Raw genomic sequence first — 60,948 nt, 5'->3', positions numbered from 1 at the left:
ATATAATTTTTTTCCCAAAAGCGTCAAATGTCATTTTATAGGATATAGTAGATTATAAAAATATTATCATTGCAGTAAAAAAAAAGCACTAATGACGTCACGTCATCTTATTACTTCTATTTTTTTTCCTTCTTTCTTTCTTTCCTTTTTTTTTTTCTTGGTTTGGTTTTTGGTGCAATCTTTTCTTTAAGCGCTGCAATTTTGAAAATGGAATTAGAAAAGCATAGATGAGATGTCAATACTCAAAAAATGAAAAGAGTCTTTATGTCATTAAATATAAAATACGGATAAATCATTTAGCAGATCGGAGATATTTACCATAGCATATCACATTTATCAAGTGACTAAAAATTTTTAATGACAAGTAAATTAATGTTTTGTGATGTGATAAACTTCAAATTTTATTTCACATCACATATAATCTAACGATATTGTACTGTGAAATCTTTATTTGTCCAATTGATTGCATTAGATTAATCAAAACTAGCTATTGAATTTGCCACATACTTAGGGTCTGTTTGGTTGGAAGTAAAATGTTTTCCTTGGGAAAATATTTTCCGTAGAAGTAATTTTCCATGAAAATCATTTCCCTTTCATCATTTTCAGGTATTTGGTTAGCTTATTGAAAATATTTTCTTACTTCATTTTTCTGGTGTTTATTTAACTTTTGAAATATTTTCACTTTTATCTCTATCTTTACTTTCTACACATTATAACTACATACTTCTTCCCATGTAAAATAAGAAAATTTATCTCATTGTTTAACTTTAAAAAATCTTGGAGAAATGTATATATGAATAAAAAATATCTCCTTAAGCAATAAACAAATTGCTGGCCATTTAGTGTCAAATATCAATCACATGCAATGCTTATTGTGACATATATCTTGCACTCTCACTGCTGAAAGTTTCTCTAGAAAAGAATGTCCCTATTATACATAATTAATTACTAGCATAGGATGAGCAGGATGAAGTTTTTTTTTTTTTTTTTTTTGAATATACTAGGGGGAGGGTTGGGTTGGGTGGTACGGGGGAGGGAGTGTAAGGAAGAGGTCTTGGGTCCGAATCCTCCTGTTTACACTAAAAAAAAAAAAAAGAACATACTACAAGATGTTTTCAATAAGTTTGGAACATACTACAGGCGAGATGCATGTATTTCGGAAAACAACTTCAGTAAGTTTGGAAGGGAAGTTGTTTTCCATAAGATGAGTGAAAATATTTTACATAGGAAAATGTTTTCAGTAACTTTTGTGCAACCAAACACGGGAAATTAAAAAAATATTTTCCTGAAAAACATTTTCACCCGAAGCAAACGGATCCTTAGTCTAAATCGAAACATTTCTCAGATATACATATACCTTGTGTTGTAATTTTTGTAATTTTTCATAAGATGTGACTGGGTCAAGCTACTGTATGAAAAAATAGATCATGTCAAATATCACCATGTGAGAACCAAACCGGCCTAAAAGTTAAACCAAAAGATTTTGGGACAAATATGGTTCAAGCATTAAACCCAAAAACAAAAAATGATCTTTGGACCCTACCCAGGTTGGTAGTTTCTACTTGCTAGTTTGCTTAGTCTATGTGAATGGGATATTCATGAGACATTTCATTCTCTCATCTCTGTAACTTTAAGCTCCTCAAGACATCAGAAAGAAGAAACCTTTTTGCATCATCAATTAAATTTTTGTTCAGTAACAACTAGAAATGGCAAATAAGGCTGAGAATGGTGAACAGGAGCAACAGCAGCCACAGGCTATCATCCCTTTACTCACCCCATACAAAATGGGCAACTTCCAGCTTTCTCATAGGTACTCTTCCTTTATTTAATTATTATTTTCCTGCTAGAAATTTTCAGTTCTTTTTTGTTATTTTATATTTTTGGGCCTTGTCTTTCTGTAAAGAATTGCATTCTGTAATGGAGAATAGAAATGTTCTTGTATTTCCTTTTTTTTTGGATTTTTTCTCTTTTTTGTTTTGGGGAAATTCCAGATGGGATTCTGGTTGATGCATCATTGAACTAGTTACAACTATGTCTATTATTTTTTGTAAGTATAACTATAACCAATTCAAGACCCAAAAAAAAAAATGGAGGAAGAACTAAAGAAGATGGATAGTTGCATTTTATTTGTTCTTTCCATTATGTGGTCAATATGTGCTGATTTTAGATGCCAATTAGACTTCAGATGGTCAATTAGCTTTGATTTGTTGAAACATTTATGTGATTCATGTAAAATGTTTTGCCAGAGCATCTCAAGCGGAGAATATGGTTCCCCTTTAATTCCTTGAAACAGGGTTCAAAGATTAGGATTCTGTTTCTGGGTGTCCCCTAAGTTGAGGCTTGAAGTTCATAAAAATGATCTTTCTTGCCCGTTGATAGTGTAGAGATGCAAATTCGGATCTATACTATATTTGCTCAATGGACCAAGAGCAACATTTTTATCAGTTGCCAAGCCGATTTTCATGAGATTGTGAACATTGTATATCTATCTCCTTTAAAACAATTTTCTCCATTTTTTCTTTTTCTTTTTTTTTTGGTTGCAAAAGAATCTAGTATTGCAACGAATTAGACTAATATCACGAAGCATTTCAAGTTTTTAATTAGCTAAATGAATGTCATAATCACATCTATCTTTGTCTTGTTGCTGGGATTGGATTATTTAGAATCCGGTGCTCCTGATACTTCAATTCAACTGAAAGAAAGAAATTGGAAACTAATTTGTTCACCATTTCTTTTTCTGATTTCCTGCAGAATTGTTTTGGCACCTCTGACAAGGCAAAGATCCTATGGAAATGTACCACAGCCAGATGCTATATTGTATTACTCTCAGAGAACCACCAAAGGTGGTCTTCTCATAGCAGAAGCTACAGGAGTTTCTGACACAGCTCAAGGGTAATTGATTTTAGTATTTCTTTCTATCTTACTGATTCACAGATTCCACAAATGCCTACACATTTGGCAGTACGTGTGTTGTTTTGCCTCACTATGCAAGATTTATGTTTCTTCCAATTGTAGGTATCCAGATACACCTGGTATATGGACAAAGGAACAAGTTGAGGCCTGGAAACCCATTGTAGATGCTGTTCACGCCAAAGGTGGTGTCTTCTTTTGCCAAATTTGGCATGTTGGAAGGGTTTCAAATTACAGTAAGTCCTTCTGTCATTACCTTTCCTTAATTTTCTACCTTGTTGGATGTCAAATGTATAGTGGAATTCATACAAAGATCAGAAATGAATTGTTATCTAATATTCACTTGACAAGACCAGATCACTGCACATGATGTATCACAGTTTCGAATTTCAGTTGGGACTAAGCTTTCATGAAATAATGATTGGACTCGTAGGCAATCCAGAATATATAATTTCTTGTTATGCTGTGTCTCGACCTATTAATGATCCATATTATTGGTTATGGAGTCATAAAAGCTCTTATTTCCTCTAAGATCTGCTTTATCTGACTGTCATTCACAGGTTATCAGCCCAATGGACAGGCTCCAATCTCATCTACTGACAAGCCATTAACTCCTCAACTTCGAGCAAATGGTGTTGATGTTGCAGAATTTGCACCACCACGCCGGTTGAGGACTGAAGAAATTCCTCAGATTGCTAATGACTTTAAGCTTGCTGCAATAAATGCTATTGAAGCTGGTAAGGATTTTTGTTATGATTAATATATATTTAAATCTGTAATGTTCGGAAGTAGCTTTTTGAAGGGGATGGTAAATCTGGTAACAGAGTTGTGTACTTCGTTTTGTGTGCATAATTAATAGAGTTAAAAAAGAAGGAATTGCCTAATGAAGCAACATAACTATTCCACTAAAAGATCAAAATATCTACAAACCTTGTGATGCTGCAACTTATGTAAAAAATTTGCCTTCTAGCTTAGAGCACAATGATCAAGTAAGCTTGCGTGAATTGCTTGCCCTGGAGGCTCAGGTTCTAAATCAGTTACCTATAAAACTGTGCTGCCTTGTTACTTTATGAATAAAAAGTAGACTTTTTTAAAATAGTAGAAATATAATGTTTATTCTGACGTTACTTTTACAACGGAGAATATGAGAACTATATCCTGAAAAGGATGCTCAATCATATCTCTCTAACTTTATGTATTCCACGAATTATGAAGCAAAGAAAATTTGGGGGAAAGCAGGCTATGGTTCATTGGCTAATATGGTCTGTTAAATTTTGCAGGATTTGATGGTGTTGAGATCCATGGAGCTAATGGCTATTTAATAGAACAGTTTTTGAAAGACCAAGTCAATGACCGAACAGATGAATATGGAGGCTCTCTGGAGAATCGTTGCAGATTTGCTCTGGAAATTGTTGAAGCTGTTTCAAATGCAATAGGAGCTGACAGAGTTGGCATCAAGCTCTCCCCATTTGCAAGCTACTCCCAACCAGAAGATTCAAATCCAAATGCTCTTGGTCTTTACATGGCTGAAGCTTTGAATAAATATGGACTTGCATACTGTCACATGGTCGAGCCAAGGATGAAAACTGTTGGGGAAAAATCTGAAACTCCCGATAGTCTTTCGCCCATGAGAAAGGCATTCAAAGGTACTTTCATGGTTGTTGGTGGTTATGATAGGGAAGATGGCATTAAAGTAATTGCTGAAAATCATGCTGATCTTGTTGCTTATGGACGACTGTTCTTGGCCAATCCAGATTTGCCAAAACGATTCGAGTTAAATGCTCCTCTGATACAGAGCCACTTTCTACATACCTGATCCTGTTGTTGGCTACACTGACTATCCATTTCTTGAAACCACATATTTATAGATTGTATTGCTGGGTCAGAATTGTAAAGCATACGGCTTTTTCGTTACAGATTCTACTGCAGATATACAACTGAAAAACATATACAGAATTTCTTCAAGAAAAGCTTGGGTGATGATTGTTTCCCGTGATTGGGGTCTGTTTGGTTTTTTATTTTCAACTCAAAATATACACACGGCTTCCAAATATTACACAAATCGGAAGTTCATGTTGCATCCTGAAAGGTAACTTCTGAGTTTGCAAATTGAGACATTGTGATAGTTAACGTTGCCTTCTGCCACTACCTAAACGTATGGTAACTAGTTTCAATAAAGTGATTTATTAGACTTGAGTTTTCCAATTTTCAGTGCCTTGGGTACATATGTGTAAATTACTTAGTACTACAATAAAACTTCGATCACGAGAATTGTGTAATGCATGGTCCGCCTGCAGCTATGCATAGAGCAGCCATGCATGTAGGCCATTTTCCAGCCTCCTCCGTCCCCCTTATGCTCTGCGCCTCTGCCCTTGCTATACAAAGTGTTCTCGGAGCTACAGATGCCATCTTTACAGCCGTTGCACAAACTACTGAAGACAATAGTATAAGAACAAGTTGTTCATGTCTATTAAATGAAAATACAACTAATCATCACATCAGGAACTTGGTCAATAGAAATGCTTAAAATATGACCAATACACATTATTTAAGGTAGAAAATGTTTGAAGGATAATGTTTTCACCAATTTTGGTTATGTAAATCCATTCAGAATTGTTTTGGCACCTCTGACAAGGATGAGATCTTACGACAATATTCCGCAGCCACACGCTATTTTATACTACTCTCAGAGAGCTACTAAAGGAGGTCTGCTCATAGCAGAAGCCAGCGTAGTTTCTAAAACAGGCCGTGGGTAATTACAGTAGCATTCTTATTTGAACTCTTAATCGCTCAATGATATTCTTCTTTTGGTTATTGCGCAATTTCTGAACTCAGTGTTCCCTTATAACCAAAAAGATATCCAGCTGCACCAGGCATTTGGACAAAGGAGCAAGTTAAGGCCTGGAAACCCATTGTAGATGCGGTACATGCCAAAGGTGGTGTCTTCTTTTGCCAGATTTGGCATGCAGGACGGATTTCAAATGACAGTGAGTTCTTATCTTGTTACAATTTTCATAACCTTTTTTCCTCTATATGCCTTGTTCTTCTTGGACCAATGCCCAACACATAAATGGACTACAAATCTTAAAGAAGACTCACATGACAAGACCTCTCTGGATGGTGCATTGCACCTTCAAATATTGATTGGAATCAAGCATGTATCGAACTCTGAGGTGTCTTGGAGGCAATTCATAATTCTTTTTCCACTATTGTGCAGTGTTGTATAAAATTGAGATTTTTCAGTTCTTTCTTGTGCAGCTTGGGAGGCGAAGATTGGTTTTTCTGTTTCATGCTTTTTTTTTTCTATTCCAGGTTATCAGCCCAATGGACAATCTCCAATCTCATCAACAGACAAGCAATTAACTTTCAAAGTTCAAAAGAACGGTGTAGATGATTATAAGTATCCACCTCCACGACGCCTAAGAACAGAAGAAATTCCTGAGATTGTCAATGAATTCAGGTTATCCAATGCTATTGAAGCTGGTATTGCTATACAAAAAGCGAACTGAACTGAGAACCTTTTCATTTATCCTTTTTGCAGAGAAAGACTGAGCTCAGGTTAAAGAACTTTGGTCTCCTTATCGTTTGTTTACTATGAATAGCAATATTATTGAAGGGGAGCTAGAAGAGTCAAATAAAAAGAAAATGACAAAATTGTAAATTGAACAATCATTAAATCTTCAGCATATTACATAAGCAATGCATTTGAAATAGTACTTATTTGAAACTTCCATCTCAAACTGCTGATTTGTTATAAAATATTTTTCATTTCCAAGATCATTGACTAGTAGTCTATGTTGAAGTTGTGCCAAGGAAATTTTGAAGTCAACTTCTCGGCCAAGGAAATTCGGGTCATATCTTAATAGATCGACTACAGTTAAACATGGGAGAGACGCGATGTAGGAGGGAGAACGAGCAGAACGTAAGTGAATGCTGATGCAATCCGTTCATATTTGCAGATTTTGATGGGGTAGAGATCCATGGAGCTCATGGTTATATTATATAGTAGAACAGTTTCTGAAAGACCAAATCAATGACAGAACAGATGAATACGGAAGCTCATTGGAGGACCGTTGCAGATTTGCTCTGGAAATCGTTGAAGCTGTCTCCAATGCGATAGGAGTTGATAGAGTTGGCATTACGCTCTCCCCGTTTGCAGATTACATGGAATCAGGAGACTCAAATTCGGCAGCACTAGGTCTCTACATGGCTAAAGCCCTGAATAAATATGGAATTCTGTACTGTCACATGGTGGAGCCAACATGAAAACTCTGGCGGAAAAATTTGAATGTGCAGATACTCTTCTGCCAATGAGGAAGGCATTCAAAGGTAATTTCATTGTCGCAGGTGGCTATGGTAGGGAAGATGGCAGCGAAGCAGTGGCCACAGGTGTTAGGGTCATCAGGAAAAATTGTGACCCACATTGGTTCAAGAGATGGAGAAAGAATCGTTAATATGTAAATAAAGACCCAAAACCTAACAACTTAGACTTTTGGATCAAAGTTGAGTTTCTGACTAACATATTGGGTTCTTTAATGGGCTATTTTGAGGTTTTTCTCCCTAACAAGTGATATTCGAATTTGGAAGTTGGGCTAGTGAAAATTCTCTTCTTGGTGATGGATTGAAGTGTCAAAGAATTTAGTTGGTATTAGACTAGATGGGCTATAGGTTTGGCAGGGGTCAGGTGGGTATTAGACCAAAGAGTCAAAGGTTGGCAGGGGTTCGGAATCGATGCCATTGGTGTTAGACCAAAGAGTGATGATGGACTGAAGTATCAAGGAGTTTGGATAGTGTTAGACTAGATACGCCATAGGTTTAGTAAGGGGTACGGTTGGTATTAGACTAAGAAATCAAAGGTTGGTAGGAGTCTGGAATCTAATTTGTATATTGAAAAAGAGTGGGTCAATGATTGGGAGAAAAAATGATTTTTTTCACTAAAAAATAGTGACCCATATTGGTTCGAAAGATGGAAAAAAAGTAGTTAATATATAAATAAATATCCAAAACCTAACAACTTAAACTTTTGGATAAGAGTAAAGTTCTTAATTTACATATTGGATTTTTTGGTGGGCTTTCTCGAGGATTTTCTCCCTAACAAAAGGTAATGCTGATCTTGTTGCTCATGGATATTTGTTCCTGGCCAATCCAGATTTACCTAAAAGATTCTAGTTAAATGCTTCCCTCAACAAGCATGACAGAGATACTTTTTATTCATGCGATCCTGTTATTGGCTACACTAACTATTCATTTTTTGAAACCATTGCATGAATCTGCAAAAGTATGAAAAGACAACAACATTGCATTGCAGGATCACTAAAACCATATTAAGGTCTTTTTAGGTAAAATTTGTATTGTAGGACTGCTAATTTAAGCATTTGATACAATTGTAACTTGATACTACTATTTGTCAATCATATTATGAATTTCTATGTCTCTCTTTCTCTGTTTATATGTGTTGGTTCTGGACCAAAATAATCATATAAATAACAATAATTTTCTTAATAAAATTTAACAAAGAAATTAACAAAAATCTCATATCTCAATATTGCATTAAAAAGGGAAAAAATGCACGTTTCATCCTCAAAGTTTGGGTGGTTGACTAATTTCATCCTCAAAATTTCACCCCAAACACATTTCATCCTCAAAGTTCCGTAATTTTGGCCAATTAAGGACAATTGACGGGAAATGGCAAATTGATCGTTAGAACCAATGGTTTTATCCAACAAAAAATGGGTAAAATCGAATGGAGCCATTTTTAACGGAACAATTGCAACGGACGAAATCTCCACTCTTCTCCTTCTTCCCTCTGTCTTTCTGCAACCCCAAAATTTTTTTGCCAATCTCTGGAGCTTTAAACATTTCATCCTCAGAGCATCTAGCAGTGGTTCTGAAGTCTCATTTTTCCCTAATGAGGAGCAGAAGTTCTGAAGTCTCCAGTGGTTCATCAACTCCATTCTGCAACTGTGGGTTGAGAACAAAAATGAGCACCTATTGGCGCGGCGAGAATCTGGGAAGAAGATTCCTTGGTTGCTCTCTGTGGCCGGTAAGAAATATTTGTCTAAAAATATTGGTCATTCAATGTGTTAATTTAGCTAACTAATTTCTGAAAAATGTCATTATTGTTATGATAGAGACCTGAGAAATGCAGGTACTTTGAATGGGTTGATGAGCTAATTTGTCTAAGAGGGAGAGTTCTCATTCCTGGTTTGCTGAAAAAGATTAACAAAATGGAAGAACAAGTTGAAAGAATGCGTAAGAGAGAGAAATTTTTTATTACGATAATTGTGCTTTTGGTGATTTTGGTAGTACTAAGTTGGAGCAGTAAAGACGAGGGAAAAGTAAAGGGAGGCAAGTTGCTGCTAACACTGGAGTGATTTTGCTAAAATTGCAGGAGAACATTTTGAAACTAGCATTGTTTGTTGTTGGAATGAGAGTTGCATTTTTCCCTATGAAGTAATATCCAATTGCAGGGAATAGAAAGGGACTTATTTTGTTTGTACAAAGGTTCCAAATGAACTCTACAATTTATGTAAAAGGTGGGATTTAGGAAGGGAAATGTATTTGGCAATAATGCAATTTATGAACTCTGCAATTTATTTTGTTTGTAAAACTATGCATTGAGTATAAGAAAATGGTCCTTGTCAAAGTGTTATTCCTATCATATATATAAAATGGCCATGAACTAATAAATCACATGTACTGATAATACAAACAGATGCAAATAAACCAAACTAGAAAACAAATGCAATTAAACCAAGCCGATAAACCCAAGATTGTCCCACATGTACTGATAAACCAAACTGGAAAACAAATGCAAATAATACAAACAGATGAACATGAAAACAGCTGCCATATATATATATCATAACTTCAATACAATTAAAGTGCATTCCAAATGAAATAAAGCAAACTACATGACTATTATTGAACACGGGTCTATAAACGAAATAAAGCAAGCTATCACATTACAGCCTGCACTTCCATAATTACTAGGCAAGGCAAAAGTTGAAACAGCAAAAGTCCTGTTAATTACAAAATCAGCAACTTGGCTTGAATAAAAGCAGCAACTATTCAGCATGTTGTTTCTCCTATCATAATAGTTTCTCCTTTCCCTTCGATTTAGATGAACTAGGAACACTTAAATCTGTCTTGGCAGCAGCAGCAACATGCATATGAACATCTCTAATCCTGAAGGGCATCTCTACTTGTTCTTTAGTTTGTATTCTGGCTTGTTTGGTGCTATATTTGACTTAAGACCTTGACAGTCCAAACACTTCGTACATATCTTGGTCCACTTGATTTGGGACAGAGGATGTTATGTTAATCTCAACCAGTGGCTCAGCATCCTGTTGATGTTTAGTGTTTGAATTATCATTACAAACTGCAGCTGCAACTCTTCTTGTACATTGCTGTCTCTTCTGCACAAAACAATGAGGTAGCAAAAGTCAAATTGCATAAAGACAAAAATCAAAAGATGTAGCAGGTTTTTTTACCCTTTTATTTGAAGTCTCAGCAGCAGGCTTCTTGATTTTTCTTGTTCCCTACAGTTTAAAAGGAAAACATGTCATTTATATACCAAATAACAAAGATAGATGTAACAAGTCATCAAGACAACTTATAGCTTTTTTTCTATCTTGGCTTGCTGGATTGTTGGTAGAAGCAGCAACTTGGCTTGAACTAATATCAGTTTCTACAACTGCAGGATCTTGAGCATCTTTGAGAAGCTTGCAGGACCTCATATTATGTCCCCTTTGATAACAGTATCTACACTTGTTAATCTGTCCCACTCTTATCACCTTCTTTTTAGTTTTTTCCTTGACTTGTTGAACCTCCTCTGCACTTCTCCTTCTCAGCTTCTTAGGCCTTTCAGGTGCTCTCCCATATAAGGGTGGCAAAGGACCTTCACCAACATCAGTAAGCCCCCATTCACTTTCTCCATTCATGGGAGACACTGATCCTTCATAGCACTTCATATATGTCTCCACTGTATACACTTTTAAAACATATAGTAGAGGATCCTTTTTAGCTATCCACAATGCAGCAATGGCATGGGGACAGGGAATACCTGTTAGTTCTCATTTTCTGCAAGAGCATGTTTGCTCCTTGATGTTCACTGCATATTGGTCACCATATGGGCAGTTGACTTCATAAAGATCATCATTTGACTTGAATGGAAAACAGTCAGGTGTTCTATCTATATTTTTTTGCATAATGTGAAGAATTCAGGGGCAATAAAAATAAGTCTGCCACTTCTCTTTGGCCAGATCCCTATTTTTTTGCATTCTTTGCATCATGTACAGCCATATTGTTTCAAACATTTCAATTATTGGCTTCTCTAGTATCAAGAATTTTGCTGTTGAAGCACTCACAGATATTATTCAATAACATAGCATATTTAGGATGAGTGCTAAAGTAAGCTCTGCTCCATTGACTTGGTGGTTTGTCATCAAACCACTTGGCTGCCTCTATATCAATTTCAGTCATTTCTTTCATTCTGCTAATGAATTGGGCTGGTGTTGTTGCTTTGGTAACAGTCCATAATGCTCCCCTCAAACCTTCTCCTTTGAAACCAGCAGATGAAAAATTATTATGCAAGTGTTTCACACAAAATCTGTGGGCTGCATTTGAAAAAATCATATCACATGCTTTAATTAGACATTTTTGTTTGTCACTCATTATTGTCCACTCATAATTCTTTTTAATAGTTTGAAGAACCAGCACCATGAGTCCTTAGTTTCACCCTCTACTGCAGCATATGCAATTGAAAAAATGCCATTATTGGCATCAACTCCAACAGCTGCTAGCAAAACTCCTCCTACTGATCCTTTCAAAAAAGTGCCATCTATTCCAATAAATTGCCTACATCCAGTTAGGAAACCATGCTTCACTCTTGCAAAATAGATGTACAGCCTCTCAAATCTGCCTTTCCCTGTTTTTGAGTCTGTTTTCATTCTAACAGTGCTACCAAGGTTAGATCTTAGAATTTCATGTATATAAATAAACTTCTAATTTGCTGTACTGGTCTTTTTCACTGCCCTGAACAATTTTCATTGCTTTTCTCCTGGTCTTATATGTTTGATTTTTTGTGAAGGAGCACCTATTTTCTTTCACTACTGTCTCCCTAAAATGCTCCAAATCTAATTTAGAATTACACCTAAATTCTTCATAGTATTTTCTAGCTATCCATCTAGAATGCACAAGAGGGTTATCATATGTAAAATCACATGTGTGATTATCTTCAAATGTTCTTATTTGAATAGTTCCATCCCCACTTAACTTTCTGGCATATATAACCCAATTATATTCACTATTTCTGCATCTAACCCTTACCCTCATTGTATCTTGTTTCACAAACTTATAAGGCCTGCTTTGTTTCACACTATAATTATGTACAACAGTCTTGAAAAGTTTCAGACTTGTAAAGGACATGTACAGCTCTAATTTTGGATTGTCAATATGTTTAGGATCAAAAGTACGAGACCACAATTTAGACTCTTCATCATCAGACTCATGGATGCTTTCAAAATCAGATTCAGAATCAGGAACCTGCTCTGTTTCATCAGAATCAGGAACCTGCTCTGTTTCATTCAAAGGATCAGGAACCACATTTTCTTTCCTGTGATTGTTTACCCCCAACCATTCAGCATTTTTGTCAACATTATCATGAAATATACCATCATCAGCATCATCACCTATTTCATATTTTGAATCAACAGCTGAAAAATAAGTCTCATCACTTGCATTGGAATCATTATCACAATTATTAGCAGCACACCTTCCTTGACCTTCATCTCTAATATTATTGTTACCATCACCATTTTGGGATTTATTTTCTGTCTTATCTACCTCATACGGAACATAACCAAGTTGTTGCACTAGAATTTCATGAAAGGATACTTCAAAGTATAAGTTAACTTCCTTAATTGGTCCAACCTCCCCCTTAATATAACCATTCAACTCCCTACTGCTGTCTATCCGCCTAAACGTGTTATTTTTCCAACCATAGTACACCTTATGACCATATACACCAGCATTTTCAGTTAATTTATCCATTTCGAAAACACTTAGATCTATACTCTCAACATAGTAAAAAACACACAAATCTCCACCTTCGTAATAGGGATCAGGAGTATATGAAATGAGTCCTCCATGGTGACATCTTAATGTAATAACTATGCTACCCGTTTCTGGCTAAAGAAAACAAGACTCTTCAGGGAAAAAAAAGCTTCATCATTTCAGCACAACAAACTGTTAACCCACACAAAAACTATCTAACAAGGACCACTTTAACACTTTTTCCATACACATGGCCGGCAAAATAAATCAAGCATTATTGTTTATTAATCACTCTCACCACAAAATTATAGTCAAGCAGCAACTATCATCAGACATAAATGACCACATTCACACTATAATAATCAGACCAAGACAAATTTTTTAATTTATTTATACCTCATGCAAATGGCCAGATCTGAAAAAAAAAATAGCCATAAATTATAGTGATGAAAAAGTACAAACACAAGGGACCACATATCAGGTTTCTTTCTCCAAAAAAACACATATCTTTATGCAATGTAGTTGTTGATTTTGGGTATAAATACCGTAATTTGGGGGTGGACAAATGTGGAGCTCTTTTTTCCGCAATGCCATTTTTTTCTTCACCTAAAATGCTCCACGAATGCCGTCTATGCCCTCCTTCTTGCCAGCAGATGCTCGAAAAGTGGATGAAACGATTGGCCAAAAAAACTTTTAGGTCTGAAGAATGGAGAAGAAAGAAGGAGAAGACTGGAGTTTTTTTCCTTTTACTATTTTTCAAATTTTCGTCCGTTAGAAAAAGTAGCTCCATTCGGTTTGACCTAGTTATGTTGGGTATTAAGTTGGATCTGACGGATCGTGCTTCGCACTTGCAAAGTTCGGTCCCAATATTTAATTTGTCCTCCATTTCCCGTCAATTGTCCTTAATTGGCCAAAATTACGAAACTTTGAGGATGAAATGTGTTTAGGGTGAAACTTTGAGGATGAAATTGGTCAACCATCCAAACTTTGAGGATGAAAAGTGCATTCTTTCCCATTAAAAAATGCAAATAATTTGTACCATAAAGTTAGTTTGGCGTAGGTTAAGGCGCGGATTAGGTCATTCTCTTTAAAATGATTCGTGCCCCTACGGAGTATTTTCCGGTATAGTAGGTCTCAGAACGTTGTCTCCAGGATAACAGTCCAACCTTTTTCTCACTGTAATCTACTCCAATCTATACTATTGAAATAAGACAGAAATCTCACAAAACACCGTTCTTTTCCCTATAAGCTTCAATAGCAGTGAAAGAAAGAAAAATAAAAGATAGCCGAGAGATAGCAAAGTATATGCAAGAGTTGGTTGATAGAAACTTCTATTTATAGGTTGAGAAATTATGAGTATTAAAATGCTAACATTAAGAGGAATTAGCACGTTATAGTTCAGCTACAAATTGAAAAGGTCTAAATTTATTGTATAATGGTAAAAATTCACTAAATGAATTCATAAATCTAATCATTATATAGGTTACACAATTCAAACTGTCGTGCCCCATTTTTTGAAAAATAAATAAATATAAAAGAGAAATGGCGTTAGAAAATGGTGTTTTAAAAAAATGAGTTTTTGATTTTTAGAAAATAAAGAAAGAAAAAAAAGGCCTAAAATGGGACATAGAAAATGCAACGGTTTGGGCCCAAAATTTAATCTAAAAAGGGGTTTTTAAGAAAAATAGGAGTCGTCATTTGGTATTGAATTTAGATGTACCAAATCACCCAAAAAATATATTTTTTTAAATAAAAAATAAATAAAACCCCTTTTAGACGACTCCAGATCTTTGAACATAAGAGAAAAGAGTTCGGGAGTCACGGTTGAAAAAAGGGAAGACAAAGATTTAATAGACTCAAATCTAAGGCACACTTTCAACCTAACCAAAGTTAGTTGTAAGATTTAGTCAAAAAATTTCTAATCTAACCTATAAAATTTATCACATTTGGATGTTTCTATATGAATGTAAATCTAGACTTAAAGGATATCAGGAGTGCTGAAATGTCTCTTCAAAATTTAATTGATGTAAATCATATTAATTGTGATACCCAAAAATGATTCTTAAAAGAGATCACAAAAAATGTAAAAGATGAGACTCAAAAAGGTGATCATAAGTAAATATACGTGACCTAGAAGAGGGGAATGTAACATGACGGGTATGAGAAACTAAAATTCGTGACTCAATTTTTTTTCTTATAGAGGTGATGAAGCGTGTTAAGGTTATGAAGTCATACTCATTCATTTCCCATATTTGGAGGGCAACTCTTGTAATCTGGTCAAGCAAATGAATTAGTTTATTTCTAATTTCCTAAGATGAGATGTAATTCTAAATGATATGATTCAAATATATAGAGGGTAAGGGAATAATAGTAGGGAAAATATCATGCGAATGAAAATAACCTAAAAGTAGAAAAAAATGCATGAGATATAATAAATGTCACACAATAGATGAATCTAGAGCGAAAACGATCTAAAGGGTCTATCATTAGACTAACTCATTTCTACAAGTTCTCACTAGCGTTAGACTAGTAAGAAATCGGGCAGAAATGCCGCAACTAACATGGACTAGTGTGATGACGTCATGCATTTATTATAAATAAATAAATCATATAAAGCATAATTAAAGTAAATAAACACATAAATCACATAGAGTACATAACACATAGACATAATATCTAGATGTAAAATGCTAAAAAAAGCGAATAAACACATAAACACACAAGCATACAAGCAAATAAAAACTAACTATTACATTGGGGACCCTAACTACAATTTAGAAAGAAAATTTTTGGAAATAATAAACATATCTATTATATTTATCTAACTAATTACATTTCTTAGGTACTTATCTATTACAATTTGGCATTTAAATGCCTCCCAAATAATCATCAAAAATTAAATAAAATAAATAAACACTTAAAATGAATAAAAATGAGTAAATGAAAGAAAAAGCATTCAAAACATGCAATCACACATAAAAAATACATAGGAACACATAAAAGAATTTAAAATAATAACAGAATGTGCCTCCCTTGAAATTGTGGTTAAATGAGGTAGGATTTGTCCTATTTATACTTCAAAACCAACACAATAGTCAAGGCACCAATTTATTTAACAATTTAAAAGAAAATGTAAACATGTTGCAAAATTTACTCCATTATTTCAAAGAAATATGAATAAACATAAAATCCTAAAAAAATCATCAATTAAGTGCATCTAAATGAAACATGATTAATAATTAAATGAGATAAACAATTGTACTTAAGAAATCAAAGCTGTCAGAGACTCAATTACAAAAATTGAAAAGTTTTTGGAGTCAAATTATAATTTCTAAAACATTAGGAGATGAAATTGAACAAAAGATACAGTTCAGGGACCAAAATGTAATTAAATTAGAAAACTAATTGAAAGAAATCCAAAGTTTTTAGCGTCACAGTGAAATTATGCAAAAAAAAGGACCAGATTGCAAATTTCTTTTCTGGTTTCTAAGGCCTTTGGGCCATTTTCTTATTTCTTGGGAATCCTCTTCGGCCCAAAGAAAAAAACTGAAAGAATAATAAAATAGCTCACTAATTTTATTAAAATAGGTCTGATGACAAGGGTTGGGCTTGAATTCCGAGGCCCAGGTGTAAACCCAAACAAAAACCCAAGTCTCGACCCAAATTTTCGACCCAGAAAAAAATGTTATTAGCCCTTTTTGGCCCAAGATAGATCAAACCATATAAAACAAAATAAGGAAAAATCGGAGTAAAATGGAAAGAAAAGGAATGAAGAGCTTCTAGCGAGTTTGAATTTTCCGGTGAGTCAACCATCAGAAACTGGAAAAATTCCGGCCAAAGTGGCCGGAACTCGCCAGAACCCATTTTTCAAGCCTTTAAGCGCGGATCTTTACATATACACGAAGTTCATGTCATTTTGAACCCAAAAAAATATCCAACAAGGGCTAAAAACTACATAATCATAGAAAATATATGGATCAAAGTTTTTTGAACACAAACTCTCATGAACACCTTTAAATCTCTTCCATGAAAGTCGAATCAAACAAGGAGAAGTTGGGAAATACCCGATGAAGCTTTTTGGGTCAAATCAGAACGAGAAAACACGTGAAAGGAGCAGATGTGGCAGATTTGCTGAAGTTTCGGACATGCGCCAGTGAAGCCGAACTAGCAACTTTAGGGTCAGATTCGAGGGCTTTCCAGTCGTTGTTTGCAAAACATTTCTAAATGAAACTTAATCTCCTCACTCCCTAGATTGTGGAGAAATTAAAATCTTCTCAAATAAAGCTATATTGAAAGAGAAATCTTGGTCGAAAGGAGGCCCAAAGGTCAACTATTTTCTGTAAATTTTTTTTTGCAGAAATCTCTTTTTCCTTCTCTATTTTCCTTTCTTTCTTTTCTCTTTCTTTTCCTGCTATTTTTCCTCACCCCCCCTCTTAAGGTTGCATGTCTTTTCTATTTAAATGAGATGGAACCCCCCAAAACCCTCCCATCAAGGTTTGAGATGAAAACCCTCTTTTGATGCTTATTTTTTGGCGATTCGCTGGCTTTTTCAAGAAGTTTTCTTGATAAGAATTTGGTTGGTGAAGTGGCCTTTGTACTAGTAATCTTGGGGAAAAAGAAAAGGAAGAAAAATCGAATCAAAATTCCAGCTGCAATTTTCTGTACTGTTGCCTTGTTTCTGGTACGAAAATGCGAGGGAGAAGAAGGTATAACGTGCGTGCGGAGCAGAAAAAATATTTTTTTTTTAGAAAAATGTTTTTTCTCTTTCTTTTTTTTTTTTCTTTTCTTCCTTTCCCTTTTTGCTTTTCCTACAAAACCAATCAAATAAAGTCAAATGAGATAGAATGATTTTTCTTAGAAAAATAAAAATAAAAATAACAATGGAAATAAATAAAAATGAATATAAATAAATGAAATGATCTATCAACAAAATTTTGTGTCTACACAAACCATAAATCTCACTTTAAAAACATAAGTTACACTTTTGAATGAATGAATTTGTAGCCAAAAAATTCATTGAAGAATTTGTAATTTATTATATTTGATTTCAAAATAAACATTCTTTTATTAAAATATCCAACAATGTGAGTCCCATTGGCCAAAGCAATGATTAGATCTTGTTGGAATTGGAATCTTAAGCAGCTTTCACAATAATCATCCTAAAAAATAACTAAAACTATTTAAACAAATTAGAATAGAAAACACTCACCTGGCCGATTAACTGTCATAGTAGTTCGGTATAAAGTCCAGCCGATTGACCTATGTATATAATAAGACCAATCTGTAGTCATGAAACCTATCGGTCGCTCACCTAAAAAGAGTTTAATTTCTAAGTTGAGTACTCATAAGTCAGTCATTGCATGTACTTGTTATGAGTTGATATGAAATGATTTATAACTATATGGCTTTCATATACGGTTATGTATAGGATGTTTACAAGTTGCTGTGTCACTCATTATTATTGACTGTTTTACGAATAATATATTTTCAATAATTATGCATGTGAATTGTGTGCAAATAATTTGATATATATGCATGTATATGTAAGCTATGGTTGCATGGTCCAACAGAAGAGTAAACGCTACCTATTGCTCAACCTATTTTTTCCATTTTTGTAAATTCTAAAGAGTATGAATTGGTTTACGTTGAAAACCCTAAGGATGATTTTTATTAGCTCTAAGTGGATAGAAATTAGAGTCTAGCTGCTTTTGGCTATTAATTTTATTTAATATTTTTCACTTTGTTTCGTCTGGAAAATAAATGTACAAATTTATTGGATACTCGTAGACTACCATCCATTTGAGATTTGTACCGCACTATATTTAGTTATTCTATTCAGCATTTTCTTAATTTTATTCTAGTTTAATGTTGTTTTGTATTTTTGAGCCGGACTTGAGAATGAAGTGAATGTCATGTGACTGACACGTGTGGACCAAGGGCATGACAAATCATGTATTTTAACTTTCTGCGGAAGGAAGTTCAGAAATATCACATTGTAGACCTCTTATTTCATTGTAGCAGCTAGCTGATTCAGCAGTAAAACAATATGTTGCAGTCCTTTCTTTTCGTGACTTTGCATTCTTGTTTGTGCTGTTACTTAATGCTTAGTTAGTTCTTTAGAAACTAGAAACTAAAACCCAATTAGCAAGTGAAATTTATAGAATATGGATTATGGGTAGGATCACATTATTAGGGATTAAGATGCGCTGGTTAACAATCCCTCATCCCTCAAGTAAAATAAGAAGATATTGGTTTCACGGTAGCAGCTTCTTTTCTTGAAAAGTGGCTGTCTCTTCTTTTGACAAGTGGCAACTTCCTTTATTTAAGTTGTATTCTTTCCTCCTCGTTTTCTTCGGTTTGTCAAATTTAGTCCTAAAAAAAAATAACTCTCCTCTCAAAGCCACAACACGATGCACAGAAAACCTACCTCACGTTATTTCTCTCTCTCACCGCTATTACTTTCAACCCTTATTTCTTAGTTGTTTCTTTTCATAATTAATCACACTAACATTGTTGTCTTTCTGTATCTTAGGTTTGGTGATGGATAAATTGATAGATAGGATTAGCTCATACCCTTTTTTCACTCTGGTATAGCTCTTTCTTTTTTCCCTATATTTTCTTTTTATTAGTGAAAATCATCAACTTAAGTTTTCCTCTAGCTTAGTTTGTATTTTTTGCATATTATTCCATTTTGAGTTTTGGCTCCCTCTCTCTCTCTCTCTCTCTCTCTCTAATACGTATCGATGTTTCTCACTTTTTTTTGGTGTGTTCGCATAATGACCAGCAGAAATTAATAGTAGCCCTGAATTGACCATTAATCATCTCACTAGATCAAGATGGAATAATGTTAGTTTTCTTGCTTAGTTTCTTTTGGGCTTAAAAGAGAAACGTACAAAAAATTGACCTTTTACTCTGTTGTTCTTGCCATTTGTTTCTCTGGTGTGCTTCTTTTCCTTTTACTTCTTCTTTTACTTCAATTGCATGCTGCAAATCATGGACTTAAGCTTTTACATATTCTATAGACTTTGCTCCTTTTTTTTTTTTTTTTTTCATTTTTTGGTCTCCTTATCCTCTGTATGTCTGATATTTCTCTCTTTAATTTTTTTTTGAGGACAAGATTGGCATCTTATTTATAGCCTCTGTGTGTTTTGCTCCTTCAAGTTGGCTCTCCTTTCGTAAGGTTTGTCATAAAACTTGATGTGCTCTCTGTTGGTATTTTACTTTGTTTATTATGTTAAAAGTTTTGCTTTTGTTTGTCAACTTTTCAATGGGAGGTTTTCTGCATTCCATTGGGAAGTTACAAACCATTTATGTATTATTTTTATTTAGATACTATGTTAGGAACTGAATGTCGTGCTTATACTTTTATTTTTACTTTACACAGACTATTTGGTCTTTAGTTTAGACTTTTAGTTTTAGTTTGCTCAAGAGGGGGAAAGAAGAAGGCATTTTTCAATTATCTTTTTATCTCACATACATCGTATCAAAAAAAATGTTACAGTAAAAATATCTCAAATAATTTACAATCCAAACACTGTGAATTAATATAGAAGTGTGTCGCAAAGTTCCTGTAATGTTTGCTGAGTTTGATGTAACTCAAACCATGAAGGAAACAATTTATAGGAGAGAAATTATTCTTAGGTGGGAATGGAAATAGTTGCTAAGGTACTACATCTTCATAATTCGACAAAGCTTGAGTGCCATTAGTGTTTTTTTTCTAGCACCTCCGAACTCATACAGTATCCAAACATCTATGAATGCATTGTTTGAGTTTACAAAAACAAAAACTCCTAATCTGAGAGACAAGACAAAGATCTTTGACATCCAAAGTAAAACTTTGTTTTTCTTAGTTTGATACAAAAAGTCTGTTCTACTTTGCAGTTTTATTTGTGAGTATATCCTTACATTGATTTATTACCATAGGTTCAGTTTCATGAATCCTTATTTGGCTTTCAATTTTATTTGACAGATATTGAGATCCAAAATTACAGCGTAAGCCTAAGTCTTTGTAGTTCCCAGAGCTTGCAGTCCTTTCAAAATGATGCTTAATAGTTAAGATAACCAATTTATAAGTGCAAGAATCTGTTTTAGTTTATAGAACCATGTGATCATGATTTCATGTTTTATAATGGCACCCTTAACTTCCAAATATCACACTATTTACATCTTCTGTCAACTATACATGCCCACCAGAAACTAAATTATACGTTTAGAATATAAAGCTATAATCAGGTGAAATTTTACTCTGAAAAAGATATAGAATGTCAAGCTGTGCAAGCTCAAACTAATCTTTTCTGTCCAGCACTTTGATCTGTAATGTGAAGGCCAAAGAGATGCCGAATAAATATCGTCAAAGCATGTACATCTAACGAGCTAGCTCAAGTTACCTTGGCTATCCAATCAAGCATTAGGATCTTGCATAAAATGTTGTTGCCCACGCTGACGCCTCTGCTGTATCATGCTAGCAATCAAGTAACAAGGACCAATTCTTCAACAGCAAAGATGGTGCTCAAATTAGTTGCTCAGTCCTCCATTGCTACAGCAAATTATCTCGATCACCAGCTAAAACAAAAGGAGGCCTTGCCTTGAAGACACAAGCATGCAAGATGAGCTAATAATTATTAAGGCTGAATTAATAGAGCAACAATAAGATATTGTAGAAAAGAAACCGTCTTGCCCTTATCCAACACAGGCAAAATCCCTGTAGTAAAAGCATGGTGACATGATATACTGCATGTTTCAGCATCATGCTATGTACCAATTATGTTTGCATCTAGCTAACGAGCTCAAACAATCCAATTATATGTTTATTTATGCTGAAATAGAACTACACTATATATAGGATTATATATTACTACTAAAACTACTTGATGGTTAGGAGCGTGGAACAACTATGTGGTTATTGAAACAACTTTATATTCACAATGTTTTTTGCTTCCTTTTTATCCAAATAAAACAGGATCTAGAATCACTATTTGTGTTTGGATTGAGATGATTTGAAAAAAAAATAATAATTTGCTTCACAAATTTCAATCACTTTTTTATCTTTTCAATCACCTTTTTATTTCACATACATCACATCACAAAAAGTGTTACAGTAATTATCTCAAATAAATCATCCAAATAAACTCCTATTCAAACAAAAGTATTACAGCTGACAAGAAATAAGGGTTTACTTCAATGATCTTATGTATTATTATAAATAATTGGGTCTTCTTTCAAAAAATATTTTGAAGGGACAAGAGTGTGGTTGCTTCTAGTTAGGTTACAGTTATAAAGTAGCATATGTTTAATGTGTAAAACTATTTGTTCCACCAATCATTTACTGCAACTGGCACCTACGAATGAGTGGATTTTGACCAAAAGCCTACAAAAAGTCGTTTTGACCTGAGGGATGGCATGAACCTGGACTGCCTGTGTGAAGATGTCCATTGTGATAATAAGGAACTATGAAAGAGAAAGGGAAGTCAAAATTTGATTGATTGTGAGTTAAATGATTTTCCTCTTTTGCTGCCGGACACCGTCCTATCAAAGGGTGTGATACAATTTGCTTCTGTGTGAGCCATTGCTGTTTAGGTTCTGACCATGGGTTTGGTTCTGCCGTCACATTTCGTTAAAGCATCATACCCTTTTTGATTTTTTGTCCATCTTTGCTAAACCAAAGGCTTTCTCAAATATACTTATAAACCAAAGACAACTTTTGAGACGATAGGTTGGACAAAAGTGATGTAAGGTTTTTTTTTTTTTTGCCAAAGAGATGAAAGATAAACAAATAAAGTTTCAAAACTAATCAAATTATAAGTAAAAGAGATAATAAAAGGTGAATTTGTATGATGAGCATTTTTCTTTTTTTTTTCTCTCTGGGAGAAACTTGGTTGAATGATATATGTGGCTAATAAAAAAAGAGATATAATATAAGGTAAATTTGTATGGTAAGCAATTTAATTTTTTTTCCTTTTTCTCTTGGAGAAATTTTGTTGTATGATATATGTGGCTAAAAAAGTAAAATATTTACAATCTAAGCAACTCTATTATGAATATTTTTTTCTATATATTTTTTGATTATTTTTTATTTTATATACATCACATCTTGAAAAAGCGTTACAGTAATATTTCTCAAAAAATCCTCTGAAAAATACAATCCAAACGCGCTGTTAGCCTCAGCAATCACAACCGCCCCAAATCCAATACGGAAGCTGCTGCGGCGGCCCAACTTCACACATGGCCAGTCTTTCGATGATGTAAGATGTTACGCTCTTTAGTAGGCTTGTTTGACTCCAAATTTGCGGGATGGGCGTGTAGCTGAATACGAGTAGAATGGACCACTTTTAAGACTTTTGGAATCACTGATGACGTCATGTCATTTTATTACTTCTTTTTTTTTTTTCTCTTGTTTTTTTCCCTTGGTTTGGTTTTTGGTGCACTGTTTTCTCTAAGCGCTGCAATTTTGAAAAAGGAATTCGAAAAGCACAAATGAGATGTCAATGCTCAAAAAAGAAAAAGATCTTTCTGTTATTAAATATGAGTACGGATATATCATTTAGCAAATCTGAATAATTTACAATAACATATCACGTTTCTCAAGTGAACAGAAGTTTCTAATGCCCAATAAATTAATAGGTGTGTTTTGTTTACAAGATTTTCAAAAAAAATTTCAAAATTTATTTTGCTTGTGTCATACACACAATTTTCAATCACTTTTTTATCTCATATATATCATATCATAAAATGTGCTACAATTTTTTGACACGATAAACTTCAAATTTTATTTGATGTTGTGAGGCCTTTATTTGTCCAATTGATGGTGTTCAATTAATCAAAACTAACTATTGAATTTGCCACATAGTTAGTCTGAATCGAAATAAGATTTGACATATATACATTGTGTTGTAATTTTTCATAAGATGTGACTACGTCAAACTACGGTTTGAAAAAATAGATTATGTCAAAGATCACCATGTGAGAACCAAACCGGCCTAAAAATTAGACCAAAAGATTTTGGGACCATTATGGTTCAAACATTAAACCCAAAAAAAAAAAAGGATCTTTGGACCCTACCCAGGTTGGTTGTCGCTAGCTTGCTGCCAAGAAGATTCTGAGTCTCTGTGAATTCTATTTGAACACTATAAATATCCATTGATGAGGCATTTCAGTTTCTCATCTGTGCAACTTCAAGCTACTCAAGACATCAGAAAGAGATACCTTTTTTGATCATCAATTACATTCTTTTTCAGTAACTACCAGAAATGGCAAATAAGGCTGAGAATGGAGAACAGGAGCAACAGCAGCCTCAGTCTATCATCCCTTTACTCACCCCATACAAAATGGGCAACTTCCAGCTTTCTCATAGGTGCTCTTCCTTTTTCCTTTTTTCTTTATTTTCCAGCTAGAAATTTTTTTTCTTTTTATTTTTTTGGGCCTTGTCTTTTTGTAAAGGATATTGCATTCTGTAATGGAGAATAGTGTGTTTTTGTATTTCCTTTTTTTTTTTTTTTTGGAGTTTTTCTCTTTTTTTATGAGTTTATAAGAAAAAGTCTTTTTTTTTTGGGAAATTCCAGTTGGGATTCTGCTTGGTGCATTACTGAACTAGTTACAATATGTTTATTATTTTTGTAAGTATAACCAATTCAAGACAAAGAAAGGAAAGAATGAAAGAAAGGATTTCTTATGGCCTTGTTTTGAAGGATAATCAGAGTATATGTTGCATTCTCACTTCTCAGTTATCTTGGGCTTGGATTATTTCTATTCTGTTTAGTCTCTTCCTGAAGATTTGTATTATAAAAGTCAAATCTTTGAAGAGAAAGAAACTCTGGACATCAATCAACTGAAATGTGTCTAGATACATTGACTGAGACTATGAATTAGTGTTCACATATTATGATTTCTTTGGCCGAGTTTATGAACTGAAAATCTAGAAGAAGCTTTGTCTTATATTTAACCCCAAAAAAAATGGAGGAAGAACTAAAGAAAGAGGGATAGTTGCATTTTATTTGTTCTTTGCATTATGCGGTCAATATGTGCTGATTTTAGATGCCAATTAGACTTCAGATAGTCAATTAGCTTTGATTTTATTGAAACATTTATGTGATTCATGTAAAAAGTTTTGCCAGAGCATCTCAAGTGGAGAATATGGTTCCACTTTAATTCCTTGAAACAGGGTTCAAAGATTAGGATTCTGTTTCTGGGTGCCCCCTAAGTTGAGGTTTGAAGTTCATAAAAGTGATCTTTCTTGCCCTTATGCAAATGCGGATCTATCCTATATTTGTTCAACGGACCAAAAGCAACCTTTTTATTGGTTGCCAAGCCGATTTTTGTGAGATTGTGAACATTGTATATCTATCTCCTTTAAAACATTTTTCTCCATTCTTTTTCTTTTTTTTTTTTGGGGTCGCAAAAGAATCTAGTATTGCAATGAATTAGGCAAATATCACGAAGCATTTCAAGTTTTTAATTAGCTAAATTGGAATGTCATAATCACATCTATCTTTTTCTTGTTGCTGGGATTGGATTATTTAGAATCCGGTGCTCCTGATACTTCAATTCAACTGAAAGAAAGAAATTGGAAACTAATTTGTTCACCATTTCTTTTCTGATTTCCTACAGAATTGTTTTGGCACCTCTGACAAGGCAAAGATCCTATGGAAATGTACCACAGCCACATGCCATTTTGTATTACTCTCAGAGAACCACCAAAGGTGGTCTTCTCATAGCAGAAGCTACAGGAGTTTCTGACACAGCTCAAGGGTAATTGGTTTTAGTATTTCTTTCTATCTTACTGATTCATAGATTCCACGAATGCCTACACATTTGGCAGTATGTGTATTGTTTTGCCTGTCTATACAAGAGTTTTATGTTTCTCCCAATTGTAGGTATCCAGATACACCTGGTATATGGACAAAGGAACAAGTTGAGGCCTGGAAACCCATCGTAGATGCTGTTCACGCCAAAGGTGGTATCTTCTTTTGCCAAATTTGGCATGTTGGAAGGGTTTCAAATTATAGTAAGTCCTTCTGTCACTACCTTTCCCTAATTTTCTGCCTTGTTGGATGTCAAATGTATAGTGGAATTCATTCAAAGATCAGAAATGAATTGTTATTTAATATTCACTTGACAAGACCAGATCACTCCACATGATGTATTACAGTTTCGATTTTCTGTTGGGACTAAGCTTTTATGAAGTAATGATTGGACTTGTAGGCAATCCAGAATATATAATTTCTTGTTATGCCGTGTCTCGACCTATTAATGGTCCATATTATTGGTTATGGAGTCATAAAACCTCGTATTTCCTCTAAGATCTGCTTTATCTGACTGTCATTCACAGGTTATCAGCCCAACAGACAAGCTCCGATCTCATCTACTGACAAGCCATTAACTCCTCAACTTCGAGCGAATGGTGTTGATGTTGCGGAATTTGCACCACCACGCCGGTTGAGGACTGAAGAAATTCCTGAGATTGTTAATGACTTTAAGCTTGCTGCAATAAATGCAATAAATGTTATGATTAATATATATTTGAATCTGTAACGTTTGGATGTAGCTTTTTGAAGGGGAATGGTAAATCTGGTAACAGAGTTGTATACTTCGTTTGTGATGGTTTACAGGCAGTAAATAGAGTCAAAAAAGAAGGAATTGTCTAATTAAGCAGCTTAACTATTCCACAAAAAGATCAAAATATCTACAAACCTTGTGATGCTGCAACTTATTTAAAAAATTTGCCTTCTAGCTTAGAGCACAATGATCAAGTGAGCTTGCTTGAATTGCTTGCCCTGGAGGGCGGAACTATTCTTCAGGTTCTAAATCGGTTACCTATAAAACTGTGCTGCCTTGCTACTTTATGAATAAAAAATACACTTTTTTAAATAGTAGAAATATAATGTCTATTCTGACGTTACTTTGGACAATGGAGAATATGAGAACTATATCCTGAAAAGGAAGCTCAATCACATCTTTCTCTAACTTTATGTATTCCACAAATTATGAAGCAAAGGAAATTTGGGGGAAAGCACGCTATGGTTCGTTGGCTAATATAGCCTGTTAAATTTTGCAGGATTTGATGGTGTTGAGATCCATGGAGCTCATGGCTATTTAATAGAACAGTTTTTGAAAGACCAAGTCAACGACCGACCAGATGAATATGGAGGCTCTCTGGAGAATCGTTGCAGATTTGCTCTGGAAATCATTGAAGCTGTCTCAAATGCAATAGGAGCTGATAGAGTTGGCATCAGGCTCTCCCCATTTGCAAGCTACTCCCAAGCAGGAGATTCAAATCCAAATGCTCTTGGTCTTTACATGGCTGCAGCTTTGAATAAATATGGACTTGCATACTGTCACATGGTCGAGCCAAGGATGAAAACTGTTGGGGAAAAATCTGAAACTCCCGATAGTCTTTTGCCCATGAGAAAGGCATTCAAAGGTACTTTCATGGTTGCTGGTGGTTATGATAGGAAAGATGGCATTCAAGCAGTCGCTGAAAGTCGTGCTGATCTTGTTGCTTATGGACGATTGTTCTTGGCCAATCCAGATTTGCCAAAGCGATTCGAGTTAAATGCTCCTCTGAACAAGTACAACAGATCCACTTTCTACTTACCTGATCCTGTTGTTGGCTACACTGACTATCCATTTCTTGAAACCACAGCGTAATTCTAAAAGAATATTCATTGTATTGCTGGGTCAGAATTTTAAAGCATACGGCTTTTTGGTTACAGATTCTACTGCAGATATACAACTGAAAATCATATACAGAATTTCTTCAAGAAAAGCTTGGATGATGACTTTTTCCTGTGATTGGGGTCTGTTTGGTTTTTTATTTTCAACTCAAACTATAGACACGGCTTCCAAATATTACACAAATTGGAAGTTCATGTTGCATCCTAAAAGATAACTTCCGAATTTGCAAATTGAGAAAACTCCTGCCACTACACCTAAACGTATGGTAACTAGTTTCAATAAAGTAATTCATTAGACTACAGTTTTCAAATTTTCAGTTCCTTGGGTACATATGTGTAAAGTACTTAGTACTACAATAAAACTTGGATCACGAGAATTGTGTAATGCATGGTCAGCCTGCAGCTATGCATAGAGCAGCCATGCATAAACTTGAATAATTTTCTGTTTCACGAGAAAATTTGCTGTCAAATCTGGGCTGTAGGCCATTTTCCAGCCTGCTCCGTCCCCCTTATGCTCTGCACCTCTGCTCTTGCTATACAAAGTGTTCTCGGTGCTACAGATGCCACCTTTACGGCTGGCCATCAGCCGTTGCACAAACTAGGGAAGACAATAGTATAAGAACAAGTTTACATCTCTATCAAATGAAAGTGGAAGTCATCATCATCAGGAACTTAGTCAATAGATATTCTTAAAATATGACCAATGCATATGATTAAGAACCCGGAAAAAAAACAGTTGTCGATCAAGCACTTTTAAACCTCTTTTTTCCCCTTTTTGATGAGAATTTTTCGGGCCTTGTCTCTCACCCACAGAACGTAGATACCGTTGAAAATTGATCACCAACCTTGTTTCTCTAATATGTTTAGAACCACTTGTTAATTAAATACACCGGCTAACATTTCTTATTATTTGATCCCGATTCCCTAATTAACAATAATAACCAAGTTTGTCAGATATATACGTATAAAAATTAGTAGTAAAAGTTTGGCTATGATCAGCCCCTAGGTGTGTACTGGCTGGCTAATATCAGCAAAATGCCAAAGCATCTGGATCCAGCTCTATAAATATTTACACATTAGTTGCTCGCATACTGCAAATTAAGACTAAGAAGAGGAGTGGAGAGACAAGTAGCAAGGCATGGAAATTGAGATAGATGATGGAGCAGAACAGCAGCAGCAACCAATTCCTTTACTGACTCCATATAAATTGGGAAATTTTCAGCTCTGTCATAGGTATATGTCTGTCTACTTATCTATTTGATTCTTGTTTTTCCGTTTTGTTTTCAAGATTTATGTAGATTTCATTCTCTTATGAAGAATCAAGAATGTGATGTTCTTTTATTGACTCTTGAAAATTTCTGGTTTTTGATGAAAATGAAGATTTTTGAGGGAAAATCCCAGTTGGGAAATTAGCTCTTTGATGCATCAACTGTTGTAATTGCTCGTGATTGGAGATTAGAGAGTAGCCTCATTATAACTTAATTCTGTTCATTGATTTCATAAATGGCTTACGTTCTTCAACTATATTTGTGCCATGACAGAGATATTTGTGGTCTATATGGATCCAAGACCTTACCGTAACAACAAAATCTGGAAGAACAAGACAATTTTTTCTATGGCCTTCAATCTTCATAGTTGAAAATGCAAACAAAAGTTTTCAGAAGACAATGGAAAGGATTTATCTTAGCTTGATCGAAACAGAATTGAAAATTACTCAGAGGAGCAATGAAAAATTGATTGCAACTCCTCCCATTTCTACTTTTACCTCATGCTTCAAGTTTCAACATTCAAATTTTTACATTGCATTTCACTGTTTGGAAGTTGCTTTCAACTCCCAAAGTTTGATTGTCACACTCAAGGTCAAGGCTTGATCCATGCCAGAAAAAGTTTGAAGGCTAATGTTTTCACCAATTTTGGTTATGTAAATCCATTCAGAATTGTTTTGGCACCTCTGACAAGGATGAGATCTTACGACAATATTCCGCAGCCACACGCTATTTTATACTACTCCCAGAGAGCTACTAAAGGAGGTCTGCTCATAGCAGAAGCCACCGTAGTTTCTGAAACAGGCCGTGGGTAATTACAGTAGCATTCTTATTTGAACTCTTGATCGCTCAATGATATTCTTCTTTTGGTTATTGCGCAATTTCTGAACTTAGTGTTCCCTTACAACCAAAAAGATATCCAGCTACACCAGGCATTTGGACAAAGGAGCAAGTTGAGGCCTGGAAACCCATTGTAGATGCAGTACATGCCAAAGGTGGTATCTTCTTTTGCCAGATTTGGCATGCAGGAAGGATTTCAAATTACAGTGAGTTCTTATCTTGTTACAATTTTCGTAACTTTTTGTCCTCTATATGCCGTGTTCTTCTTGGACCGATGCCCAGCACATAAATGGACTACAAATCTTAAAGAAGACTCACATGACAAGACCTCTGTGGATGGTGCATTGCACCTTCAAATATCGATTGGAATCAAGCATGTATAGAACTCTGAGGTGTCTTGGAGGCAATTCATAATTCTTTTTCCTCGGTTGTGCAGTGTTGTATAAAATTGAGATTTTTTGTTTCTTACTTGTGCAGCTTGGGAGGCGAAGATTGGTTTATCTGTTTCATGCTTTTTTTTTTTTTTTCCTATTCCAGGTTATCAGCCCAATGGACAATCTCCAATCTCATCAACAGACAAGCAATTAACTTTCAAAGTTCAAAAGAACGGCGTAGATGATTATAAGTATCCACCTCCACGACGCCTAAGAACAGAAGAAATTCCTGAGATTGTCAATGAATTCAGAGTCGCTGCAATTAATGCTATTGAAGCTGGTATGGCTATACAAAAAACGAACTGAACTGAAAATTTTTTTCATTTTTCTTTTTTGTAGAGAAAGACTGAGCTCAGGTTAAAAAACTTTCGATCTCCTTATCGTTTGTTTACTATGAATAGTAAAATTATTGAAAGGGAGCTAGAAGAGTAAAAGAAAATGAAAATGACAAAAATTTAAATAGAATAATCATTAAATCTTCAGGATATTACATAAGAAATGCATTTGATGTTGGAAATAGTTTGTAATACAACTCAGAATGAAAAGAGCTGAAGTGTGCAATCGATGAAGATCGAAATTTGGATCCCTGTAACGGTCATTTTCTGCAAATTCATTTGGCACCTTTTTATGTGAATTTTCTGAGAGATTGCCCGTGAATTTTCTGAAAATTCGTTTGGCACTTTTTCATTAGAATTTTCTGAAAGGTTGCACCATCAATTCATGCCTATTAACATGAACATTTTTCTGGGTGTTATAGCAAAATAAATAACTGCTTTAATAGAAGAAAAATACTAACTAATTTTTCAGCATTCTAATTCTTGTCAAGATAATCCAAGAACTTGTTATTTGGTTGTCTTCTCAAATTCATTGTATCATAAAGTTTTTGCCCAATACCTGATTAGCAAGATAGTGGGGACAATCAAATTTCAATAAAAGTGATTACACGTCTTGAATTCCCTTAGTGTTATCAAATTCCCTTCATTTTGTATCTTTGCAATTTTTTCTAGAACTTCATCATCAATTCTTTTGTTTTTGACTTCCTTGTTGTCTTATTACAACCCTTTCATCAAACAAAGTTAGGTTAGTAGTTAAAGGTTATAGGTAAAAGGAATAGACTATTTTGATGCATATGCACTTGTAGCTAGAATTACTTCTGTTCGGGTGCTTCTAGGTTTAGGTTCTGTATTTAGCCTTATGTACATCAAATGGATGTTAAAATATCTTTTTTAAATGGTGACTTACATTAGGAGGTGTATATGGAACAACCGGATGGCTTTATGTTGTTGGGTAATGAATATAAAGTGTGTAAATTAGTCAAATCTTTGTATGACTTAAAACAAGCTCCGAAACAATGATATGAGAAATTTGAATCTATTTTACTCTCTATTTGATTTAGGTACAATAATGCTGATTAGTGCATTTATAATAAATTTAATAGTGAGTATGGTGTGATCATTTGTCTTTATGTGGATAATATGCTCAATGTTAGTACTATGAATAAAGGTGTAGTAGAGACTAAGAAATATTTATCTTCTAAGTTCAAGATGAAAGAGAAATATTTATCTTCTAAATTCAAGATGAAAAATCTTGATGAAATAGATACTATCTTAGAAATTAAAGTTAAGAGACATAGTCCGAGTTTTGCCTTATCACAATCACATTATGTGGAAAAGATATTAAAGAAATATCAGCACCTAAATGTGAAGGAAATTGAGACTCCCTTTGATCCTAACTTTAAATTATATGAAAATACCGGTAAACAAATTGCTCAGCTGGAATATGTCAGTGTAATTGGTAGTCTTATGTATGCAATGAGTTGCATTAGAGCATATATTTCATAATTAGTTTGTAGACTTGTTAGATACACTAAAAATTCAGGAATAGATCATTGAAAAGCCATTGGTAGAGAACTTGGTTATCTTTAAAAAAATCAAGAATATTGGACTCTTTTATAATAGTTTTCCTAGTGTTCTTGAGGGATTTTTAGATGCTAGTTGGATTACTAGCATTAGTGATCAAAAACCTACAAGTGGTTGGATATTCTTACTTGGTGGCAGAGCTATCTCATGGGTTTCAAAGAACCAAATAGTGTTAACTCATGCAACCATGAAAGCTGAACTTATTACGTTATCTTCAACTTGTAAAGAGGTTGGGTGGCTAAGGGATCTTTTACTTGAAATTGATTTTTGGCCTAAACCAATGCCTCTAATAATATCTTTTGTGATAGTGAATCTACTGTGTCTAGAGTGTTGAACAAGGTTTACAATGGCAAGTCTAGACATATAAGCTTGAGATATGCATTTATTAAAGAAATGCTTGCAAACGATGTTGTTAGTATTGTGTTTGTAAGGACACACAAAAACTTAGTGCATTCGTTGACCAATCCTTTAGTAAGAGAGTTGGTAAATATGACAATATCTGGAATGAGATTAAAACTTTTAGACTAAAATCACTTAGCAATGGTAACCCAACCTTCTTCTAGTACTACCTCTAGTTTGAAAGGTTTAAAGGGTAAAAACAAATTGTTTTAAGTGGTAGTGAGCCGTACAATTTAGGCTAATCCTTAGATTATAGATGAAAAAAAAAGGAAAATCGGACAATTGTAGGTCTGACAAGGGGGTTTTGCAAAACTATAGCTGTTAGCACGGCAGGAAGAAGCAATTTTTTTTTATAAAGTTAGATGCTGTAAAAAAAAAAAAAAGCCTGCAAATCTTGTCCCCTGCCGGGCTGACTTGGCCCGGCAAGGGTGATCCTTAAAAAAAAATGACAACCTAAAGGTTTTATATATATAGAAAGTTGACTCCTATTGGGCTGAGCGAGCCCGGCAGGGGGTGATTGTTTTATAAAAAAAAAGGTTAATTATACTTTGCTCTCTTCTACTTGGATTTTGTAACACTTTGTCCCCCTAAACTCCAAACATATACACTATATCTCTTGTAATCAACTTTTTGATGGGTTAAGATGAAATAATATTTTTTACACTATACATTTTGATCTTTTAGCAATAAAATGAATTAAATAATTCATAAAAAAAAGTCTAAGCAACTCAATGAGTTTATCTCAATTTCGTAGCAATACTTCTTTTAAATAAAAAGATCAAAATGCATAATGTAATTGTATTTAAATACATTTAGCAAATATTAAAGAAATAGCTATTTATTATGTTACAATTATTATATGTGTTTAAGAATTAATCGGGGATATTTTGGTCATAAAAAATATTATTTCATCTTAACTCCATCAAAGAGTTGACCACAAGAGATAAAGTGTCTATGTTTGGAGTATAAGGAGACAAAGTGTTACAAAGATCCAAGTTGAAGGGGCAAAGTATAATTAACACTTTTTTTATAAAACAATCACCCCCTACCGGGCTTACTCAGCCCAGCGGCTATGTTTTGAAACTCGGACCGGCCATCGACTCGGTCGAGGTCAGGGGTCAGGTGTCAATGGATTCGACCGAGGTCAAACCCGCTCAAGAACCGGATGACGTCATAAATATATTTAATTTTAAAAATTAATATATTTTGTAAATTTTATAAAAATATATTAATACTAAGAAATGCATGTTCAATATATATTTGATATTTCTAAGATACTTTACAAGATAATACAAATAAGGTAGTATAATTAAGTAGCAATTTATACAATTTATAATTTAGTGCATATTCAACAGGTTTAGAACCAAATTGGAGGGCTTATTTGACAAGTAATACAAGAATTTAGGGCTATAGCTATAAGTTTTAAAATCTTTTTAGGTGTAATAATAGTTTTCTAGTACTCTAAGGGTCAAATCATAAAATTAATAAAATATTTCTAGGTGAAATTTTATTTTCTTTTTTTAATGTTTTATCCCTTTTTGAACTTAGATCTTCCATTGGAGTTGTTTGAGAGAGATTTATGGTAGGTTATGTGAAGAGATTTGAGAGTAATTAAAAAAAGAATAAAAAAAGGAAAACAAAAAGGGTAAAACACGTAAAAAAGGAAAAATTAAAAAAGCTCCGAATACAACAACGGTCAAAGGTCAGAAACGGCACACAAGACAGAGATGTTAATTCTTGGCAGCAATTATGTACAGCACATGTCCCATCGTCCCGTGGCTTTAGTTTTTAAGTGGTCCCCATACCATCTCTTCTTTAGACCTCAGATTCCAGTTGAAGCGGTTCGGTCAAACCCGAATTTTGACCGAGTGTTTGTTTCCTGGTTTTTTAAAGCAACTCTGACCAGATGCCTACCCGATTTCCGATTCAACCGGTTGAATCGGCCGATCCGGTCCGAGTTTCAAAACACAGCCCAGCAGGAGGCAGTTTTATATATAAAAAAGGCTTTAGGTTGCCTTTATTTTAAGGATCACCCTTGCCAGGCCAAGTTAGCCCGGGAGGGACAAGATTTGCAGGCTTTTTTTTTTTAGCAGCATCTAACTTTATATATATATATATATATATTACTTCTTCCTGCCGTGCTGATTCAGCACGATAGCTATAGTTTTGCAAAACCCCCTTGTCAAATCTACAATTGTCCGATTTTTCTTTTTCTCATCTATAATCTAAGGAATTAGCCTACAATTTAGGTGTAGATTATTCCAAGGAATAGTACCAATTGTTACTCTCAAGTGAGTAGGATGTGAAGCTTCTCTTAATAAACATGTTTCTTAGTGCTTTATGTATTAAAGTTAGAAATATAGTTTACCTATATGATGATAGAACTGATTCCGCTTCTAACAAAGTTTGGGATAATCTTTGTATATGATCATCAATTAAGATGAGCACATGGTCTGTATAGTGCCAAAACTAAGTGTGAATTTATGAATGCTTTGAAAGTCCATATGTGTAATATTTCTTTCTTTGTTGAGTCTTGGTTTAAGCAACCTAGTGACCATTGACTTAACTTAGATATGTGATATATGAACATTATGAAGAAAGTTGAAATGAAAATTACCTTCATTTTATGTATGACCTCTTCGATGTTAGTTTTGGAATTATATTACAAACTATTTGCAACATTCCCCCGCTTAGTTGAAGATGCGAATGAAAAAAGTTGAAGTGTGCAATCGATTAAGATGCGAATTTGGATCCCTGTAATGGTCATTTTCTGCAAATTCATTTGGCACCTTTTCATGTGAATTTTCTAAAAGATTGCCTGTGAATTTTCTGCAAATTTGTTTGGCACCTTTTCATGTGAATTTTCTGAAAGGTGGCACTGTCAATTCATGCCTATTAACATGAACATTTTTCTGGGTGTTATAGCAAAATAAATAACTGCTTCAATAAAAGAAAAAAACTAACTGATTTTTCAGCATTCTAATTCTTGTCAAGACAATCCAAGAACTTGTTATTTGGTTGTCTTCTCGAATTCATTGTATTCTAGAGTTTTTACCCAATACCTGATTAGCAAGATAGTGGGGGCAATCAAACTTCAAGAAAAGTGATTACACGCCTTGAATTCACTTAGTGTTATCAGATTCCCCTCATTTTGTATCTTTGCAATTTTCCTAGAACTTCATCATCAATTCTCTTGTTTTTGATTTACTTGTTTTCTTATTACAACCCTTTTGTTTTCCTAGATTTGAAATAGTACTTACTTGAAACTTCCATCTCAAACTGCTGTTGGGGTGACCTAGCTTGCATTTCTTGTTCTAAAATATTTTGCATGTCTAAGGTCATTGACTAGGAGTACATGTTGAAGTCGTGCCTAGGAAATTTTGAAGTCAACTTCTCGGCCATGGAAATTCAGGTCATATCTTTATAGATCTTTAATGTAGAAGCAGACTACAGTTAAACATGCGAGAGACACGATATAGGAGGGAGAACGAGCAGAAGATAAGTGAATGCTGATGCAGTCTGTTCGTATTTGCAGGTTTTGATGGGGTAGAGATCCATGGAGCTCATGGTTATATTGTAGAACAGTTTCTGAAAGACCAAATCAATGACAGAACAGATGAATACGGAGGCTCATTGGAGAACCGTTGCAGATTTGCTCTGGAAATCGTTGAAGCTGTCTCCAATGCGATAGGAGCTGATAGAGTTGGCCTCAGGCTCTCCCCGTTTGCAGATTACATGGAATCAGGAGACTCAAATCCAGCAGCACTAGGTCTCTACATGGCTGAAGCGTTGAATAAATATGGAATTCTGTACTGTCACATGGTGGAGCCAAGGATGAAAACTGTGGGGGAAAAATTCGAATGTGCAGATACTCTTCTGCCAATGAGGAATGCATTCAAAGGCACTTTCATCGTTGCTGGTGGCTATGGTAGGGAAGATGGCAGCGAAGCAGTGGCCAAAGATAATGCTGATCTTGTTGCTTATGGACGTTTGTTCCTGGCCAATCCAGATTTGCCAAAACGATTCGAGTTAAATGCTCCTCTGAACAAGTACAACAGAGCCACTTTCTACATACCTGATCCTGTTGTTGGCTACACTGACTATCCATTTCTTGAAACCATTGCATGAAATCTGGAAAGGGTACGAAAAGACAACAACATTGTATTGCAGGACCACTGAAACCATGTTAAGGTCTTTTTTAGGTGCAATTTGTACTGCGGGACTGCTAATTTAAGCATTTGGTACAATTGTAACTTGATACTACTATTTGTCGATTGCATTATGAATTTATCTGTCTCTCTTTCTCAGTTATACGAGTCTCAACGGCCAAAGCAATGATTAGATCTTGTTGGAATTGGAATCTTAAACAGCTTTTACAATAATCATCCTGAAAAGTAACTGAAACTATTTAAACAAATTAGAATAGAAAACACTCTCAAAAGAGGGGACTCTGCCCACAATGTTTAGATAATCGGACCATTGGTCCAGCAACCACCAGGAGGGACTCTTTAAGTCCCCCTCCGGGTGCTGGTTGCGAAATCAAATCTCCTTACCACCATGAAATGCCAACAATTCTTGGTTTCCCAACTGATTTTAGTCCCCTCTAAATTCTAATGGCCAATAAATCCCTCCTAATTTGTCAACCTAAGCTTTAATAATTTCTTAGGCCAATGGTCTCATTGGGTTTGTCCCCAAAAAAAAACAAAAAAGAAATCCCTCCTAATCTATTGACCTGAGCCTTAACAAATTCTTAATGGGACTACTGAATTAATATTGTTCCTTTTTACGTCTATGAAATAACATTAATCATAACATAATTTAGTCTCTTTTATTTCTCATTTACCATTTTAGTCCTTGTAAAGTATACTTAATCAAATTTAGCCCCTTATATCCCACTATTGATATATTGTGCACTTTTATTTCTATGACTTCTATGCTATGAAATTATGTTTTCCTCAAACAACTAAATCACCAAGTACCAATACAAAAAAGGTTAAAATTACTAATATACAAATAAGAGCAGTAAAAGCGACATAACATCATAAATAAGGAGGTAGAAATCTTATTTTCCTTCTCTCTTTCCGTTTCTTAAATTTTATCTCTCCCCTATTAGAAAAAAAAAAATTTTAAATAAAGATCTAAAACTGAAAGATCAAATTTAAATTTTCTAATGAACATGAGGGTCTTAATAGAAAATTACCCTTTTGTTGCTTTTAATGTACTGGGATCTCTTTTTCTTGTTAGAGCCATGAACATGGACGTAAAGAGAGGACAATAACTAATAAATTTATGCCGCCCGGCGGACCTTTGCCCTTTGGCGTCAACGGAAAAGTGTAGCAAAATGCAAGAAAGTCAAGAAGCGTATCACCTAAAAAATAATAGTCTTATATAACAAGACATAAATTTGGGGAAAATTTTTTTAAATATTATCTTGCATGCATTATAAATACATTCCTAATCATTATTTTTATCTCTCATAAATCACATCATAAAAAGTGTTACTGTATTATTCTAAATAATTTTTTTGAAATAATCTCCTATCCAAACACACCACAAGATTGTAGAGTTTTCAGTTTTTCTTCTTGTTAGAAAGGAAAGTATTTGAGTCAATCTTCAATTTAAATATTTGACAATGAAATGCAATTTAGTTGGTAAAAATATTTTCATTTGTGATGAGAGGGTCATACGAGTGGAATCTCACAATTATCACAATTGATACTTGAGGGATGATTGCGTGGTAAGATGGAATAAATTATAAGTAGGAAGTTTGGATTAAAAAACTCACGCTTATTAAAAAAACAAAAGTATATCACAGGTGATACTCTTAAAAATGGAAAAAAGTGTAATAAATAGTTAGATTAATCTTCTTGTATGTACTAGGTTGAAACACACGTCTTCTTCCATTTAGTTTCGATCTCTTTTTGCACACAAAGCATAAAATAGACCCAAAACATGTTGTACAAAGACAAGACAAATTGGCAATATTATGTGTACATAAAGTAAAATTCAGTGTGAAGTTTCAGTGGAACACGTAATTTGGAAAGTAAAAGGTTCTTTGTACTTTTTTTTTCTTTGTACTTTATTCTAATCCACTGGTATAATTAATAATTGTATAGGTGACTAGACAAATTAGGCTATGATCAGCTACATGATGGATAGTGGATACTGGTGCCTGCAGTTGCCAGAATAACCAAATCTTTTTTTCAGCTCCCACACTGGCTCACTCAGTTGCATGGTCCTTTGAGATCAAAGACCAAGAACACTTGAGATTTAGAGATAGTAAACAGAAATGGAAAAGAAGGCAGATGATAGACCGGAGGAGCAAACAATCCCTTTGCTGACTCCCTATCAAATGGGACCTTTCCAGCTCTCTCACAGGTAATATATCTGTATATATTTAGTACTAGAATTTCTCTTCCTATATTTCTGTCAGGCTATATAGTTTTGAACCTTTTTTTTTTATGAAGGAAACGATCAGCTTGTGTTCACTGTTGAAAATTTCTGAATTTGGATTAAGAAGCTGATTTTTTAGGAAAATCCCACTTGGGAAATCACTTTGATGTATGTATTTATCTAGTTGCTAGCTTTTGACTTGCAGTGAAATCAGGTTCATCAGGCAAGCATGGTTCGAAGACTCGGCCGAGACCGAGACGACTCGGCCGAGTCGTCACCGTCTCGGCCTAGTCCGAGACGAGACCGCGACGAATCGAGACCGAGATACTCATCTCGCCGAGAAATCGGCCGAGACGTCACCGCGACGGATTGACTCGGCCGAGTCACACCGAGTTACTCCGAGTTATCCCGAGTCAAGACGAGAAATCGGCCGAGTTACACCGCGACGGATTGATTCGGGCATTGCTTTGGCTATTTTTTATTATTTTTGTTTAGCATACTTTTTTTATATTATTAACAATTTTTAGAATATTAAATTCTTTAAAATTTGCGTCTCACCGAGACCGTGACCGATATGCCGAGACCGATGTGGAACGTTCCAAGCCGCGACCGCGACCGCGACCGCGACTTTGAACCATGCAGGCAAGTAATTTCAACCTTTATATTATTCAAGAAGCAGACAAAGTTAGATTACTAAAACGAAGGACTTGGTTGTAGTGTTTTAAAGGAGGGATTACTGTCTCAATAATCTGGGCTGAAGTGCCATCTTTCCTCCTTAAGTGATAGCTAATAGGAAAGATGTATTTATACACCTGGTAAAGTTGTTCTGTAACTATGAATAACATAATTTGATTTGGAAGAAAATGCACTAAAAAAGTTTCTGAATTTGTTACATTAACAGACTTTGTACCTACTTTTCTGATCATGTCATTATGTGAAGAAATTTGCTGTCCTAAGGATTTGAAGAGAAGAAATAAAAGCTATATGTTGTGAAGGAGTCACAGAGGCTACTTTCAGTTTGAACTTCAAAGAGTCACGCATTAAAGAAATGCTCCAAGCTGAGCAGTCCTATCACTCTGTCCCTGCCTCATTGTGGGAGAGCACATTCTAATTTTTCTTTTCCTCTTTTCCTTTCCTGATCTTTCAAAGTGATCAATGGCTCAGTTTGAACTCACAGAAAACGAAATAGAAAATAAAAAGATTCTAGAAGATCAATGACAAATTGGCTTGAAACTTTGTGTAGTTTGTCGTTGCGTATAAATGTAACTTATCCGATTGCAGGTCAGGATCATCTCTTTTTACTGCAATTGATAAATTTTTATACACTTCATTACTCTGTTAGTTTGACTGTTTGTTGTTCCTTTTTAAGTTACATGGAGGCAGAAAATATGTCAATACAATGAGAACCACCTTCAAGTAAGCACCCTACTTCGCATTTTGCATAAGAAGAAGTTTGCTCTGCATTTAGACTATGAACTCTTCTTCTGTCCTCCTTAAATAGAAATAGGACTGGACTTATAAGCTCAGTGAAGAAATCTTCCATATCACAAGATTTACTATTTCGAATGAGACTGAACTTAGAATTCTCCTTTCCTCTTTGGAGGCAACAACTCAATTGAAAAAAAAAAATTGTAACTGAAGTTTGTATGATATTGCATCTTTCTTATCAGAATTACCACAACTTTAACTGATCAATTTTGAGATTCCATCTCTAACCCCTACATCAGAAAGAGTTTCAGGGCTAAATTTTGCACCATCTAATATTAATTCCATGCAGAATTGTTTTGGCACCTTTGACAAGACAGAGATCTTACAACGATATTCCACAGCCTCATGCTATTTTGTACTACTCTCAGAGAACCACGAAAGGAGGTTTGCTCATAGCAGAAGCCACTGTAGTCTCTGACACAGGCCGAGGGTAATTCTATTAGCATTCCTTGTTTTCCATTGATCTAAATATTTCAAGCATTCACCCTATGTTTGTTATTTTGGCCATTTCTACCAAGTGTTGAACTTTTCCTTATATATAAAGCTATCCAATGACACCTGGAATATGGACTAAGGAACAAAATGAGGCTTGGAAACCAATAGTAGACGCAGTTCATGCCAAAGGTGGTATATTTTTCTGCCAACTTTGGCATGGTGGACGGGTTTCAAACAATGGTAATTTTCTCTCTGATTACTTTTTTTTTTTGGTTAAGTGTGCTATCTTAGACATGCTAGTTGTGGACCAAGATTTACCATATATTCAACAGGAATACAACTGCTGTAAACTAATTCATTTGGCAAGGCCACTCTGAATGATGCATTTACACCTTAAAATTTCATCTGGAATCAAGCATGGATATAAATCTGAGGATTGCTTATGGCAATTGAGATTTCTTGTTTCAGTCTAATGTGTTATTGGAGGCACTAGTTCCTGTTCACTCTTTGAGTGCTAGACTTCTATTCCTTTGAAGTTGATTTAATTAACTTCCATTTGCAGATTTTCAACCCAACGGACAAGCTCCAATATCATCTACAGACAAGCTGTTAGCTCCCCAAGTTCGAACAAATGGTATTGATGTTGCAGAATTTTCACCTCCTCGAAGGTTAAGGACAGAAGAAATTCCTCAGGTTGTCAATGATTTTAGGCTTGCTGCTCTGAGTGCTATTGAAGCTGGTAAGACTTTCAGTATATGCAGAACACGTTGAAGAACTGAAAAATTAAAATCTATCTTTTGGAGATAAAGATGGAATCCTGGTTAAAGAATGACATTGTTCTTGAGTTCTTGCTCTTCTGTATACTTTTCTTATTCAGCGCAGGTAGAAGCGTAAATGAAAACAAAAAAAGACTTGTTCATTAGGAACTTTAACTTAATTTTCAGCAAGTAGGATAAATTTGAGCTAGTAACATACTGGAAACTGCTACAAAATAATCTTCTGATTTGCGAGTGCCTTATCTGCATTTCTTTTGTTAAGATTACAATTTATTTCCTAAATGGCTAAATCATTCATTCTACCAATGTTGCAAAGAAGATGAGAGAGCAACCTTAAAGTTATCAGAAGATCATGTTTTGCCCTATCCATATTAAGTTTATTCTGCAGGATTTGATGGGGTTGAAATCCATGGAGCTCACGGTTATCTAATAGACCAGTTTTCGAAGGACCAAGTCAATGACAGAACAGATGAATATGGAGGATCTTTGGAGAACCGCTGCAGATTTGCTTTGGAAATAGTTGAAGCCGTGTCAGATGCAATAGGAGCCGATAGAGTTGGTATAAGACTTTCGCCCTTTGCGAATTACAATGGAGCAAGCGATTCAAAACCGAAAGCACTAGGTCTGCATATGGCTGAAGCCTTGAATAAGTATGGAATTCTGTACTTGCACGTGGTTGAGCCAAGGATGATAAAAGTTGGAGAAAAATTTGAATGTGCCGATAGTCTTCTGCCAATGAGAAAGGCATTCAAAGGTACTTTCATTGCTGCTGGTGGTTATCAAAGGGAAGATGGAAACAAAGCTGTGGCAGAAAATCATGCTGATCTTATTGCATATGGGCGTATATTCTTAGCCAATCCTGATTTACCCAAGAGATTTGAGTTAAATGCTCCCCTGAACAAGTATAATCGAGCTACATTCTATATACCTGATCCAGTCGTGGGTTATACTGACTATCCATTTCTAGAAACAAATGCATGACTTACATCTTATTGTATTGCCTGGACTATTGTTGAAAAGGATATGAATTTTGTTGGACATTGTATTGCAGAGGTAGTTAGAAAAGGACATGGCATGAAACGGCTCAGCATCCGTCTGGTATTAAATGTGATGATTAAGGATTTAACAATCAACACTGCAAATTTACACATACTTTTGAATATCTAAGCTAAACAGATCAATGATCTTTATGGTCATTTTTGATTGTTTATTCCAGCAATATATATGCATTTGATAAAACTGAAGTTTGAAATCTGAAATCTGAAATTTGAATCCATTAAGTTATTGAATTGTTACGTATTAAATCTAATATATTTGAGTGTATATCATATTCAGTGATAAGTGAATAGTTTATCACTTAATTTTGGGAGCAAGTTTGCCTGGGAAATTCAGTGCCACTTAATTAATTCCGATGTTCAATTTTTTATTATCAAACGATTTGAATATGTTACAATCTAAATCTATTAAATTTAAGTGTTGAATTGGGTTATCAAACAGGATTTCAAATATTTGTACAGATGGGAAATTCAGGTCGCACTTTGACTGAGTTTTGCAGCTTGAGAATTTCAGAAAACAATTATTGCAATTAGCAACATCATATCAGCAGAAGAATAAACCATTTGTCTCATAATTAGTACAAGAAAAAGAGCTTTAGGTTTTCAATTTTCTGTTCTTTTTTGTCATACATATAAAATTTAGGATATGGTCACATTTGTTCTGAAAATCTATACAATTTTTGGATACTGTTTTTTCTTTCTCAGTTTAGTATTTTTGCAAATTCATGATTTAACCAGAAAAAAAATAAATCTTGAAAAGTATATTGCTTAAGCACTAAATAATTAGTACTTGCAAATTAAAAGCTTATACGCTATTGCAAGTACTATTGAAACTTGATATTATTTTATTTTTTTCTATTAGGGCTTCAACATGCTGCAAGACTTGAAGTTGAACTCAACTAACTTGGTTAAATTTTGAGCATTAAAAAAGGGTCAATTTATAAAAATATCTCAACAAATCAGTTGTAATTTGCTTCCCTGACTTATTAAACCCAAAATTTTACCTCTACTCAATTCTGATATTTCAAACATTGAGCGTTCATGTGAAGATTAAAAGACGATTTTACAATAATTGGTTTTCCTTGGACAAAAAAAAAAAAGGAGTCAAATTGTTAATAAAAAGAAAAAGGATTTTGCTTGCCGGGAGGCAAACCCGGATGTAATCGCTTAAACCAATTAGGTGCCACAATGGATCTTAGACCCTGTTTGATAATCTAATTTAATATGTAAACTTAATAGATTCAGATCTTAACATGTTTAGATGCGTTTGATACAAAAAATTGAATATCTGAATTAATTAAGTAGCACTGAATTTTCTGGACAAAACTTGCTTCCGAAAATAAGTGATAAACTATTCACTTATCACTTAACGTGATGTACACTCAAATGTGCCCTTAGGGGCTTGGTCTAGTGGTTAAGGTTGCTGAAGATGGAACTTCAGGTTCCTGGTTCGAACCTTGCTGCCAGCAAGTTGTTGAGGGTGGTGAATAGTCTGCGGGGTCCATTCCCTGCGGGATACACCTAAAAAAAAAAAAAAAAAGATGTACACTCAAATGTATTAGATTTAGTAATTAATAATTTAATAATTTAATTAATCAATTTTTGAACTTTAATTACACTTAGTCATTTGTTGATATAACAATTTCAATTAATTATATAAAACTAACCCTGTTTAATAAACCATTTCAGTACTTAAATTTAATAGATTCAAATCTTAATATGTTCAGACGCATTTGATAACTAAAAACGAAACATTTGAATTAATTGAATGGTACTGACAAAATTTGCTCCCAAAAGTAAGTGATAAACTATTTACTTATCATTTAATGAGATATACACTCAAATGTATTAGATTTAATACTTAACAATTCAATAATTTAATAGATTCAAACTTTAAGTTTTAGATTTCATAGTTCAGTTTCAAATTTCAATTTTATCAAATGCAAATCTCTTTGACTTTTCATGTCGATACCCCATTTCCCCATTCTTTTTTCTCGCACAATAGATAATAATTTGGGGAAAACTATGTTAGTACGAAAATTGTTCAAAACATCCCTCACATTTTACTAAGTGAATTTTTTTGCCATTTACTTTTAAAATGTTAACTTTATATCCCTTACAAATTCAAGCTAGTAAAATTTAGTTCCAACACAAGTTTCTAACATCTTTTTAATCTGAAATCACTACGTGACCTACATGCAATCATTTTTTATGCGCAAAAAGATTAGATCTTATCTTTTTAGTGACAAAATTGAATATGAATTGATTTAGATTAGGGTTGGAGCTAACAAATTGGTATCAGAGATGACGATCCTTCGGTAGCTCAGAGATCAATCAATGGCAGAGAGCACACGCTTCAAAACCTTAGAAGATCATCTCCGAAAGCAGGAACTCAAATTGCAGGAAGTTATGGAGGATATGAAGAACATACAGCTACAAGTAAAGGAAGAAATGGCAGGCAGGGACAAGAGATTGGATACGATCGCGCTAGGCATGAATCAGAAGTTTGAGGCACTCAGTTCAATGATGAAAACACTACTGAGCAGGGAGAAGAGTGCTGAAGAAGAAGGCAAAACTGGCAGAGATCGTACACCATTACTACCCATACCTCCCATACACCAGAGGCTGAACTTGGGAGCAGATGAGGAAGTTAGGAGTTGCGAGTTCTTGGGTAAGATTTCTGGCTATAATCCTCCAAAAATTGAGTTACATATGTTCAGTGGGGAAAATCCTAAGGAATGGATCAGAAAATGTAACAAGTACTTCCTGTTGAATAAGGTAACCGAGGAACATAAATTGCTGGTAGTAGAGATGTTTTTAGAAGGTAGAGCTGATAATTGGTTCCAGCGAATCAAATTAGAAAAACCAAGGCTAACATGGGGGGAATTTGGGGAGCTGCTCTGTCAGAGATTCAAAGGATCATGCTGTAGAGATATTGTAGAGGAATTCAATAAACTGCAGCAGATGAGTACAGTAGAGGTCTACCAGGAAAAGTTTGAGGAGTTAAAAACATTAATGCTAATTCAGAATCCAAGCCTTAGTGAAGAATACTTCATTTCCAGTTTCACCAGTGGTCTCAAGGAGGAGATTAAACCTATGGTGAGAATGCTCAAGCCAAATACTCTTTCTGGAGTTATGGAGGTAGCTCATTTGCAGGAATAGGCTCTCAGGTTACAAGGAAGGACAGTCAAGGATGATAACAAGGTGATGGCTGAACCAAAGTTTGGGATGTACAGGCATCCAACCTCTGCCAATGGAGGAGTCAGTACTTACAAGCTATCACAGAACAACATACCTAGGGTAGCTCCCAAAAATTCAGACAAGAGTCCTGAATTTAAGAGACTATCCCTTCAGGAACTGCAGTTCAGAAGGAGTAATAGACTGTGCTTTAAGTGTGGGGAGAAATTTGGGGTAGGACATCAGTGCAGGATGAAGCACTTGAACCTTATGTTGTATGAAGAAGAGGAGGACACTGAATTCTAGGATGCTCAAGGGGAACAGGATGAGCTGACTGGGAATCCAGGAGAACCAATTGAAATTTCACTCCATGCTCTATCAGACTCACTCAGGCGAAATACTATCATGTTGCAAGGACGGATGGCAGGGGAACCTGTCAAAATTTTGGTGGATACAGGTAGCAGTGACAGCTACATCCATCACAAGCTGGTGTCTGCACAAGGCATTCCCTTTGAATATGTCAAGCCTTTCACGGTCACAATGGGGCATGGGAGCTTGGTAACCAGTGGAGCTCAGTGTCCAAAGGTCCTGTGGAATGTTCAAAATAATAAGTTTTGCTTTGACCTCAAGATCATGGAACTAGGAGATTGGGATATTATTTTGGGGGTAGACTGGATGCACAATTACAGCCCCATCACTTTTGACTTTCATCAACTAAAAATCTCCATGTTCCATCAAGGAGAGGTGGTCACATTGCATGGAGCAATTAATGATGCAACCATGGAACTTATTAGGAAGAAGGATCTCAGAGGCTTTCTGCAGGAGAAAAGGAGATGTTATGCTATTTCAGCACAAAATGAAGAATAGGACACAGGGAAGCCAGGGATTTCAGAATCAATCACTGCAGTTTTGCAGCAATTTTCAGAAGTATTTCAGGAGCCTACTCAGTTGCCTCCCAACAAGCCATTGGATCATCAGATTCCCCAAAAGCCAGGAGCACAAGCCTTTAAAATGAAACCATATAGATACCCTCATTCACAGAAAGCAGAGATTCAAAAGCAAATAGCAGATATGTTGAAGTCTGGAATCATCAAGCCAAGCAATAGTCCTTATGCTTCACCTGTGCTGTTGGTCAAGAAAAAGGATAACGCTTGGCGTTTTTGTGTGGATTACAGGCATCTCAATGGCCTGACAGTCAAGGACAGATATCCTATTCCAAACATTGATGAGCTGCTGGATAAGCTCTATGGAGCCAAGTTCTTCTCCAAAATTGACCTCAGATCAGGTTACCACCAGATCAGGGTTAAGCTGTCAGATACACACAAAATAGCCTTTCAGACTCATCAAGGACACTATGAGTCCCTAGTGATGCAATTTGGGCATTGATGTACCAGCAACATTTCAGGCATTGATGAATCAGGTTTTTGAGTCATTCTTAAGGAAGTATGTTCTGATCTTCTTTGATGACATTTTGATCTACAGTGCTACCCTGGATCTTCATAAGGAGCACCTAAAACAAGTATTGGAGGTGCTTCAACATAACCAATTGTATGCCAAATTATCCAAGTGCTCTTTTGCTCAGCAAGAAGTGGAGTATTTGGGGCATGTAGTGTCCAGTACAGGAGTAAGTATGGACATGAGTAAGGTGGAGTGCATACAGTCATGGCCTATTCCTAAAAATATTAAAGAACTCAGGGGATTCCTAGGCCTCACAGGCTACTACAGACGTTTCATAAAAGGCTATGTAACAATCAGTAAGCCATTGACAAACCTGCTGAAGAAGGATGCCTATGACTAGAATGCAGAATCTTACAAGGCTTTCAATTGCCTTAAGCCGGCCATAATTAGTGCTCCAGTGCTAAGGCTACCCAACTTTGGTATTCCCTTTGTGGTGGAAACTGATGCAAGTGGGCAAGGCATGGGAGCTGTACTCTTACAGGAGGGTCATCCCATAGCATTCATCAGCAAAGCATTCTCCCTCAAGAACATGGGGTTATCTATCTATGAGAAGGAGCTGATGGCGTTAGTGTTTGTAGTGACCAAGTGGAAGCATTATCTAGTAGGGAACCATTTCATCATCAGGACAGATCACAAGTCATTGAAATTTTTGCTAGAACAAAGATTGACCACTACTGCTCAGTATAAATGGTTGACAAAGCTGCTAGGCTTGGATTATGAGATTCAGTATAAGAAGGGTTCAGAACACTGTTGCTGATGTCTTATCTAGAAGGACCATGAGGGAACTACAACCTGAACCACAGCAGTTGATGGCCATTACTGGGGTTCAACCTCTTTGGATGCAAGAGTTGCAGGACAATTACTTTGAAGACACAGTGCAGAGAATTAATGAGTCAACTGCTTCTGGATCCTACACCACAGGACTCTGATTTTCAGCTCAATCAAGGGATACTCAGGTATAAAGGAAAGTTGTTTGTAGGGAATAGCAGGGGAATTAAGCAGAAAATAATCAAAGCTCTGCATGAATCCCCTATTGGAGGGCATTCTGGCCAGAGGGCATGTATACATAGGGTGCAAAGCATATTTCACTGGCCAGGGATGAAGAAGGAGATCATACAATTCATACATGAATGTGAAGTCTGTCAAAGGAACAAAAGTGAAAGGGTTCCCTATCCAGGATTACTGCAGCCACTACCAATTCCTACCCAAGCTTGGTAGCATATCACTATGGACTTTATTGAAAAGCTACCTTGCTCTAGGGGATTTGACACTATTCTGGTGGCCATAGATAGACTGACAAAGTTTGGCCACTTCATGCCATTTTCCCACCCATTCTCAGCTGCTCAAGTGGCACAAGTCTTCCTGGATCATGTCTACAAACTCCATGGATTACCAGAATCCATCATAACAGACAGAGACAAAGTATTCACCAGTAAATTTTGGTAGGAGTTATTTAGGATGGCTGGAACTGAGCTGCACTATAGTTCTTCCTACCATCCTGAGACTAATGGTCAGAGTGAGAGGTTAAATCAGTGTTTAGAGACCTATCTGAGATGTATGACCAGTGAGAGTCCAACTCAGTGGAGTCATTGGCTCAGCTTAGCAAAACTTTGGTATAATACTGCATATCACACCAGCTTAGGGGTGTCGCCATTTAAAGCTTTATACGGTTACAAGCCCCTGTCACTACCTATAGGCTCCTACCATGACACAATCATCCCAACAGCTCACAACATGCTGCAAACCAGAGCTCAAATGCTTCAGAGAATCAAAGAGCATCTGCATCAGGCTTAAAATAGGATGAAGTTGTTTGCTGACAAACATAGAACAGAAAGGGAATTTGAGGTGGGGGATTGGGTCTTCCTGAAGTTGCAGCCTTATAGGCAGCAGACTGTGGCACTCAGGAAAAATCTCACGTTAACTGCAAAATTTTTTGGACCCTTTCAATTTATGGAAAAGATCAGTGTTGTGGCATACAAGCTCAGGCTTCCACCTGGGTCTAAAATACATCCAGTATTTCACGTTTCTCTTCTTAAGCCTAAGTTGGGACCCCATCAGGTTACTACTTCTACACTACCAGAATTTAATTGTCAAGACCAGTGCCTCCTACAACCTGCTGCAGTCTTGAAAAGGAGGGTGATCATGCGAAATGCTGTCCCTGTGGTCCAGTATCTCATCAAATGGCTTCAGTTAGGAGAGGAGGAAGCATCGTGGGAAGATCAATCTTTTATCAGTAGTCAATTTCCTGAGTTTCAGCCTTGAGGACAAGGCTGCTTTCAAGGGTGGAGTAATGTTAGGAGCAGGGACGTAATTGCAATTGGAGCAAAAGTTTTAGGGGTGTTAGTGTAATTAGCTTATGGAGCCAAAAGCTGTTAAAAGTTAGTTATAACTGAATTTGTTAGCATCAGATCATTGCACGGAAATTCTGTGTCAATTGGATTCGGATCCATCATTGGAATTGTATAAATCCAAGACAATGTAATGGATTAGACAACAAGTAATACAATCACAATTTTTTCTCTCAAATTCTTATTTTCTCTCTCTCTCTCTCTCTCCCCCTCTTCTTCCCTCCCTTTCTGTTCTTTCATTCATTCAAATCTCCCCTGAATCTGCTGGCCACACTTCCTCCTCAATTCTACTTTGGAAGAGCCTGACACTTGACTTGAACTCTCGAGTAGCTTAGTCCATTGCTCGACTCTTGACCGAGCTTGAGTTACTCGACTAAGTTGGTGTGTCAAGCTCAAGCAAGAATGTGATAAGATCGAAGCTTGATGAGTTGCTTGAGCTCGATAGCCAATTTATTTAACTAGTATATTATAATTATTACATTACTATATTAGGCTTATGAGTTACTACATTTACGACCTTAAGAGGTATACTTATAAAATTATTGAAGGATGAATAAGTAATTTTGCAAAAAACCCCTTGAATAAACTTAAACAAAACAAATGAGCTTCATTTCATTTCTAATTTTCCATCTTCTTCTCTCCCTCGTTCGATCGGAGTTCGAAGGCCGAAGCTGAACTACTCAAGTAGCTAAGCTCAACTACCAACTCCAAGTCCATTTTGCTTCAGCCTTCAGCAATCAACTTCTTGGTGGAGCTGTTGGAGCATCATAGCATACTGATTCATTGCTAAAACTGAAACTTGGATTCTGGAAATTGGAAACTGAAGTAGCGGGAATCAGATTGAGCTTGCAGGAACTGTTTTTTGAGCTTGAGTACTCAAGCTCAATAAGGCTCGGAGCCTTATCAAGTCGAACTCGAGCTCCCTCACTAGCTACTCGTTCAAGCTCGAGCTCGACTTGATTCGATAGCATTCCTAGTTCAAATCCTATATTTTTAAGAAAAAAAATTGAATATGATTCAGGTTAGATCTCACATTTTGAGGACAAAAATGAATATGAAACCAGACGTTTGTTCAACTACAAATGGGATCTAACCTTTTGCTTCAATAAAAATGACCATATGTGGGTCACATGATGGAATTAGAGTAAAAAATATAGTCAAAATCTAGGTTGAAACCAAATTTTTCTGACTTGATTTTATAAGGGATATAAAGTTACTATTTTAAAAGTGAATAACGAAAAAAATTTTTTTTTTTTTTTTTTTTTAATCAAACGATAACATTTTATAGATAATGGATAATAACACTTGAAAATACAAGAGTTAATTACAAAAAGGGGTAACTACCCCCATATCTTTCCTAGCAAGAACAGTTAACCATGTTGGAAATGAAGCTTGCCAGTCAATGGTATTAACCACCTTGGTTGCAAATTGAGCCATTGCATGACTGCAACCATTCGCACTTCTGGGAACAAAAGAAAAGATACAGCTGTCAAAGCTAGTCTTTAGGGCCTCAATGTCTTCAAGGATTGTTTGTAGCTTACAATCCTGAACATTGCCCGCATTGATCGAGCTCACAACATTTCTGCAGTCTGACTGGACTTCTATCTTTGTCCATCCTGCAGCTTGAGCCATTTCCAGCGCACTTCGGATTGCTAAAGATTCCTCCGTGGCAGCTTCCCCTTTTTTCCTTCTACTAATCCCTCGGGCTTTCACTAGATCTCCTCGCCAGTTCCGAGCAACAATTCCCAATCCTGTCCTAACCATTTTTGCTGAGATTGCTGCGTCCGTATTAATTCTCACTACTCCCTCCATTGGTGGCTCCCAATTATGCTGACTCAGTCTTTGCTGCTCTGTTGATTCGAAACCGCGGGATTGAGAGCCAGTTGCCTCTTCAAATTCGATCCACTCTTGCTGGGCTTTGTCAATTATCACTTTTGCGTCCTCATTCACCAGCTGGAATACTCTCTTGTTTCTCGCCTTCCAGAGCTGCCAAAGTATATTTACTGTGAGCTTGATGCGATCCATTCCTTGGGCACCCTTAGCCGATTCCATCACAGCATCCCACCACCTCCACATATTGCATTGAAGCTCAGCTATCCCTTCCCAACTCACCGGAGCTAGTCTCCAAGCCATTTGAGCTGTTGGACAAAAAAAGAAAACATGTTCCATGGTCTCCGTAGCCTCACCACAACATTGGCACTGATTGCTTCCTTTCCCAACTCTTTGGTAGAGAGCTTCATTAGTAGCCAGCCCATTTTGCAAACACCTCCATAAAAAATGCTTGAGCTTCATTTTGATATTTAAGCCCCACAATCTTTTCCACACCGTGTGCTTCCTAATTGCCCAACTAGTCTCTGAGTCAGGTGCAATTCTGTGATTCATTATCTCCCTTCCCCCTTTGGCAACAACGTAGCCTGTTCTGACTGTATAAGCACCAGATTTGCTATGCAACCAATACAATCTGTCTTTCCTTTCATATAGACTAAGAGGGATGTTAGTTATGAGATCCACATCATCTATATTAAACCAGCGATGCAGTGTATCAGTCTTCCACCTCCCCTCCTCTATTAGTTCATGGACACACTCAAGTTGACACCTTGCTGGTTTAACCGTAGTCAGTTTCCCATGGCGCGATCCAGCTACCCATCTGTCTTCCCAGATTTTAATAGACCTTCCATCTCCTACCCTCTTGTATAGGCCCTGCTGAAGCAGCTCACCACCCTTGTGTAAACTTTTCCAGCACCAAGATGCTGTGCTCGGGGGCTTTTGAACAAACCAGTCATTCTTCTTCATGTATTTAGCTTTCAGGACCTTGCTTACTAACAAATTCGGATTTGTAACAACCCTCCAAGTTTGTTTTGCAAGCAAGGCAACATTGAAAGCTTCTAAGTCTCTAAAGCCCAAACCCCCTTTCCCTTTAACTTCAGAAAGTTTACTCCACCTCACCCAATGAACTTTGTTCTCTAAACCTCCCCCACCCCACCAGAATCTGGCGATAGTTGCACTAATACCCTTGCACAAGCCTTTAGGGAGCTTAAAACAAGACATAATATAGGTAGGCATTGCCATGATGACAGATTTAATAAGGATCTCCTTACCCCCTTGACTAAGCACTTTATGTTTCCAACCTTGGAGTTTACTAATGATGATACTTTTCAGGACACCAAACACCTGATTCTTAGCTCTCCCAATGGTCATGGGTAATCCTAAATATTTCCCACTAGAGGCTTCCCTCATATTGCCCAAAACCTCCCTAATCTCTCCGCGAAGCCTGTTGGGGGTATTTTTAGTAAAGAACATGGCTGATTTATCAAAATTTACTACCTGTCCCGTGGCCTGTCCATAGGTCTGAATGATCTCCTTTACCTTCTTAGCCTCCTCCTTGCTTGCTTTGCAACACAAAAGAGCATCGTCTGCAAAAAAGAGATGAGAGATCATAGGGCTGTCTTTGCAGACTTTGATGCCCGTTAGTTGCTTAGAATCCACAGCTTTCTTGATTAAATTAGACAGCCCTTCCATGCATATAATGAACAAGTAGGGGGATAGGGGATCCCCTTGACGGAGACCTCTAGATGGTTTGATATGGCCCACCTTTTGTCCATTCAAATTAAAAGAATAAGAAACGGTGGAGATACACGTCATGATCCAGCGAACAAAAATAGGACAAAAACCCATATGTAACATAATTCTGCCTAGGAACTTCCACTCCACTCTATCAAAAGCTTTTGACATATCAAGCTTTAAAGCCATAAAGCCTACTCTACCCCCTCTCTTATTTTTAAGGAAATGCAAGACTTCATGAGCTATGATAGCATTATCAAGAATTTGACGCCCAGGGACAAAAGCAGATTGAGACGGATTAATACAGTGCCCTAGGACTTTTTTCAATCTATTAGCCAAAATCTTGGAAATAGTTTTATAAAGGACAGTGCAAAGGCTTATAGGCCTGTAGTTAGAAATCACAACAGGATTGTCAACTTTAGGGATAAGAGAGATAATGGTCTCATTAATAGCCGATAAGATATTACCAGAATGAAAGAAACTTGTGACAGCATGGACAATATCATTTTTGATAATATGCCAATATGTTTGGAAAAATAAAGGGGGCATACCATCAACTCCAGGAGCTTTATTTGGGAACATGGAAAATATGGCTTGTTTTATCTCCAAATCTGTCACTGGCTTGATCAACTGAATGTTCACGAGATTAGAAATAGTGCTCGGTATACCTTGCAACACTTCTTCAAATAACGAAAAAATTCATTTAGCAAAATGTGATGAACATTTTGAAAGATTTCTCGTGTTGGTAACCCCTAAACAATTTCATATTGCTACTTTCATGCAAAATTTGTCAGCTCTAGTTTTTGAAGTCCTAATTATCTCTCTCTCTCAAAATCTTGTGATCGACAAAATCCCACTAATATTTTTGCATTTCCTTTCTTTTTAGGTAACCTCTTTAAGTTTTCTAAATTCAAAATTATCCTAAATCAATAACAAGTCTGTATCTTGTACAAATATGCAACAATTCGAAAATGTAGAAATTCACGAGAAAAATTTCTTTGGTAGGGAATTTCTTTCCTTTGGAGATTCCCAAAAAAAGAAATCAAATAAGGCTTATGTTTTGAAATTCAAATTGGATAGTGAATCAATCGAATTTGAGGGTTAGGGTTAATGAGAAAGTACATAAACTTTGGTATATTTCTTTTTCCTACACATTTCCTATATATCATACACACCAAATAAAACCAACTTTGGAAATCTAAACATGTAAAATCCAGTAACTTCAGAAAATGAGGAACGACCACGTCGAAATCCAACCAAACTAACAAACTAAACGAAATATATATCTCTTACATATTAAAATCTTAAGAGAATGAAAAAAAAAATAAAATTTCACCTGTCTACTTTAGTTCTAATGGTTCCAATGTTCCATAGGCGATATCACTGTCATTGTGTATAGTCATCAACTCCCCTAAGTTGAACTACACTATAATACTAACATGTTTCATGCTTAAAATTCGACGCAGCAACATAATCTAAACGAACAAAAAAAAAAACATAATCTAAACGAACAAAAGCAGAACAAATTGAAGTATAATAAATTTTGTTTAGGTATTGACATACTAAGTTTGTATAGATTGAGTTATTTAAAAATTCTCTAGGCCCAATATATACATTTTAGTTCTTTTTCTTAGAATCCATATATCACAAATTACTGCAGAATATATTCTTAGCAAATTCTTACATGCGAAAGATCTAAACTACAAATGCCAAAAAATAAAAAACACTAATACAAAACTTGATTATGAAATAGCAGTATAATTATTACTTACTATTCTACTTCTTGTATTAATGCACTTTTTTCACTACTGCTGGCACTATGTTTCAAACATTAGGCCTGCCTTAATCTGGAATCATTCCATTCCACGCATCAAAGTAGTTTTGTCTTGTCAATCCATGGGTTAACAAGGTTAATTGTAGGTTGACAGATTAATTAGAAACCTATAACATGATATGCTAATTATTCAAGTGACCGATGATGTTAGATCTTTCTGTTTCTTAAGGTTTCCGACTTTTGTAAAAGAGAAGGTGAAAGGGAGAAGATTCATCAGCATTAACTTTACCTGCAATTTTCTGAAAATGGCTTTTGATATTCTGTATTATGTATGGTGAACAGGGGTTCTACCTTAAAATGGTTTGGAAATCAAAGCTATATGACCTTGGAAGAAAAATTTGTTTTCTTAAGCACAAAATGCAATATTTACATATTATTTCTTCCTTTCCCTGTTTAGTATTTATACAAACTCATGATTTAAGAGGAAAAAATATATCTCAAAATGGCAAAAATAGACTGCTTAAGCGCTAAATAACTAGATTTGCAAAATTATAGCGTATACTAATAAGATTAACAACTCAAGCACTATTGAAAATTGAAGTTACTAGTTTTTTTCCTTATTGGACTTCAAATGTCACACGGTTTGAAGTTGAACTTGCCTAAATTTGTTAAATTTTTGCAAAAAAAAAAAAGGGGGAACAAAAAAACTTGGTTAAATTTATAAAATATCTCAACAAATTGGTATCCTTGGGAAAGGATGAATTTAGGATAATTTGGTATCCTTGGGAAAGAAAAACAAAATGGAAACAAATTCATTAAAAAAAAAGAAAGAAACAAAATGCTTTCCGCTGCCGGCAGTCGAACCCTGATCTTAGTCATTTGTTGACGAGATGCATTTAATATATAAAACATAGTTCCTCTGTGCCTCTCTTTTCCCTTCTTTTTCCTGAGAAACTAATAATATCTGGCAAAACTGTGTTGTAAACCCCTAAATAATTTCATATTGCTAATTGCATACTAAATTTGTAAGCTCCATTTTAAGAAACCCTAATTATCTCTCTCACTCTCTTTTTCTTTAATATTTTTATTGACAAAATTCGAGTAATCTCTTTGAATTTTATTTTTCTTTTTTTTTTAGAATAATCCCTTTGAGTCAAATAACAAGTCCATATATGCATATATCTTGCACAATTTGGCAACAATTCGAAAACGTGGAACTTGATGAGAAAATTTTCCTTGGCGTGGAATTTCTTTCCTTTGGACATTCCCAATCAAGGAAATCGAATAAGGCTGAAAAAACTTAATAAAACCTAAAAATCAGACATCTAAAAGGGCAAGATTTCTAAAGAGATTGCTAATAATTTGGTTAATAACTCCAGTATTCTTGAAACTTGAATCTGTAACCTTTCCCCTTAGGATTCTAATTTGGCTCAAGATTGAACAACTGTGTAATCAAGTATTTCTTTGTCCAAGAAACCGTGTTGGTTTATAATGTACATTAGGTTATTTATTTTCAATTTAAGACTTAGTACTATAAATCTTGGGGAGCAATTACTTAATTTGGGTAGTGCAATAGAAAGTGATTGAAAGCACTACCCAAAATATTCCGCTGCCGGGAGTCGAACCCGGATTTCATTTTCTTTGTCATCAAAATCTTCTTGTAAGTATGTATGATTAATTTTAAATTTAGTTTTATTTATGACATTTATTTCTCCTTTCATTTGTGAATGTGTTGGTAAATACTCAAATTGATTTTGATGTATTACCTCTGGTACTGGGGTTTTAAACCTAAATGTTGAACTATTTTCAACAGGAGTCACTAATTCAAAAAAATCGGAATAGGATTGTCCAGCTGGTATCCATGAATAATTTGAGGAGGTTGAAGGTCTTACTCTGAATGAATTGAATTTTACAAACACTCTCCCATCTGGTTTTTCTATTATTTCGTCTGCTTCTGTTCTTTCTAAATTCCTTGGGACTTGAGGATTTTGTATTTGAAATTCAGTTGGTACTGTAATTTCATTCCATTTTAATCCTTTAGGTGTATATATTGTTGGTCTTTCTGCTTCTACTTGAAGTATTACAGTTTCGTCTTTTAATGTGGGAGTCATTATAAATTTTGGGTTTAATTGTGATAATAATGGTTTACAATAAATTCTGTAAATTATAGCAAAATTTTTACTATGTTTTCCAAATTCATCTCCTTGTAAATGAATGTCTAATACCATAGAATTCAAAATATGTGGGTCAGTCATATCTATTGAAAATCCAAGGGCACAATTCAAATATATTGGTCCATTGTATACATTTGTTTGAATCATTGCTAATAGTGAAGTCTTATATTTCCTCAGTCATCTATCTGTTAGTGCTAAATAAATCGGAGCATCTACCCCTAGATGAACTAATGGTTTTACTGCAACTTGAACTAATCCAAAATGAAGATATCTATACCCCTTACTTAAATATTTTTGAATTGTGGCAGGATTTATTAATGGTATTGAATTGATATTGTTTCTTCTTGAGTTTTAACTGATAAGGCTGTTTTAAAATCTAGAATTCCTATTTTATATATATTTTCTATTTTTTCTTCTAGAATTGTCCAATCTGAATTGTTTATCGGCATGTGGCATTCATTATTTGGTACTATATTTGAATGTTTTGAGTTAGAACCTATCCTTAAATGTCTAAAGAAGGCAGCCATCTTTTATTGTCTAAGACTCATATAATCTTATTCTATTCTGATGGGAACAATCGAACCTATGCGTGGATCACCCTAATATCTTATGGGCTTCCCAACCGACTTATAAGATTCAAGATTTTACCAACACTAGAGTAGATAATTACTTATGGTGTCTTATAAATAATAAGATGTATGCATGTCATAAACATTAATGGATAGAAACTAAATTAAAAAAAATAATTATAGGTATGGCTCTCATACCAGAACCATAACCATGACCCAGGATATAAACTAATTAAAAGAATTTAATAAAATTGAAATATTGAAATATGATATGCTTACTTGAAATTGAAAACTTGGAAGCTTTATTCAATTGCGGAAGCTTTGATCTTATCTTGAAATCAAACACAACTGACACCAGTTGTTGGAGTTGAGAATTTCGAAGTTGAAATTTGAAACTACACTTTAATACTAACTTAAACTTCGACGCAGCAACATAATCTGAAAGAACAAAAGCAGTACAAATTGAAGTATAATAAATTTAGTTTAGGTATTGACATACTAAGTTTGTATACATTGAGTTATTTAAAAATTCTCTATGCCCAATATATACATTTGAGTTCTTTTTCTTAGAATCCATATATCACAAATTATTGCAGAATATATTCTTAGCAAATTCATACATGCGAAAGATCTAAACTACAAATGCCAAAAAATAAAAAACACTAATACAAAACTTGATTATGAAATAGCAGTATAATTATTACTTACTACTCTACTTCTTGTATTAATGCACTTTTTTCACTACTGCTGGTACTATGTTTCAAACATTAGGCCTATCTTAATCTGGAATCATTCCACTCCACGCATCAAAGTAGTTTTGTCTTGTCAATCCATGGGTTAACAAGGTTAATTGTAGGTTGACTGATTAATTAGAAACCTATAACATGATATGCTAATTATTCAAGTGACCGATGATGTTAGATCTTTCTGTTTCTTAGGGTTTCCGACTTTTGTAAAAGAGAAGGTGAAAGGGAGAAGATTCATCAGCATTAACTTTACCTGCAATTTTCTGAAAATGGCTTTTGATATTCTGTATTATGTATGGTGAACAAGGGTTCTACCTTAAAATGGTTTGGAAATCAAAGCTATATGACCTTGGAAGAAAAATTTGTTTTCTTAAGCTCAAAATGCAATATTTACATATTATTTCCTCCTTTCTCTGTTTAGTATTTATACAAACTCATGATTTAAGAGGAAAAAATATATCTCAAAATGGAAAAAATAGACTGCTTAAGCACTAAATAACTAGATTTGCAAAATTATAGCGTATACTAATAAGATTAACAACTCAAGCACTATTGAAAATTGAAGTTACTAGTTTTTTTCCTTATAGGACTTCAAATGTCACAAGGTTTGAAGTTGAACTTGCCTAAATTTGTTAAATTTTTGCAAAGAAAAAAAGGGGGAACAAAAAAACTTGGTTAAATTTATAAAATATCTCAACAAATTGGTATCCTTGGGAAAGGACAAATTTAGGATAATTTGGTATCCTTGGGAAAGAAAAACAAAATGGAAACAAATTCTTTAAAAAAAAAAAAGAAAGAAACAAAATGCTTTCCCCTGCCGGCAGTCGAACCCGGATCTTAGTCATTTGTTGACGAGATGCGTTTAATATATAAAACATAGTTCTTTTGTGCCTCTCTTTTCCCTTCTTTTTCCTGAGAAACTGATAATATCTGGCAAAACTATGTTGTAAACCCCTAAATAATTTCATATTGCTAATTGCATGCTAAATTTGTAAGCTCCATTTTATGAAACCCTAATTATCTCTCTCACTCTCTTTTTCTTTAATATTTTTATTGACAAAATTCGAGTAATCTCTTTGAATTTTATTTTTCTTTTTTTTTTTTTTAGAATAATCCCTTTGAGTCAAATAACAAGTCCATATATGCATATATCTTGCACAATTTTGCAACAATTCGAAAACGTGGAACTTGATGAGAAAATTTTCCTTGGCGTGGAATTTCTTTCCTTTGGACATTCCCAATCAAGGAAATCGAATAAGGCCCAGAAAACTTAATAAAACCTAAAAATCAGACATCTAAAGCAAAAGCCAAAAACGTGCATGTTTTCCTGGGGAAATCATATCCAAATATTCAAAAGCTTTTCCTTTAATTGAATTGCAATAAAAGTGGAGAGAGTCAAGAAGAAGAACAAATATAAAAACATGGTATTGGTACATGGAGAGCATTAGAGGTGGAGTCCTTATCCATGATTATTAAGAATGGAGTGGACTCTATCCTAAAAGGGCAAGATTTCTGAAGAGATTACTAATAATTTGGTTAATAACTCCAGTATTCTTGAAACTTGAATCTGTAACCTTTCCTCTTAGGATTCTAATTTGGCTCTAGATTGAACAACTGTGCAATCAAGTAATTTCTTTATCCAAGAAACCGTGTTGGTTTATAATGTACATTAGGTTATTTATTTTCAATTTAAGACTTAGTACTATAAATCTTGGGGAGCAATTACTTAATTTGGGTAGTGCAATAGAAAGTGATTGAAAGCATTAGCGCTTTGGTTCAATTAGAACGGATTTTGATTGCTTTACAAAAAAGTTAATTTTGCAACGCTGAGATTTCATCATTGTCTACTGCACTTTACTCTTTGAGGGGGAGCAAATCTCTAATATTTCATTGCTGAGCAACGAAACAAGCAGATAAATTGAAACACTTCCAAAACAAAAGAGGAAAAAAAAATATTCTGCCGCCGGGAGTCGAACCCGGATTGCAAGACATCCTTTTAATTAAGTGCTACAGCGGATCTACGCCATGTACATGCTATGACCTGTTGGTCTTCATTGCCCTATATATTTATATAAGACAATTAGTGGTTTGTGGAAAAAGTGGATAAAACTTACCAATCAACGGATTAACACTTCGACGAAGAGAAGATCGGCCAAAAATAAAATTTGTTTCGCTGCTGGGGAGTTGAATCCGGATTGTATAGTTGTCCAAGTTTTTTGATATTTCAATATTAAATAAAAGTATACCCTGATTCTCACTTTACTCTCTAACCTTTATTTTTTGTCGCTTAACCCCTAAGGGAAGAAAATACCTCTCTATTATGCTAAGTACTTATTTTGAAATTCTCTACTTCCTTTCGTCATTGAACTTTAACTTGCAGTTTGATTTTGATCACTCTAATTGATGGTGGTAACTTTCACAAAAGATAAGTAGATATTAGGACATACACTAATAATTGATTATTTTTAAAAATAAAAGAAAAGATCGTAATAAGCAAAAATT

At 35.1% G+C, this 60,948-nt stretch overlaps 5 protein-coding genes, 1 long non-coding RNA gene and 2 pseudogenes across 8 annotated transcripts; 7 read left to right on the top strand and 1 right to left on the bottom strand.

Moving 5' to 3' along the window:
• The first annotated feature begins 1,581 nt into the window (after positions 1 to 1,581).
• Positions 1,582 to 4,901, top strand: LOC113711775 (putative 12-oxophytodienoate reductase 11; annotated as a pseudogene).
• Positions 4,902 to 5,188: 287 nt separating this feature from the next.
• Positions 5,189 to 8,178, top strand: LOC113711238 (putative 12-oxophytodienoate reductase-like protein 1; annotated as a pseudogene).
• Positions 8,179 to 19,337: 11,159 nt separating this feature from the next.
• LOC140015036 (uncharacterized) lies at positions 19,338 to 21,605 on the top strand. The gene is made up of 4 exons (XR_011821798.1): positions 19,338 to 19,398; positions 19,499 to 19,554; positions 20,084 to 20,146; positions 21,269 to 21,605. It is a non-coding gene; the product is annotated as an uncharacterized lncRNA (long non-coding RNA).
• Positions 21,606 to 24,001: 2,396 nt separating this feature from the next.
• On the top strand, positions 24,002 to 27,753 carry LOC113711922 (putative 12-oxophytodienoate reductase 11). The gene is made up of 5 exons (XM_027235162.2): positions 24,002 to 24,316; positions 25,570 to 25,710; positions 25,836 to 25,966; positions 26,291 to 26,462; positions 27,012 to 27,753. The coding sequence occupies exons 1-5, from the start codon at positions 24,213 to 24,215 to the stop codon at positions 27,607 to 27,609; spliced, it is 1,146 nt and encodes a 381-aa protein (XP_027090963.1). The 5' UTR covers positions 24,002 to 24,212; the 3' UTR covers positions 27,610 to 27,753.
• A 904-nt stretch (positions 27,754 to 28,657) lies between these two features.
• LOC113712995 (putative 12-oxophytodienoate reductase 11) lies at positions 28,658 to 36,747 on the top strand. Of its 2 annotated transcripts, XM_027236684.2 has the most exons (5): positions 28,658 to 28,868; positions 29,571 to 29,711; positions 29,816 to 29,946; positions 30,278 to 30,454; positions 36,028 to 36,747. In XM_027236684.2, exons 1-5 carry the CDS (start codon positions 28,774 to 28,776, stop codon positions 36,618 to 36,620), a joined length of 1,137 nt encoding a protein of 378 aa, XP_027092485.1. In that variant the 5' UTR covers positions 28,658 to 28,773; the 3' UTR covers positions 36,621 to 36,747. The 2 variants fall into 2 exon arrangements, with proteins under 2 accessions (XP_027092485.1, XP_071924043.1); XM_072067942.1 differs by lacking the exon at positions 29,571 to 29,711.
• A 1,907-nt stretch (positions 36,748 to 38,654) lies between these two features.
• On the top strand, positions 38,655 to 42,622 carry LOC113711237 (putative 12-oxophytodienoate reductase 11). Of its 2 annotated transcripts, XM_072066770.1 has the most exons (6): positions 39,422 to 40,166; positions 40,255 to 40,301; positions 40,663 to 40,803; positions 40,918 to 41,048; positions 41,371 to 41,547; positions 41,973 to 42,622. In XM_072066770.1, the coding sequence occupies exons 2-6, from the start codon at positions 40,285 to 40,287 to the stop codon at positions 42,563 to 42,565; spliced, it is 1,059 nt and encodes a 352-aa protein (XP_071922871.1). In that variant the 5' UTR covers positions 39,422 to 40,166; positions 40,255 to 40,284; the 3' UTR covers positions 42,566 to 42,622. The 2 variants fall into 2 exon arrangements, with proteins under 2 accessions (XP_027090210.1, XP_071922871.1); XM_027234409.2 differs by lacking the exons at positions 39,422 to 40,166; positions 40,255 to 40,301 and adding an exon at positions 38,655 to 38,870.
• A 6,452-nt stretch (positions 42,623 to 49,074) lies between these two features.
• Positions 49,075 to 49,536, top strand: LOC140015080 (uncharacterized). The gene has a single exon (XM_072066958.1). The coding sequence runs from the start codon at positions 49,075 to 49,077 to the stop codon at positions 49,534 to 49,536; it is 462 nt and encodes a 153-aa protein (XP_071923059.1).
• A 1,406-nt stretch (positions 49,537 to 50,942) lies between these two features.
• On the bottom strand, positions 50,943 to 53,765 carry LOC140015079 (uncharacterized). The gene has a single exon (XM_072066957.1). The coding sequence runs from the start codon at positions 53,763 to 53,765 to the stop codon at positions 50,943 to 50,945; it is 2,823 nt and encodes a 940-aa protein (XP_071923058.1).
• Positions 53,766 to 60,948: the final 7,183 nt, after the last annotated feature.

Source organism: Coffea arabica, chromosome 10e (assembly GCF_036785885.1).
Source record: "Coffea arabica cultivar ET-39 chromosome 10e, Coffea Arabica ET-39 HiFi, whole genome shotgun sequence".
NCBI classification, from domain to species: Eukaryota; Viridiplantae; Streptophyta; class Magnoliopsida; order Gentianales; family Rubiaceae; genus Coffea; species Coffea arabica.
The sequence above is the reverse complement of the archived record's forward strand: the minus strand, read 5'-3'. Positions and strand labels throughout refer to the sequence as shown.

Coding starts and splice junctions, on each gene's coding strand:
- LOC113711237 (XM_027234409.2), top strand. CDS start 38,782: ATGGAAAAGAAGGCAGATGATAGACCGGAGGAGCAAACAATCCCTTTG. Junction 38,871..40,662: donor CCTTTCCAGCTCTCTCACAG/GTAATATATCTG, acceptor AATTCCATGCAG/AATTGTTTTGGCACCTTTGA. Junction 41,049..41,370: donor TGGACGGGTTTCAAACAATG/GTAATTTTCTCT, acceptor TTCCATTTGCAG/ATTTTCAACCCAACGGACAA.
- LOC113711922 (XM_027235162.2), top strand. CDS start 24,213: ATGGCAAATAAGGCTGAGAATGGAGAACAGGAGCAACAGCAGCCTCAG. Junction 24,317..25,569: donor AACTTCCAGCTTTCTCATAG/GTGCTCTTCCTT, acceptor GATTTCCTACAG/AATTGTTTTGGCACCTCTGA. Junction 26,463..27,011: donor GCTGCAATAAATGCAATAAA/TGTTATGATTAA, acceptor CCTGTTAAATTT/TGCAGGATTTGATGGTGTTG.
- LOC140015079 (XM_072066957.1), bottom strand. CDS start 53,765: ATGTTCCCAAATAAAGCTCCTGGAGTTGATGGTATGCCCCCTTTATTT.
- LOC113712995 (XM_027236684.2), top strand. CDS start 28,774: ATGGAAATTGAGATAGATGATGGAGCAGAACAGCAGCAGCAACCAATT. Junction 28,869..29,570: donor AATTTTCAGCTCTGTCATAG/GTATATGTCTGT, acceptor AAATCCATTCAG/AATTGTTTTGGCACCTCTGA. Junction 29,712..29,815: donor GTTTCTGAAACAGGCCGTGG/GTAATTACAGTA, acceptor ACAACCAAAAAG/ATATCCAGCTACACCAGGCA.
- LOC140015080 (XM_072066958.1), top strand. CDS start 49,075: ATGAAGTTGTTTGCTGACAAACATAGAACAGAAAGGGAATTTGAGGTG.